The sequence below is a fragment of the Vipera ursinii genome, assembly GCF_947247035.1.
Source record: "Vipera ursinii genome assembly, chromosome: 2".
Lineage (NCBI taxonomy): Eukaryota > Metazoa > Chordata > Lepidosauria > Squamata > Viperidae > Vipera > Vipera ursinii.
The window spans coordinates 18,407,426-18,469,947 of NC_139513.1; the positions used below are offsets into that span (position 1 = coordinate 18,407,426).

Here is a 62,522-nt window from a genome sequence, read left to right on the forward strand (position 1 = left end):
TGATGATGATGATGATGATGATGATGATGATGATGATTATTATTATTATTATTATTATTATTATTATTATTATTATTATTATTATTATTATTATTATTATTATTATTATGTTGTAAGGCTTGGATTATTGCAGAGGATTTTAGGAGACAAATGAATGAAAACAGTACTAACAAATGTTAATATAAATAGGACACCCCATGCTAATAAGAATACAGTTGAATCTCTAAAACCATATTCAAGATTAACAGGAGTTTGGAAGCAAAACAGTTGCAAATGCTGTCCTGAAACTGAATCAGTCACCATGTTCTTCTCTTTAATAGGTCAGCTATTCTTTTGTTACCCATCTTCTGGGTGATAAAACACACTTCCCCTTTTTCTCCACCATCCTTCCCAAAGAAGGAGTACAATATCCAGGAATCCTCAAATTGCTCCTGCATTTCCAATGGACATCAGTTGGTCTCTTTGCTCCAGACACTGACAATGGCAAGAATTTCATAGCAAAGATGGTGCCAGTGCTGTTCAAGAATGGGATTTGTGTTGTTTTCTCACAAACCTTTTCAGGGATGAATACAGAGCATATGAATATTGACCTTACCTCATTACAAACATGGAAAGAGGTCAACGTATTTATTTATTTTTCACAAGCTGGTTTCTTTTTAGATGGAGTAATCGTAATAGAGACATTAATTAAATATTATATATTGGACATAAAATCAAATGGTATGGAATCTACAACCCTCACAGGGAAGGTCTTTGTCACAACAGCTTTGTGGGATCTCAACGTGGACTTGAAATACAGTGACATTACACATCAACACATTCTTGGTTTCTTTTCTTTCCTCATCCAGAAAAAGAAAAAAGTAAAAGATATTGATTTCATTCCTCTTTTTACTTCTCTGCATAACTTTGCACAGAAAGCATTTCATTGCTTATACTCCAAGGCTGCCTCTACTGTAAAAGGCTGGACAAGATGCACCAAGAAAGAAGCAGTGGAGACGCTTCCCCAAGAAGACATTGAAAAAACTGTGTCTCTAGAGGGAACCCACATCTATCACACTGTCTGGGCCCTGGCAAGGGTCATAGATAGAGCTTATTCTGCCCGATCCCAAAAGAGACTGAAAGGTGGTGGAGAGATACCAGTACTGCCAATTATCCAGCCATGGCAGGTATTCCCTTTTCCATCACAATGGATTCCTACTGAAGATACATAGGAAACCCCAGAATCTTTGGAATATGTCAGCTTTAGTGGGAAGCAGATTGATTTACTAATATTTCCAAATACAATTTACAACATAGGGCTCGTGGCAATTTAGAGTTCCATGATTATCATGTATTAGCTACAGGAGATACTAGACAACCCATGACTTGCTGAGTCATTGTTTCAGAGATATTTTTCAACCACATTCCCTAAAGGCTTCAACAATGGCAAAGCTTTTAATTTATTCCCTTCACTGGAAAAGTTATTAAAAAATCATGGTGATATTCAGAGACGCATCTGCTTTGAAAATCATTGGTGTTCAACTGTATACCACCATTAAACCTCAGGAACTGACCACAAGAAATGTTTCAGGATATTTTGTATTTACTGTATGTCATAAAATGTTTTATGAGATTTTTTTATGTCACAAAATATTTTATAAAATATGCCAAATTTCATTTCCTAGAGGAGTCATGGGTTTTGGATTTTGGATGCATTCTGTGAATTTGAGGTATCTTGGTTCAAACATTTCACCCAGTAACAATGCACATAGGCAAAAAGGAGAGTATAGAGATAGAAATAAGAGCCCAAATGAACAAACGATCTTAAGTCAGGACTATCATCATTAGCATCTATTAGCTTTGTGGTTTAAAACAATCTGAAATGATTTCTTCATATATTTGCCACACTCTCCATCTGGGACAAAATATGTTCAGAAGTGTGGGGTGGCTGAAAGAATGAATTCATTGTGCCCTTTAAAATACATTTCAGGTGGGGGGCTAGCAACTTTTTCCTGCATTGAAATTATGCTGTGAGAAACTCATGGAACTCATTTCTGAAGACCCGGAATCATTAATTTTGTAAGAAAGGAAATTAGTTCAAAATATATAATTCTTAACATTTATAACAAGGTTAATTAATAGCAACTATTTCAAGTTTATAGGACTTCTCAGCAGATATTCAGTGTCCATCTTTACTCAAGGCAGATTCTCTTCTCTCCTGTTTCAGTTTCACCCTTTCTTGCAAGACTCTCAGTTTTACAACACTTCCATTGATGGAATATATTTGGATGAGAATGATGAAGTCGCAGCTGATCTGGACATTGTGAATTGGGTGAAGTTTTCAAATAAGTCTGTTGTCAGTATGAAATTTGGGAGCATAACAAGACAGGGTTTCCCAGAGCCCCTATTCAAGATTGATGAAGAAGCCATAGTATGGCCCAAATGGCTTAACCAGGTGGGGAAGAGAAGTCATTCCATGTCACTTCCTTTCGCCTACAATATATGTTATGTATTGAAGTAAATTATATAGGCAGTTATAAATGAGTAACTGCTGTGTTGTTTAAACGTTAATTGTCTGTCTGCAGTTTTGCAAGCTTGTGTTTTCGGCAAGAAAAATGCTTTAATTTAATTGGCTGCCCCGTATTGGTGGTCCGTATAAATAGATGTCAAGGTGGCTGTTAGAGCCACTTCTGTGTTAAACTTGAGTCAATGTCCATGGACAGAGCAGTTTCCGATTTGCTGGAACACCGGTCCATCTGCAAGTCCCATTCAGTGGGTGCAGTTTCTTCACTTGTGAATGCCTCACTCCCAGGTAACACACCATCCAGGACTCCGTGGGTCTTGCCAGTGCCCTGAGACCCTGTTGTGATGCCACTGTCATGCTGGTTCTGGTTTTGGCTCTCATTTCTGTTAGGAGCCAGCATCTGGTTCGCTAGCTGCTGGCGCAACTGGTCAATGTGACAGTGGATCACTTGAACATCTTCCAGGACCACTTTGTATGAAAGTGGTCCTGACACCTTACTAAACAGAGCTACCACCTATGGTGCCCCTTGACCATAATTTCTTCCCCAAACACAGTCGCTGACTTATTACTTCCTTGGAGGCTTTGGCTGTGCAGTATCCAAGGCATCTTGGTCTGGATGGAGACGGTCCAGCTTTGTAGTTAAGCATCATCCCCATCTGAGTTCTGCTGGGCTGCAGCCTGTTGAAGAGCAGGAGGTTGAGTGCTGGCAGAGCAGAAAGCCAATGCTGCTAATCGCCAGACACGATTCTCTTTAGCAACTCCTTGGTCGTTCTGACCATGCGCTCTGCTTGGCCATTCGAAGCCGTGTGAAAGGAGGCTGAAGTGGCATGCCTAATCATGTTAGCCCTCAAAAAGGACTGAAATTCAGCAGCAGTAAATTGTGACCTTTTGTCAGATACAATTACATCAGTTAAGCCATGTGTGGCAAAGATTCTGTGTAATAATAATAATAATAATAATAATAATAATAATAATAATAATAATAATAATAATAATAAACAACAACCTTTATTGTCAAAGTACAACATGTGTACCTTGAGATTAGCTGAGCCTCCCCCTGTGCTCTCTCCCCCCAAAACACAATGACAACAAACCCTTCATCCCACCACACTATGTGAACCAACTACACCACACACCGTCCTCCCAAGTCAATTCTGCATAAGATTATGTCCCATTTAAAAGCCTAACAGCCCACGGATAAAAGCTATTTTTCAGCCTGTTGGTACGGCTGGCTATATTCCTATATCTCCTACCGGATGGTAGGAGAGTAAAGAGATACCGTCCAGGGTGTGAGTCATCCCTGAGAATCTTCCTCACTCTTCCAAGGCAACGAGCCCTGGCGATGTCATCCAGTGTCTTGTGCTGTGCTCACTACCCTCCGTAATACTTTTCTATCCGCGGCTGTCAGACCAGCATACCAAACCACAATACCATACGAGAGGACGCTCTCTATGGTAGACCGGTAAAAGAGGGTCATTAGCTGTTGTTCTACCCTGTTCTTCCGCAAGATCCTAAGAAAGTGAAGCCTCTGTTGGGCCTTTCTAGCCACCTGGGTTGTGTTAACTTTCCAGGTCAGATCTTCACAGAGGTAGACTCCCAGAAATTTAAAGGAGGAAACTCTCTCTACACAGTCCTCCCTGATGTAAAGTGGGGCAGGTTCCTCCTTTTTTCTCCGGAAGTCTAACACCATCTCTTTCGTCTTGCCGATGTTTAGGTGCAAGTTATTGTTACTACACCATATGGATAGTTTTTGTACCTCCGCCCTATATGCTGTCTCATCCCCACCTGTAATAAGACCCACCACAGTTGTATCATCTGCAAACTTGATTATCGCAGTGGATGGGTCAGATGATACACAATCATAAGTGTAGTTCCTGGATGGTCCTGGCAGTAGTCATAGTGGGGACAGGTGCGACCTCCAGCCATCTGAAGTGACTGTCCATGACAATGAGGAACTGCTGTCCCTGGAATGGTGCCGCATAGTCTATGTAAATCCTAGACCATGGGGTTTGTGTGGTTTCCCAGTACAGTGATGTACTGGGGCTTAAGGCATTTCAGGTCTGGATTAATGGCAAACATGGCATCCTTTTACTTGGACCTCAATATCCTTATCCAACCCTGGCCACCACAGGTAGCTTCTCATGAGGGCCTTCATCCTGACTATCCCAGGATGACCCTCATGCAGAGATTCTAAGACTCTAGTCTTCATAGAGTGTGGAACTTTGACCCGACTTCGCCAAAGAATGCAGCCCTTGTACGCTGATAGCTCATCCTTCTGATGAAGCTGTGAAATTCTGTCCCCAGACTAGCTTCTGGCCATCCCCTCAGCACCCAGTTCAAAACACAACTCTTTTCTCAGTGGCTGTTTCAGCAGCCACATCCCACACATGAAGGGGAGACTCTGGCAAGTCCTGGATTACCAGGATGTGTGCAGCAGGTGAGGGGTCTGGCTCTGAGGGAGTCAGGGGCAGTCTGCTGAGTATGTCAGCATAGCCCATTTCCATACCTGGCTTATCGACTATAGGCTGCTATAAAGATGGACCACCTCAGCATCCATGGAAAGAATCTGAGGGGTTTGTTTGTCTGTAGTGAACAAAGCCAGAAGTGGCTTGTGGTCCATAAAGACCGTGAATGTGCGACCATAAAGGAAATCATGAATTTTTTTTATGCCAGCCACGATGGCCAAAGCTTCTTTATCTTGTTGTTGTTGTTGTTAGCTGCGAAGTCATGTCCAACCCATCGCGACCCTATGGACAACGTTCCTCCAGGCCTTCCTGTCTTCTACCATCTTCTGGAGTCCATTTAAGCTCACACCTACTGCTTCAGTGACTCCATCCAGCCACCTCATTCTCTGTCGTCCCCTTCTTCTTTATCTATTTTGGCATAATTCCTTTCCACCGGTGATAGTGTCCTTGAATAATAAGCTATGGGAGCTTGCCTTCTGTCAGCCATTAGATGGCTCAAGACAGCTCCTATCCCATAAGGGGAAGCATCACATGCAATACTGATAGGCAGTTTCTCATTAAAATGTGTTAATACGGAGTCTGAAGACAGCAGTGATTTGACTGCTTTGAAACTTTGCTCATGGATGCTTGTCCACTGCCATTGGGCCCTCTTATCCAAAAGCCTGTGTAAAGGCTTTGTCAGTGCAGCCTTATGTGGGAGGAATACATGGTAGAAATTGAGTAATCCTAAAAATGCCTGTAGCTCCCCCTTTGACTTTGGTTGGGGAACCTGCTGAATAGCTTTGAGCTTAGAGTCAACAAGGTGTATGCCTGCAGTGTCAATGCGAAAACCAAGGAACTCTGTGGAGTTCACACTAATTTGGCATTTGTCCCTCTTGAGCTTCAGCCCCGCTTCATGGAAACGCTGAAGGACGGCTTTAAGCCATTCAGCCAATATTTCTACTGAGTCCCCAGCTATGAGGACATCATCGAAATAAGGGCACACACCTGGAATATTGTTGAGCATGCGCTCCATCACGCTCTGGAAAAGACCTAGGGCCACACTGACCCCAAACTGCAGGTGATGAACCCTGAATGCCCCCATGTGGGTCACTATTGTTTGAGCTTCTGCCATGGCATCATCCACGGGCAGTTGCTGGTACGCCTGTGCCAGGTCCAATTTGGCAAATACTCAACCTCCCTGTAGTGATGCCGAGATATGGCTGACTACAGGTACCAGATATGCATGCTGCTGAAGTGCTTTATTTCTAATGCACTTATAATCCACGCAGATGCACACATCACCATTGGGTTTAAGTGGTGTGACTATTGGAGTTTCCCATAAACTGCTATCTACTGGCTGCAACACACCTTGTTGCACCAACTTATCTAACTCTGCATCAATCTTAGGTTTAAGGGCAAAAGGCACTCTGCGAGGCTTGATCCTGAGTGGGGATTAAGGTGGAGGGCAATTGGAGCTCCCTTGTACTTGCCTAGGCTAGGGCTGAAAACAACAGCATATTCCTAGAAACAGTCGTCAGGTCCACTGCTTGCATTCTATTTATGCCAGTCACATGGATGATCCAGGGCATCAAACCAGTCTAATCCAACGAGGTTTCTGTGGTGGCCCTCGACTACCATGACATCAAGGAAACCCTCAAACTCTTTGAATTGTACTTTTACAGTAGCTTGTCCTTTAACCACTACGGGGGAATTTTGGGAATCTGTCAACACTAGATTTGACAGCTTGAGTTTAACTCTTTTGCCACTGGGACTGCAAATGTAGTTCACAGTTCTTTGAGAAACTATGGACAGGGCTGACACGGTGTCCAATTCCATTGAACATGGAATTTCTTGAAGCTTGTCTTTAAGCCTAATCTTTTCTTTAAGGGGCGACTGGCTCCTGTTCTACAAATGCTCCATCTGCTGGAGCAATATCCAACTCTGTTTTGCCTCGGGGACCCTGTACCTTTCCTGGGGAATTCTTTTTGTAGTGAGTCCCTCTGGTGACCTTTACAAATGATGGTGATGTGGCCTTGTTTGCTACCTGCTTGGCACACTGCCTTACAGAATCTGCACTCAGGGCGCTTAGTTCTGCCTCCACAGCCTGCGCAACTAGTGAAGGGAACTGCTTCTCAAGTAGCCGCCGCCCTCTTTCTGGTAGCTTCTGCAGCCAGTCGATCTCATTGTCCATGTCTAGGTTGTCAGCTCTTTCTGAGTATCCATGGTGGATGGTTATTGGGCTGGAGATATTCTTGGGGGGGGGGTCATAAGGCTTTGATGGCTCCCCCAGCAGCCTCTTCTGCCATCACTTCTTTCAAAGCATCCTGGAACGTCAAAGTCTCTTTTGCAAACAGCTTTTGCTGAAGGTCTCTGTTCTTCAGACCACATACCAGTTGGTCCCTGAGCCTATCTTCTAAGTCTGGGAAGTCACAGAGCCTGGACGCCTCTCTCAGTGCAGCCACAAATTCGGCAGCTGACTTTCCAGGTTGCTGTTCCCTTTGTTCGAACGTGTGTCTCCAGGCAATGACGGAGAGCTTTGGTTCAAAGTGCTCTTTGAGTTTTCTCTTGAGCTCAGCATAGGTGACCGACTCTAGAATTGCTGGGGTGACTAAATTTTCATCTATATCAAACATCGCCTGGCCACACATGCAAAGTAGCGTTGTAGCCTTTAAGCCATCTTCATGAACTTGGTTCGCTGTTAGGTAGTTCTCGACTCGTGAAATGTACGAGCTCCACCTCTCTGTCAGCTTGCTGACCTTGGCCAAAGGGACACGGGCCTACCCGTAAGCAATGGGTCCAAGAGCCAAGCAAGGGAGCTGGTAGACCGGGAACCACCAGCGGTACTGAGGTGTTCGGAGAAGTCACGGAAGCCACCGAAGTACTTGTGAACCATCTAGGGTGAAGGGGTATTATGTATTGAAGTAAATTATATGGGCAGTTATAAATGAGTAACTGTTGTGTTTGTTTAAACATTAATTGTCTGTCTGCAGTTTTGCGAGCTTGTGTTTTGGGTGGGAAAATTGCTTTAATATCATTGGAAGCCGTGTATCGGCGGTCCGCATAAATAGATGTTAAGGCAGCTGTTAGAGCCGCTTCTGTGTTAACCTAATAAACGTTCTGTTACTTTCACCTTCGCCTCGTCAAAGCCTCAAAGATCCCAATACACAACAATATAAATATTGGAAGGTTGTCTCTGTAGTTCTCTAAATTTTCTGAACCCTTATCAGTTTTGCTGTCCAGGTGGCCATGCAAAATCCAAAAAAATCAAAATGCAAAATCAGAAGATGTGGATAGACCTGGCCCATAAAATAACCAAAGGTTGGATACAACTGAATGGATACCATCAGCATCAGCATCATCGCAATACTGATAAAGGAGAATGTTTCTAATTTAGGGTTGAATTTTTATTTATTTAATTTATTCAGTAAGTTTATTTGTGATCCATCTCATTTCAAAATGACTCAAAGTAGCAATAGACTTATATACCACTTCAGAGTGCTTTACAGAGTCAGCATATTGCCCCCCAAAATTTGGGTCCTCATTTTACCCACTTCAGAAAGATGGAAGGCTGAGTCAATCTTGAGCCAATCAAGCCACCTTACTCATTTTGAAACAACTCAAAATGAGGGGTCCTTGGTGCTTTCAGAGCTTGGTTGTTTTCTTACAGAGATTTTATAGCTCAAACTAGGTAACATTATCAGTGCACCTGTACAATGCAATACATGTCATGAATAAGTCAGTTTTCAACATTTCAATGAAGAATTTATTTATACAGTATTTCTGGAAATATATGTTCTATTACATTTTTTTACCACTCATCCTTAGACATAGCCCTGTTCCTAGTGTTAGTAAAAGCACACTGCTTCACTTGTTTTTCTGCTTAGACCCTGCCTCCCTCCAGATGTGTGGAAAGATGCCGTCCTGGGTTACTCAAGGTGGTTCAGAGAGGACGGCCAATTTGCTGCTATGACTGCATTCCTTGTGCGAAGGAAGCCATCTCCACTCAGGAAGGTGAGTGGCTCAGGCTGTTGAAAAAGATTACAAATCATTGCCAAGTTATTTTCTCCATTCAGCCATTATTTCAAATTGAGGAAGAAGAAATGATAGGGGAAAACAACCTATGACATGGCAGCAGATCAGCAATCTATGTGCAAGTGTTGCCCCTTAAGTGGTATGAGAACTCTTGTTTCAGGCTGGTATTGGGGCTTTGAAGCTGGCTCCAAAGAGAAGCTTCAGAAGACCACTGGAGGACAAGACAGCATAAATGTAGCATGTATCTCCAACTCATTCAGGCAGTCATGAATTTCTCTGAATCTGATGCAGTGGTGGGATTCAGCCAGTTCGCACCACTTCGACAGAACCGGTAGGTAATTTTTGGTACCCAAGCCCAGAATGGCCTTCAGAAAATGGCATCCACACAGAGAACCAGTTGTTCACATATTTGAATCCCATCACTGGTCTGATGGCTGCCAACACATGCCTACTGCCATGGACTTCTTCATCACCTCCAGTACCCTGGAAAAAGGAGGACTTAAATTCTCTCATAGCCTGCAAGAATTCTATCTGCACATGTCTCAATGGTTGCAGGAGCTCCATTACAACTGAAAGCCATTTTAGTGAACTAGAACAGCCCTTGAAATTTAATCAACGCTGTTTTAATTTTAGAGGTATCCTTGCTCTTCTCTGTACTCTTTCTTTCCATGAGTTTGGGATTTTTGCTGTATTTAGTACTTCATTAAATATGTCCAATAAAGTTGGACCAAAAGTTATTGGAGGTTCTTGTATATTTCAGACGGTAATCCATCGGGGCCAGGTGTTTTATTACCTTTTTGTTTTTTAATTGCTTCTATAATTTCCTGGGCTGCTCTATCCTTATTTAATATATTTTGAAATTCTTTCAGAACCTTCGGTGAGTCCGCTTTCATGAGATATTGTAATATTCTTTCCTCAGTGATCTTTTCATCATCTTTGTAGAGATTTTTATAGAATTCATACTTCACCCATTTTTTTTCTTCATTTTGATGTACCATCGCCCCTACATCATTGCACAGTTTACTAATTCATCTTTTATCTTTTTGTTTTTTCAGTCTATAGGCCAACCATCTCCCAGGTTTGTTTGCCTGTTCAAAAAAAATTTGTCTAATACTTTTATTCCTTGTGCCATTGCTTCCGGTTGTTCACATATTTGAATCCCATCACTGGTCTGATGGCTGCCAACACATGCCTACTGCTATGGACTTCTCCATTACCTCCAGTACCCTGGAAAAATGGGGGCTTAAATGCTGTCATGGCCTGCAAGAATTCTATCTGCACATGTCTCAATGGTTGCAGGAGCTCCATTACAACTGAAAGCCATTTTAGTGAACAGCCCTTGAAATTTAGCCAACACTGTTTTAATTTTAGATGTATCCTCAGAAGGTATATAACAACAGTCCACACTCAAGTCCAGAGAGATATATCTCTTTCTGGCATAGGGCAAGTATCAAACATAGTAACAGGATTACTTTCCTCTTCTTGTGAGAATTTTCTGGACCCCTACCAATCGGGTTTCAGGCCCGGGTACAGCACGGAGACGGCATTGGTCGCTCTGGTGAATGATCTCTGGAGGGCGCGGGACAGGGGATATTCCTCTGTCCTTGTCCTATTAGACCTCTCGGCGGCTTTCGATACCATCGACCATGGTATCTTGCTGCGGCGTCTCAGGGGATTGGGAGTGGGAGGCACAGTTCTTCAGTGGTTCTCCTCCTATCTCCTGGGACGCTCGCAGTCGGTGTTGGCAGGGGGGCAGAGATCGGCCCCTAGGTCTCTCATTTGTGGAGTTCCTCAGGGGTCGGTTCTCTCGCCTCTCCTGTTCAACATCTACATGAAACCGCTGGGTGAGATCATTCGTGGTTTTGGAGTTGGGTATCATCAATATGCCGATGATACCCAACTTTTCTTTTCGACCCCAAACCACCCCAGTGTTGCCCTCGCTGTGATGTCCCGTTGCCTGGAGGCGGTTCGGGTCTGGATGGGGAGGAACAGACTTCAACTCAACCCTGACAAGACTGAGTGGCTGTGCATTCCGGCATCCCGGGACATTCAAAATGTTCCATCTCTTTCTATGGGGGGTGAGCTCTTACCCCCCGTGGATAGGGCTCGCAACTTGGGAGTCCTCCTAGATTCACGGCTAACCCTGGAAGACCATATAGTGGCCGTGACTAGGGGGGCTTTTGCCCAGGTTCGCCTGGTGCACCAGTTGCGGCCCTATCTGGACCGGGATGCCCTGTGCACGGTCACTCATGCGCTCGTGACCTCTCGCCTTGACTACTGTAATGCTCTCTACATGGGGCTTCCCTTGAAGACCACTCAGAGGCTCCAACTGGTACAGAATGCGGCCGCGAGAGTTGTCTTGGGAGTTTCCCGGTACTCCCATGTTACACCTTTGCTCCGCGAGCTGCATTGGCTACCAGTTGTCTTCCGGGTGAGGTTCAAGGTCTTGGTTATGATCTTCAAGTCCTTACATGGCATGGGTCCGGGTTACCTCAGGGACCACCTGCTGCCGGCGTCAACTCCCCTCCGCCCTGTGCGTTCCCACAGAGAGGGCCTCCTCAGGGTGCCTCCGGTCAGAGAATGCCGACTGGTGGCCCCCAGGGGGAGGGCCTTCTCTGTGGGCGCTCCGGCACTTTGGAATCAACTGCCGGTGGAGCTCCGGATGACATCAGACCTCCGAACCTTCCGTCGCGGCCTGAAGACCCATTTATTCGAATTAGCTGGTCTGGCCTGATGGGGGAATATGGGTTTTTAAAATAGTTGTTTTTATTATTGTATTATTGTTTTTATTTGGGCATTGGTTTAATCTTATTTTAACTTTTGTATCGTAATTATATATGCCCTGTGAACCGCCCTGAGTCCCCAGGGAGAAGGGCGGTATATAAATTAAATAAAACCTAAACCTAAAACCTAATTGCTCTACTAGAGATTTCACATTTGAAGTACTGGAGGCTATTTTTGAACCCTGAACGTAATTTTAAGTTTGTCTGTCTCTATAGATGGGCTGTATTTCAAACATGTTATGGAAGAGGGACAGGTTTTACTAGAAAAGTTTGAGACTGATCTGAAAATGTATTTTAAAATGACAAAATACAAGAATACAAGAAAGATACAAAAAAGATGCTTCATTGGACATACAAAAAGAAACTAGCTGATGTTTTAATAATTAAAAAGGATATACAAATAACAAGCCAAGAGGGTGACCTGGATAATCTCCCTCTATTTAATTTATGAAAGAGACTTGTTAAAGCTTTGAATAAATTTGTGAGAAGAGACAAAGTAAAGATTAAAAGAAATCAAGTTTTCTATATTAAATAAGGAAGGAACTAAAAATCAAGATTGTTAAAAGAAAAAAAGAAATATAATGGTTTATTTGATCTAGGCTAAAATAGATAGATAAGGGAAGAAGAGAGAGAGGGAGGGAGGGAGGGAGGGAGAGGGAGGGAGAGAGGGAGAGGGGGAGAAAGGAGAGAGATGGATAGTTTTATTTATATTTATATTTATATTTATTATATTTTTATACCGCCCTTCTTATGATAGAATTGTCATAGAAATTGATGATAATTTCTATGTCATATTCTTATTCTTTTTTTTTCTGTTCTACTCTTTCTCTTGAGTGAACTTTTGAAATAATCTTACTACCACTTTTGTTTATTATGCATACTATTTTTTCTACTGGTCTTTCAGAAGAATTTAGGCAACTATTAGTTCACATATTGGTTGGTCATTTTCCAAAAGGCCAACAATGATTTTATGTTTTTGCCTTTCTCAAACATTTTACCTTGGGGGAACCTTGAAAATAATTATCAGGTCTCAGAGGAAGACTGCATGAAAATTATTATATCTGTTGGTCAAACTATAGCATGTGGAATTAAAAACACAATGTTTAAATCCTGCACAACCTCTTGCAGAACCCTAGTTCCACAAGGCCCTGGTTGATAAAGACCAACAGATTTTTGTATCAAGGCCAGAAATGCTCACTAAATCCATTGTTATATTATTATTTTTTTGACGTGGCTTTATTGAAGCAGGTTTATAAAAATAGGGACTGAAGGAATACTTGTCATAAATGGTATACCTGTGGATATTCAGCCTTGGTATATCCTTTCATGCCCCTCACAACTAAGCAGTTTTGATGGATTTTGAAGTTTTTGATAACTTTGAGCCAAAATAAGCATTAGAGACAGGAAACACTCAGATAATTGTTTTGACCTATCGAAACAAGCTTGGATATAATTCAGATGATCGTTACATTTTTAAAAAAAGAAAAGTGTAAAGGGGATTTTTAAAAGATGGACCAGCAGAAAACAGCTACTCGGATAATGCAAATTTATATGAACATAATCATCTCTTTTTCACTTCCTACATTTCCTACACACGCTTATGTGTGATTCCATTATGTATAATTTATTTTTAAGTGGCCTTGTACTTTTATCCATTGCAGCACTTTCTGTAATCAAACAGGAGTTCCTGTTACTATACTAAGGAATTGCTTAGGGTAAATAAAGCAGATCTTCTCGTTCATTACAGATGCAATCCACTGCACCAGATGTTTGGAAGATCAGCATCCAAATGAACACCAAGATCACTGTCTTCCAAAGAATATCACCTTCTTGTCATATGGAGAATATTTGGGGATCATCCTAGCTTCCTTTGCTCTATTTTTGCAATTCATCACAATCTTTGTGTTAGCAATTTTCATTAAATACCATGAAACTCCAATAGTCAAAGCTAACAACCGTGATCTCTCCTACATTCTACTCACATCACTCCTCCTTTCATTTCTCACTAGCTTCCTCTTCATTGGCCAGCCAAGGAAGGCTACCTGTATTCTCCGACAAGCAGCCTTCATTATCATTTTCTCAGTGGCTGTCTCTTCCCTCTTGGCCAAAACCATCACAGTAGTGCTGGCCTTCTTGGCTACAAAACCAGGTAACAGTGTGAGGAGATGGCTTAGGAAGAAATTGGCCAATACTCTTGTTTTTGTTTGCTCTTCTGTCCAAGTTCTGATTTGCTCCATCTGGCTGGGGATCTTTCCTCCTTTCCCTGACACAGACAAGAACTCCCACCCTACAGAGATTGTCCTGCAATGTAATGAAGGACCTGTTGTCATGTTTTACTCTGCCCTAGGTTATATGGGTTTCTTGGCTGTTGTTTGTTTCATGGTGGCTTTCCTGGCCCGGAGGCTGCCTGGGGCCTTCAATGAAGCCAAGCTGATTACCTTCAGCATGCTGGTTTTCTGCAGCGTTTGGGTCTCCTTTGTGCCCACCTACCTCAGCACCAAGGGCAAATACATGGTGGCCGTGCAGGTCTTCTCCATCTTGACCTCCAGTGCTGGCTTATTGGGCTGTATCTTTTTCCCCAAGTGCCACATTATTTTGCTGAGGCCTGAGCTGAATACAAAGGGGATGCTAAACACAAAAATCAAATAATAGTTTTCATTCTTTTGGAACTGTTTTTCTAGGGCACCACACATACCCTCCATTAGCCTCCCATTAGGTTGCTATTGCTCCAAAATTTGATTTCTGCTTGTGTTATAGATTTACAATTTTTTTATATATGTATACTGTATGTGTATGTGTATATGTACCTAGTTCTAGATGTAGATGTATAGATATAGATAGATATAGATATAGATATAGAGATAGAGATAGAGATAGAGATAGAGATAGAGATAGAGATAGAGATAGAGATAGAGATAGAGATAGAGATAGAGATAGATAGATATAGATAGTGCTTTTTTGTAAAAGAAAAAGGTGCTGGAACTCACACATGTCATACAACCCACCTTGCCTACCCTACAAGGTTCCATCCAAAAAAGGTGCCGGAACTCCGTTCTGAGCGTTCTATGAGAAAAAAAGCCCTGGATATAGATATGGATATCATTTTACAGTCTCCCCAATATTGCCCACAGGCCTGATCAGACCTTGCGAGCTCGTATCATGCACCCTAAAGATCCATTCCCCAATGAAGAGAAGTCCTCACTCATATACAGGATGGCATGTGAAAACTACCACTGTAATTATATTGGGGAGACTGCAAAACAACTGAGGACCAGGGTACAGGAACACAAGCTTGCCATCAAAAGACAAGAACAACATTCACAGGTGTGGGCATACATGGCCACACACACTTTCAATCTGACGGGGGCTGAGGCGATCACCTGTGATAACACCAAGAAGGGATGATTATTCAAGGAAGCTTGGTTCTCTGACCACTCCTCAATCAATCGGCATATTGAGCTCTCCCCTGTGTATCAAGCCCTCAGGAGTTGGGTAGAGGAGCGATGCACGAATGTAGACAACACGAGCACTCACTGAGCGCTCCGTCAAACCAAGATCATAACTGCACAGTTACACAATCGCCCTCCATCACAGAATGTAAAAAAGAGGAAGAACAACCACTTAGACCCTCCAGCATGAGAACACGGGCAATGACAAGAGCAATGGCAGCTATAGCTAATGGGACTGAGAGTAATCCTCTCCTGACAGCAGACACTCAGAGAAAATCGCACCTTACAGGAACAAATGCAAGGTGGCTCGAAAGAATACGGCTGGTTGAAACGAACAGACCAGTGACGTGTTCTATGAGTGGAGCGCAGAAATGCTGATGATATAAATGCAGTTTCCCTACTCCAATGATTTTATCCTGAGGACATTGGTAGTTAGCTAACGAAAGCTTGATTCTTAATAAAACTGTTTTAGTTTTCTACCCTATCCCAGTGTTTGGACTTCTTGCTCTGATTTCAATATGCCTGGGATTCGTATTTTTAGTTTGATTAAGGAGTATATATATATACTCCTTACACTCCCCATGGAACTTAGGACTGCCCCCGACCTTCGCTCATTTCACCGGGACCTGAAAACTTGGCTCTTCGAGCTGTCTGGCCCAGGCTGAGGGGTTTTAATTTTTTATTGGGTTTTAGTTTTAAATTTCTGGGACTTGATTTAATTAATTGTTTTAACTGATTTTAATTTTTGTATGTTATGCTTCTAATCTTCCCTGTAAACCGCCCTGAGTCCTACGGGAATAGGGCGGTATATAAATTTAATAAAATAAATAAATAAATAAATAAATACACATATATACTCCACACATATATACATATTCAACCTTTTCACAGATTGTACCACTTTTAGGACATGACAATATTCGAGTACCCCCAGTGCTTAGCAAGGTATCAAAAACTTGATAACTGAAACAAAAATGGGGAGGGATTTGGGGTTTTACTGTTTAGATTCATTTGTTGTTACAGAAATGGTTAGTTTATTTATTTATTTTATTTATTTATTTTATTTTAATTCCATTTATATCCTGCCCTTCTCCGAAGACTCAGGGTGGCTTACAAGTAAAAAGTTGAGGTTCGAAGTTAATGCTTCATTCTACTGCAACAGAGGAAGTTGGAAGTCAATGTTTTTTCTTTTCCCCTTCTCCCCCTCACTTTTTCCCCTTCTTCTTCCTCACTGTGTCCTGCTATTTGCTTTTGTATTTTTGTATTTAATTCCATAATCTAATAAAATGTTACAAACCAGGAAAAAAAAGGGAAAAAGTACTGGTTTTGATTTCTTTGGTGGTGATTCTTTTGCTCTCAGGCCACACGGAGGACCCCCAGTGGTGCAGGCTACACAAAGCCCTGGGCAGTGGAGAGCAAGCACCCAGCTCGGCCCAGCCTTCCCCAAGGGGTTGCCCGGCTGGGCTTACATTCTCCTCAAGGCTGCTGCTATTGTTCTGTTCCATCCTACGACCGGCCCTGTTGGAATGTCAGGGACAACCCCTTTTTTATATTCAATAGGCTGGAATTAAGCCAACCAAATTTATTTGCAAAAACTAAACAAAACAGTTCAAAACAGAGTTAAACAAATACAGACCGAGACTATATCAGAAGCTCTTCAAACGGTTGCCTTCAGCAACCAGCACCTCCCACACATTCCCCTTTTAAACAGCACTCTCAAGGCCTGCCTTCTCTTTGCCTTCTCCTGAGGTGCCTCATTGCTTTTCTTTGTTCACTTCTGCTTGTCTGCCTCCTGCTTCGAGCGTCCCTGAACAAAGCCAGCTGTGGATCGCCTTCTTCCAATCTTTCAGGCTCACACAGCTGGGTCTGAGGAGGAATAAGACGGGAGGGGCCTGGCTGAGAGCTCTGCGGTGCATCAGAACTTTCCTCTGCAACCAAAGGCTCTCCAAACCCCTCCTCCTCCTCCTCTTCAGAATTGTCCCACTCAGCTGCCAAAACCACAGGCTGACGCTGAATCACAACAGCTATTTGGCTCACTCTCCTTGGCCAGGTTGCTCATGGTGTGTGCGGAAGGGCAAAATGTGTGGGTCAAAGGAAGGTCCGCTCCCTCTCCATGCAAGGAGACATGGATTTGTAACCAAACCATCTTCAGCAATAGGATGGGACACCACCAGGAGAGTCAGGTGGAGGGGACAAGGAGATGGAAAAAAGACAGCAGGGCTGGTCGTGCCCAAGTGCTAAGACAGAACTTCCCTCAGACCCGCCCTCCCTCTCATTATAATTTCCTCTCTTCCTTCCTCCCTTCCTTCTGCCTTTCTTCTTTTTCCTTCCCTCTTCATTCTCCTTTCCTTTTTCTTCCTTCCCCTCTTTCCTTCTTTTTCCTTTCTTGCTCTCTTCCCCTCTTCCCCTTTCCTTCTTTTTTTCCTCTTTCCCTTTCTCCTTTCCTGTCCCTTCTTGGATGCTCAAATGCAAAAGGGGAAACATTTCTAAATGCCTCCTTGTCTTGTGATCAAATGTCACTTTTTGCTAGTAGTTTGTGACCACTTAAAAGATTGAGAACAAACCAGGCTCAGTTTATCCCATGCTTGCATTTAGTGGGGGTGTCCACAGACAACAGTACAGCAAAACTGTCAAAATGGCGGCTCTTTCTTGTGGCAGCCCCTCAGATACTGGAATACTGCTACCATGTCTCCCCTATTTCTTCATTTCTTTAGACTAGCCAAACCCAAGTCCCACAGCCATTGTTCATATGTTTTAATCCCCAGACGTTTGATCTTCTTTGCTGCTCTTCTTTGAATTTTTTCCAAACTTTCAGCAACTTTTTTGTGATACAGTGACCAAAATTGGCTGCAGTATTCCAGGTGTAGTCTTACTAAGGTTTTATAAAACAGTACTAATACTTTGTACTTGATTCTATGCCTCTGTTTATACAACCCAGGATTATATTAGGTTTTTGGTTGCTGCTGCACACTGCTGGCTCATAGTCAAGTGAATGTCCACTGCGACTCCCTCTTACAGTTACTGTTTGTAACTGGGTCTCACCCAATCTGTACTTGTACCTTTGATTTTTCCTGCCTAAAAGTAAAATTTCGCATTTCTCCACATTGAAACTCATTTTGCTGGCTAGGGCCCATTGTTCAAGTTTGTCTAGATCTTTTTGACTCCTGAGTTTGTCTTACAAGGTGTTGGCTATTCCTGTCAATTTGGTGTCATCTGCAAATTTGATGAGTTCCCTTTCAATTCGCTCATCTAAGTCATTTATGAAGATGTTGAAGCAGTGGTGGCATTCAAATATGTGAACAACCGGTTATCTGTGTGGATGCCGCTTCCAGAAGTCCATTCTGGGCCTGGGCAACAAAAAATTAGCTACCAGTTCTCTTGAACTGGTGCGAACTGCCTGAATACCACCACTGTGTTGAAGAATACTGGGCCTAAGACGGAACCTTGTGGTACCCCACTGCTTACTTCTCTCTATGTGGATGTAGTGCCATTGACGACTACTCATTGAGTACGATTTGTCAGCCAGCTACAAATCCATCTGTGGTGATGTTGTCTATTTCACCTTTTTCTAGCTTACCAAGGAGTAGGTTGTGGTCTACTTTAGCAAATGCCTTACTGAAATCTAACTATACTACGTCCACAGCATTTTGCTAGTCTAGTAGTTTAGTCACTTTATCAAAGAATGAAATAAGATTGGTTTGGCATAATCTGATTTTACAAACCCTTACTGGCTACTGGTTATGACTTTGTTTGGTTCTAGTTGTTTGCAGATCTGTTTTTTTATTATCTTTTCTAGGATCTTCCCAGGTATTGATGTTAAATGATTGGTCTGTAGTTTCCTAGGTTTGTTTTTTTCCCTTTCTTTTTTTTTTTTTTTTAATTTTATTAAATTTATTATTTAAAAACATTGGACACAGTACCAGCGAGCTGACAAACCTTTTTGTCTACAATGTTTAAATATATATATATATACATGTATATATGTACATCAAAAATACACTTAAATACACTTAGATTACAAATCGGTGAAATACCACAATATTTAAAACAGTGAGCTAGTCTGTAAAACCTAATAGAGACCTTTCTTTTTATCCATCCAAAGATACAATTTGTTCCAAATTCTATAATAGTCTGATTGATCTTTATTCTTTAATTCCAAAGTTAATCTGTCCATTTCAGCGCAATCCCAAATTTTCCTAATAACCTCTTTTTGTCCTGGGATCTCATTCTTTTTCCATTTTTGCGCAAATGATATTCTAGCTGCTGTGATAATATGGATCGTTAAGTATAGCACATCTTTAGGATATTTCTCTTTCGTGATTCCCAACAAGAAAAGTTCTGGACTAAACTCCAGATCTTGTTTCAATATTTCTTTCAGCCAAATCCAAATCATTCTCCAAAATTTTTGTGTTTTACTGCAAGACCACCACGTGTGGAAGTATGTGCCTATCTCTTCAAAACACTTCCAACATTTGGGAGATACTGTTGTGTACATTTTTGCTAAGCGGGCTGGGGGGAGATGCCATCGGTAAAACATTTTAAATAAATTTTCTTTATACGATGAGGCCAGTGTTATCCTTTTATTCCTATCCCAAATTGTTTGCCAAGTATCTAGGTCGATGTTATGTCCTAAATTGTTAGCCCAGATCAACATGGGGTCTTTCACTTGCTCTTCAAACAGCTTATATCCCAAAAGTAATTTATAAAAATTCCTTATTTGTTTAGAGTCCGGACCCAATAATATTTTGTCCAATGCTGTTTCAGAGGTATATATCCCCCATTCATTTTTATCCTTCCTAAATCTCGATTGGATTTGTAAGTAGGCCCACCAATCGAGTTTTATACCTTGTAATTCTAGTTCATTCCTAAGTTTCAATTCCCCCTCCTCATTCAGAATATCCTTGTATGAGATTATGTTACCCAAATCAAACAGATTTGGGTAAACTATCGCTTCAAGGGTGGATAGCCAGACCGGTATTTTGGTGTAATTGTGAGATCTAATTTTTTTCCAAGTATTGAGTAGCGCTTGCCTGATCCGGTGTCTTTGAAAATGCGAGAAAAGACCTTGTTTCTCCGTCCATAGGAAAGCATGCCAGCCATATTGCAAATCATGACCCTCTAAAGTTAATAGTCTTCTATTTCTCAAGATTACCCATTCTCTAATCCAGCTCAGGGCCGCGGCGTGGTAATATAATTCCCAGTCTGGCAATCCAAAACCCCCATTTTCCTTCGTGTCTTGTAAATATTTCAATTTAATTCTTGGTTTTTTCCCCTGCCAAATAAAATTTAGTGATAATTTATCCAAATTTCGAAAAAATTTAGAGTCGAGTTGAATTGGGATATTCTGAAACAGAAACAGGATTTTAGGCAGAATATTCATCTTAATGACAGCGATTCTTCCCAATAATGAGAGTTTTAGGTTTCCCCATCTTTCCAGGTCACCTTTTATTTGATTCACTACACTATCATAATTATCCTTTTTGAGTGAAGTGCATCTAGCCGTAATGTTAATCCCTAAATATTTTATTTTCTTGACTATTTCTATATCCGTGATTTCGGCCAGATTACCTTTTTGTTTATTGGTCATATTTTTAACAATCATCTTGGTCTTATTTCTATTTATTCGCAGTCCGGCAACCTCACCATATTTAGATAATTCTTCCAATAGCTTTGGTCCCGTCTGACATGGATCCTCCATAATAAAAACTAGATCGTCCGCGAAAGCTTGCAATTTAAAGGTTTCCTTTTTAATGGTTAATCCTTTTATCTTTGGGTCGTTTCTTATAGTTCTCGTTAATACTTCAAGAGTCAATATAAACAGCAACGGTGATAAGGGGCAGCCTTGCCGTGTTCCCTTTTGAATTTGAAACTTGCTAGATGCTTCCCCATTAATAATTATTTTTGCTTCCTGATTGTCATAAATTGCCCTAATTATATTTATAAATTTTTCACCCATATTCATAAAGCTAAGCTGTTGGCACAAAAAAGACCATTTAACATTGTCAAATGCCTTTTGGGCGTCTAAGAAAAGTAATGCCATCTGTTGTTCGCTATGTAATTCATAGTACTCCAATGTATCTAATATTATTCTAATGTTGTGCTTAGTGTGTCTCTTAGCGAGAAAACCATTTTGATCTGCGTGTATGAAATCATTCAGAAATCGTTTCAATCGTTCCGCTATAATTGATGTAAATATCTTGTAGTCCGAGTTAAGAAGTGATATGGGTCTGTAATTTTGGATTAATGTATGGTCTGTGTTATCTTTCGGAATAAGGGTTATGTTTGCCTCTAGCCAAGATTTAGGCGTCCTTGCGCCTTCTAATACTGCGTTAAATACCTCCACTAGGGGTTGAGCTAGGATATTTTGTAATTCTTTATAAATCTCTGATGGAAGACCGTCGGGTCCCGATGCTTTATTATTCTTTTGTGCATTAATAGCTTTTATCACCTCAGATAGTCGAATTTCCTCGTTTAACATATTTCTGGTATCTTCTGTGACCTTAGGTAGTTTGGCTCTTTGAAAATATTCCTCCAATTTCTCCACACTTGCCTGGCTATCTTCTTTATATAAACGTTCATAAAATTCCTGGGCTATAATTTTTTTTTTTCCTCCTGGTGGAATATTCTCCCTTCCTCATCTCGTAGTTCGTGAATCCAGTTTTTCCCCTTTTGTTTTCCCAATTTGTATGCGAGCCACCGGCCCGGTTTATTTGCATTTTCAAAAAAATTTTGTTTCGTGTTTCTCAATTGTTGTGCCAATTTCTCTTTGTCTAGAATGTTAAGTTTGTGTTTAATCAGATCCATAGATTGCTTGATATTCTCTTTTTGTGGATCTTGTTGGAGTGTAACTTCTAAGCTCTTATATTCCTCTTCTAATCTTTCCCGTTGTTGTCTTTTCCCCTTATTTTTATATACCATATATGCCCTCGCTACCCCTCTCATCACAGCCTTAGCTGTATCCCAATTGTTTTGTACTGAGGTGTCTATAGCTTTATTTTCCTTAAAGAAAAAACTTAGTTCTCTCTCCATCTTAGATTTGAATTCGTCTTCTTTTAAAATTGCTCTTTGAAGCGTCCATCTGGATATTTTTTTGGAACCTTTCCAGATAAGTTTAATAGGATTGTGATCTGCCCAAGTACCTGTCGCTATATGTACCTCATCTATTTCTGAACTAATTTCTTTCGTCATCCACACCATGTCTATTCTAGACCATGAGTTATGTCGGTTGGAGTAATATGTATATTGTCTAGCCTTACGATTTCTTTCCCTCCAGACATCTTGGATATTTAGTTCCTCAGCCAAGTTAAGAAAAGATCTCGGTAGAGTTCTTCTCTTCTTTTTCCTAAGCGTCTTTCCCATATAATCCAAATTTATATCTAGGATAGCATTAAAATCTCCTATTAAACAAATCTCCTCATAATCAATGCTACATATCTTATTGTGAAGTGTTTTGAAAAATTGTTCTTGGTTATGGTTTGGGGCATATATCTCTACCATCATGACCTTCCTGTGATTTATTATAACCTCGACTATCAGTATTCTACCCTCTTTATCGTTATAAATTAGTTTTGCAGTCAATTTTGGGTTTACATATAGTGCCACTCCTCTCTTTTTCTTGTGTCGGTCTAAGGAAACGAATAGGTTCCCTATTCTTGGTTGTACTAACAAATATTTTTGTTGTTCCTTTATATGGACTTCTTGTATTGCCACGATATCCAATTGTTGGTGAATAAGCCTATTAAAAAATTTCCGCCTTTTCACTGGCGAATTCAATCCATTAATATTCACAGACATAATACTACACTCACCTCCCTTCATCTTACTTATTTCTGGTTTTTGTGGATCTCGTGATTCGGGGCTCTCTCTCTTCCTTGTCTCTAGTTCCATGTTTCTCTGTTAACTCACCGGATTTGTTCCTTCTATCCTCTGTAGCTAAGATCTTCCCATCCATTGCCACACGTATTGTATCTCTTTCTCTTACCTCCCTTCCATCTTGATCTTCTAAATCTACTTCCTCTTGGCTATGGAAGTGGCGTTTGTAAAAATCTTCTGCCTTCTCTATCGTGTCCAGTCTATGCCTTCTATCCTGCCACGTAACAAGAATACCCTCTGGAGTTAGCCATCTAAAGTTTACATTTTCTCTTATTAGTTTGGATGTTAAGAATTGATAGCCGCGTCTCAGATCCCTCATCCTTTTAGGTATCTGTTTAAGGATGGTGATTGGTTGGCCCCGAAATTCTAATGGTTCCTCTCTAGATCTATGCAGAAGCTCATCCCGAATTGATTTTTTAACTAACCTTACATGTACTTCTTTTGGGAGGTTGTGCCTTCTCGCATAATTAGTTTGGACCCTGTATGTTTCATCAATTTCCGCCAGCATTTCCTCCTTCCCTACACCGAGTGCCTTTGCCATCAGTTCTGCCATCATGACCAACAGATCTTCCCCTCTTTTTTCTTGAACGTTCTGGAAGCGTAGATAATGAGCAGCCTTTTCTGCTTCCAGAAAAATGACTGTTGTTTCTAATTCCTTATTAGCCTGAAGGAGTGTTTCATTTAAATCATCTACTCTCTTTTCCTCTTTTTCCATTCTAGCTTCCATATCTTGAAGTCTTTGTTCATTTTTGACTAATTGCTGTTGAATCCCTTCAAATTTATCATCTATCGCTTGGATTTTCCCCTTTAATTCACCAGTGTCGTTTCTTATTTGGCCTATTTCTCTCTTCATCTCCTCGTGGTTTTTGGCCATTGCCTCGTGTAGGTTTTGCAAAAGGGCATGTAAATCTTTAAAGGAATTCGAGTTAGATCTTTCCCTTTGCAGCATATCCTCTATAGATTTCTGATTGGAGGGACTTGAGGCCATCCCCTGTCCCTGTGCTGCTGCCTTTTTGCCAGCGCTAGGCTTAGTTGCTCCCGAGATACTTGTCATGTTTCCCCAATTTTAACAGCGTTTTATCAATGTATAATACCCTGAGTCTTATATAAACCTTTTAACTCTATGACAAAAGATATATAAAACAGTTACCACCAGATACTTATTACCAACTAAGCAATTTATATAATAAAATTCTATAGTATGAATATAATCAAAGTCACGTTCTTCTTCTTTCCCCCCCCCCCCGTTTCCGGCGCAGAAATTGGCACCTTTTCCGTCTTCCTCTGCTGTCAAAGACCAGTAGGTGTCCCACTAAACAAACCTCCAGTTACTAAATTGCTATATCAAATGGCCGCCCGTGACAAGTAGAGTAGAATTTCAAAAGTTTCAAAAGTTCACAAATTCAAAATTTACCAGGATAGACCAGACTAGACCAAGCTGATCGCTTTCCACGCCCGACAATCCAGAGTTCAGTCTCTAAGGCTCCAAAGCTCAGACTTTGACTTGTTGTAGCTTTTTTCCAGCTAGAATACAGTCATATAGTCTTCGGCTTTCTTTCCCTTGCTGTTTTTGCCAAACGCCTCCCTCAAGACTTCTATCGCCGCTTATTCCCTCTCCGTGAGGCTCCCACTTCGAACCAGTACCTCTTTCACAAGCGCTTCCTATTTAATATTCGGATACACTCTCCGTCAGCTCCGCTCTACCGTTGTCCCGCTGCTTACGTGCTAGCTCCGTCCCTCTGTCAGATCTTCATGTCGGCCATTACTGGCCTCCTTCTCCCCGGTTCGCTCGCATCAGACTTTCTCCGGATCTTCAACACGAACTGCCGCTCATGAAGGTTCTCCGGGCTGCCTGCAACTTCGGATGTCCCTACAGGACCTCCTGAAGCTCCGAAAAGCCCCCGCGAACACTGGGTGAGAGGTTGTGCGAGGAGAGAGCTCCGTTCACACAGCCGCCCGCTCTGACAGTTGGCTCCGCCCCTCTTTTTTTTCCCTTTCTTGAAGATGGGAATCACATCCGCCCTTTTCCAATCCTCAGGTACTTCCCTGGTGCTCCAGGATTTATGAAAGATGTGGTGCAATGGTTCTGAGATAACAGTTCTTTCAGAGGTGTAATCTGGGGTGTAATCTGTCGGGTCAGTGATTTATATTTATCAAGATCAGATAGGTGTTCTCTTACCATTTTATTGCTTATTTTAATTTTTGTTTCTAGTGTGTCTTTAGCAGTGTTTTTTTGTGTGTGTGGGGGTATGTTGGGCAATAGTTTCTTTTTGTGTGAAGGCTGATGCAAATTGTGAGTTAAGCAGCTCTGCTTTCTCCCTGTTGCCTATTATTTCCTTGCCATCTTCTCTCTTTTGTAGGCCTACAGTTTCCTTGACTTTTTTCTTGTTGTTAATATGTTGGAGGAAAATTTTTTATTGTCCTTTATTTTTGTTGCAAGTCTTTGTTTGTTGTGAGCCTTTACTTTCCTGACTTCATCTTTGCATGTTCTGGCTATCTGCTGATAATCAGCCGTGGTTATATGCCCCTCTTTCCATTTTTTTGTATTTGTCCTTTTTGTCTTTCAGTTTTCCAGAGAGATCTTTGGGCAGCCATGCTGGTTTCTTCTTGAATTTCTTGTTTTTCTTTCTCAGTGATAGTGTACTGGTCTGGGCTTTTGTGATCACATATTTCAAGGTTTCCTATGCTTCTTGGATTGTTTTCTCCTTTAGGATTTTCATCCATGGGATCTTTCCTAGGTTCTCTCTGAGTTTGTGAAAGTCAGCTCTTTTGAAGTATAAGACATTGGTTGGATTGTTTTCTATTGCTAGTGTTTGCATTATATTAAATTCCAGTATGACATGGTCACTTTCATCCAAGGGTCTGGCAATTTCAATTCCCTCTATCACTTCTCTATTTGTAAGGATTAAGTCGAATATAGCTTTATGTCTAGTTCCCTCCTCCACCTTTTGGGTGAGAAAGTTGTCGGCTACGTTGGTTAGGAATCTGTTTGATCTCCCGCTCACTGCAGAGTTTGTCTCCCAATTAGTATCTGGATAGTTGAAGTCTACTATTATTACTGTGGTATGCTTCCTACATATGTTTATTAACTGGTTGGCAAAGAGTTCATCTATTTCTTATGATTGGTTGGGTGGCCTGTAATATACACCTATGGCAATGTCACTTTTTTCTCTTTTATATTGGCCCATATACATTCTGGAAAGATTTTATCTTTGATCATGTGCATTTCTGTAGATATGTAGTGTTCTCGCTAGAAACTGTAGGAAATCGTGTTTGGGAAGTACTGCATTCTGTACAATAACCAGCAGAGATTTTGTCTATAGTTCTGCTGGGGAGGTTGACAGAAAATTTTTGTTCTTCCTCCTATTGAGTATTTATATATTTATTTTAAAATATTTATATGTCAAGCCCCTTAGGAAATCAGGAGATTCAGACAGTTCAAAAGAGTATAAAGATTTATTGCAAGCTTAAACTCTCTATAAGAATCTGACCAACTAACAGTCAAAGGAAATTCACAGGAATTAAGGATACAAAGGAATTCAAGGTGGGCTGGACATAGATGTCTTGTGGGCATGCAGGGACTCATGACTTATAATGTGTTTGATCCCTCCCTCAGCCTCAGGTTGGTGTTATCCTGAATAACACATAAAACAGTGCAAACAACAGAAAATCCCAAACCATGAAATAAAAATAAAAACTTTAAAAATTTCTATAAATACTCATGGTACACCACAGCAGCAATAGTGTTAAGCTCCATTTTACTGGCATCCATAAGATGATTTATTTTACTTTCATGGTTAGCTGATACTTTGTATTCAACTCCGGCCTCAGTAAAATTATGTAGCACTTGGGGAAAAAGATGCAGCCCAACAAGCCAGCACTAGAGGTCAAGATGGAGAAGACCTGCACAGCCACCATGTACTTGCCCTTGGTGCTCAGATAAGTGGGTACAAAGGAGATCCAAACACTACAGAAAACCAGCATGCTGAAGGTGATCAATTTGGCTTCATTGAAGGCCCCAGGCAGCCTCCGGGCCAGGAAAGCCACCATGAAACAAACAACAGCCAAGAAACCCATATAACCTAGGGCAGAGTAAAACATGGTGACCAAACCTTCGTTGCACTGCACAACGATTTCTCCAGTCTGGGAATGCATATCCAAGTCAGGGAAGGGGGGAGTGGTGCCCAACCAGATAGCACAGATCATAATTTGGACAACGGAGCAAGAAATGACAATAGAGTTCCCCAAAGACTTCCCAAGCCATCTCCTCATGCTATTGCCTGGCTTGGTGGCTAGGAAGGCTAGCACCACTGTGATGGTTTTGGCCAAGAGAGACGAGATGGCCACTGAAAAAATGATGTTGAAAGTTGTTTGTCGTAGAAGGCAGGTGGCTTTCCTTGGCTGGCCAATGAAGAGGAAGCAAGATAAGAAAGAAAGCAGGAGGGAGCCAAGGAGAATGTAAGAGAGATCTTGGTTGTTAGCCTTGACTATTGGAGTTTCTATAAATTTGATGAAGATTCCCAACACAAACCCGGTGGTTAAGGAGAAGAATAAGGCAAAAGTAGTTAGAATTATGCCCAGCTGTCCTTCATAGGAAAGGAAGGTTTTAAGTTTGGAAATGCATTGATCACTGTTCTTATTTGGGTGCTGATCTTCTGGACACTTGTTGCACTTTTCAGCATCTGAAAGAGTAAGTGCTAGATCTTTGTTATACCATTCTTTTTTCACATCATGCAATAAGGGTTTTTTAATGACATTTGATACCAAAATTCAGAAAAAGCACAGCTGATTATATGTGTGGGAGGACAAAATCTCTTCATAACAATATTCATCCCATGCCCCAATACCCACATTGACCCTAATTCTCTCTTGTCCTTTGTCCTCAACAGCCATGACTTCCAAATGTCATTAATGTGCAGTATCAATAGCTTTAACACAATATTAACAATTTTATTGTTTTGCATTTAGAACTAAGTACAGTCTAAGACCTATTTTGCCTATCTCGACTAAAATGGATTGGGCTAAGACAAAGCAATTAGGGTTAAATTCCCTGGGAGCTTTCATAGTTGATGTGTAATGAACACACAAAATAACTTTAAGGCAGGGCTTTTCAACCCTTTCACCCATTGTACCACTTTTAGAATATGGCAACATCCAAGTACCACCAGTCACCTAGCAAGGTGTCAAAAACTTGATGACCAAAAAAAAGGAAAAAAGTGATGAGGTACAGGTAGTCCTCGACTTACAACAGTTTAGTGACTGTTCAAAGTGACAATGTCACTGAAAAAAGTGCCCCCCCCCAAGCCACAGCCAAGCAAGACATCTCCTTCCCGACCAGCGGCACTCTTCCTGCTGTCTGAGATTTTCATTGTTGTGAGCATTTCTGTTGAGGATTGGCAGCAGGGGTGGGTAGGGTGGGGTGGGAGTTTGGTTTTTATTCCCCCCCATCTGCTGGGTGGTTGCAGCAGGTGTTTGTCACTTCACATGACCCTGGGACACTGTGACTGTCATAATTATGAATCAGTTGCCAAGCACCTGAATGTAAATCACAAGACCCTGGAGATGCTGGAACATTTCAGCTGATCAGTGCTTCTTCTGGCTCAGAAGCGCCAGGATCAGCGCCGAGCTCCAGCTGGAGCCTGGTGCTGATCCTGGCGCTTCCGCTGAGCCCTGACAGCCCTGCAGCTCCAGCCATCTCTCGCTCTGGCTTGTGCGGTGCTGCCACCAGTTCAGCTCATTCCCCTCCCTTGCTACCAGTTCTCTAGGATGGTCGCGTACCACCTGCCAGGTGCCAATGTACCACATATGGTACCTGTACCACTGGTTGAAAAGCCCTGCTTTAAGGAACAAGAAGAATAGCCACAACCAGCTAAAACAAATTTGAACCTGAGGTGGAAATATAATTTGAGAAACTATTTCAAACTTGACTCTCCCTGTTTCTGATAGGGGGGGGAGCGCCTTTAGACTTGCAGGATTCTGTTACAGTAACCTTACAACAAAAGTATATTAGTATTTATGAGTTTGGTTTCCTAGTCTAGTCTATCTCAAAGGGCTCACATGAGGAGGGGCTAGAAACTGGGTCTCTTTACTCCTGGTCTAACTCCTCCACTTACACCACACTGGTTTTTAGTCTGGAAGGAAGGAACTGTCCCAGATCCCTTCAAGGAGCTTCTGTGGATGGAGTAGGGCTTGAACCTATATCTTCCTGCTTCTATCCAAGCTTCTTTACCTCTATATCATCCTGCTGTGGGGCTGAGATGGTGATTGACCGGAATCCCCCAGAGAGCCTCTGTGGCTGAGGATGGAAAGAGCCTGGGTCTCTGTGTATCTAATCCTTCTTTATTACCTCACACTCGATTGAATAGAGGGGAGCAGCTCAAAGCCCTCCTGTATTCAAGCAAGGGCCAGACCGCCATCTGTCATGGATGTTTCAATTTGGATTCCGGCCCTAATTGGTTGATTGGCTCCTTCCAATACTAAGATTCTAAAATTTCCCAAACTAACTTCTATTATGAAATTTGTCTCTACTCTGAGAAAATGCATGATCTTAGCCACTTAAAAAAAATGGAATTTCTGCATTTGGTAAAGTAAAAGTTGTGTTGAGGCAAGCTGTGCTTGGCCGATCCGTATCTCTCCTTCAAAATCATTTTGGAGTAAGTTGTGCATATGGAAAATAAAACGGCAAGAAAAGAATCAAAGTCCTTTTAAGGAACCCCTTGTTTTGGAATGATGTGGAGAAGTCTATTTCCCCAAAGATAGCCTTCTACTTTGGAGTCACTCACCTTCCTGAATTGAGATGGTCCCTTCTGCACATGGAACACAATCATAGCAGCAAACTGGCTTCCCCCGTTGAACCACCTTAAGGAATCCAGGGAGACAACTTTTTCCACATCTAGATGGAGGCAGAAACTAATCACACAAGGAAAGAAGATCAAGGAAAATACATTAGCAGCCATTTATCTGCTTTGGCTTAATACAGATAGTCCTCGATTTACAACAGTTTATTTAGTGACCATTCAAAGTTGCAATGACACTGAAGAAAGTAACCTATGACCATTTTTCACATTTACAACCATCACAGCATCCCCAGGGTCAAATGATCAAAATTCAGATGCTTGGTAACTGACTCATACTTATGACGGATGCAGTGTCCTGGGGTCATGTGATCACCTTTTGTAACCTTTTGACAAGCAATGGGGAAACCGGATTCACTTCACAACCCCGTTACTAACTTAACAACTTCGATGATTCACTTACCAACTGGGGCAAGAAAGATCATAAAATGGGGCAAAACATTAACATTAACAAACGTCTCATTTAGCAACAGAAATTTGGAGCTCTGTTGTGGTCATAAGTCAAGGACTTTCTATGTAAACTAGCCTTGAACTCCTCTCCAAACTGATATAATATTTATTTGTTTGTTTGTTTAAATTTATTTATTTATTTCTCGCCAGAAGCTTATATGTTCTTTGTTACCCCTCCCTATGTCCCCTTCTGTGATGCTTTAGATGCTTATTTTTATTCTTCAGGACAAGGACAGTCCTTTAATTCTGGATAGAGCTATCATTCTGATGATCTGTTAGAGCTGTGTGAATGGAGAAATGATGGAAGTGCCATATGATTAGGTGACATTAAGTGGTATTCTAAAGGTGGCCAAAATGGTAGACTAAAGCCATTTCCCCACCTTGTTCAACATCTGTGCAGTATCATCTGGGTTGATCACAAGCTTGAAGTCAAGGGTGCTCTGTCTTTTTAGGTTCCCAAATTTCACTCTGGAAATGGACTTATTTGGTAAGATGGTCCAGTAGATGATGTCAAAGACAGAGGCCAGGTCTCCTTTCTCATCTAAATAGACTCCATCCATGGAAGAATTGTAGAACGGAGAGTTTTGCAAAAAAAGGTGAAGCTGGAATGGAAGAAGAAACCGCAATGGATAGAAAAGCCAAGTTTCTTATCATGCTTATTGGTCCAAACTGATGGCTCAGGTGAATTTGGACAGCTGATTTGATTGAGATTGATTCAGTTTTCTGGATCAAGGGGAATAAAAAGAGAATGGACAACTCATTTGAATCCACCTGATTCAAAGTATTGATCCCAATTAGAAAGTCAAATCAAAGATTTAATCAAAGTGTACACAGACTGAATCTCGAGACTGAATTTATTATATTGTGTCTTTTTAAGATTTGAACCTACCTACCTACCTACCTCTCTCCCTCCCTCCCTCCCTTTCTTTCTTTCTTTCTTTCTTTCTTTCTTTCTTTCTTTCTTTCTTTCTTTCTTTCTTTCTTTCTTTCTTTCCCTCATTTATTAACACACTCCACAGCCTAGATTTACTTCATGTATTTCCTGATTGAAGCAGTCTTCAGTCCAGTCCTTTCACTGGAAACTTTCAAACTCATCTTGGCTTCCTTTCAGACAAAGCAAAATTATTGTTTAGTATTACAAATTAAGGCATTGTTAAAAGGCACTAAACTAATTATTGTATATGTTTAGCTGATTGATTCAATTTCCTGCACTGGGCATTGAATTGGACTGATTAGCGAACAGTGTAGAGTAAATCATTGTTCACATTTTCTTTGTTTTTCTCACTCCTTTTCTGTTTTAAAAATGGATATATTAGTTTTGTTGTGCAAAATGTGAAACTAGTTTACACTAGAAGAATTATACATATATTAATATAGTATCATTATATTTATTAATATCACTAATAAAATGCTAATGAATCAACTAGAAACAAAATACAAAGTCAAACACACACACACACACACACACACACACACACACAAATATTAGCAAGACATCCAAAGACATCAGCCATAGGAAATCCATACAAACAATTCTCCTTATGAGTCTGTGGGTCATCCAGACTTCAATGTCAGAGAAATGCCAATTTACTGTGTGTTAATTGAAAGCAAGAATCTTAAATGAAAACTCAAGGTTTGTTATAGTTGTAGTATTACGGGGAAAAGTGGAGGCAACATAGAAAACTATACAAATGGGTGACATCCCCAAATTTCTACCTCACCAACATTTGATGAAATTTGGGAATAAAGTTTTGTTTGCTTGCTTGTTTGTTTCACAACTAATCAAGGAAGAGAATCAACCTAGAACTAAAGAGAAATTTCCTGATAGGGCAATTAATCAGTGGAGCAACTTGCTTCCAGAATTTGTGGGTGCACCATCACTTCAGGTTTTTAAGAAGAGATTGGACAGCTATTTGTAGGGTTTCCTGTATGAGCAAGGGGGTTGGACGAGAAGACCTCCAAGGTCCCAACTCTGTCATTCTGTTATATGGAATTTGCATCATGGATTCTTATGCGCGAGAAGAGGTCTGAGGACAAACGGATTACCTGCCAAGCCTGTAGCTTCTGAATCTCTAACCTGCTTCCACCCTTCATCACCCACCTCTTGGAGAGAGATAAATGCGCAGCATTTAAGGCCCGTGCTGTGGCCCAGATGATGTTGTAAATGCGAGAGCTGTCTAAAGACAAAATCCTTTGGTAATCTTCCTGTAGTAAGGTCTTTCGTTTCCCATTCTCTGTGCATCTTATCCAGCCTTTCACAGTCAAGACATCCTTCAAGTATGAACAACTAAAGGCTTTGTCTACAAACTCTCCAACGGAATCATAAAAGGCTTCAAAATCACCAGGTTTTCTTGTTGGATTTGTTGGCATGAAAAAAGAAAAAATGCCACGGATATATTGAAAAGAGACATCACTATACAGCAACTCTAAAGAGAGGTCCCAGAGAGCTGTCGTGACCCAGATTTTTCCTACAATAGGTCTCGTCAAGACAGTGATTACTTTTTGTATAACAAATATTGCTTTTAGGAAAGAGCTGGCTTCAGCATAATAAACAAAGACATTGACTTGCTTCCATTTAAAGAACTGGGCAAAACGAATGTTGACACTCCTGTCAGTGACCGAAATGCTTTGGGATACAACCGCACAAATGCCGTTCTTTATTAGCATAGGAGTCAAAATTCTCATAAACCTCTCTCCATTGTCAGTGTCTGCCACAATGAGTCCTATCAAGGTCCAGCTAAAATGCAGGAGCAGTTTGATAATTCCAGGCTTCTGGGTTCCATCTTTGGGGACGACATGGTAGGAGAAAGGAAACTGAGTTTTATCTGTCTGAGCTGGCAAAACAAAATTATAACTGATCTGAAAAGAAGAGGGAGAGGTATAATGATTTACTTTGCATCAGAAGGCAAAATATTAACTAATCCCCAAATTGGTAAAGGTGCTAGTCCTCAGGAGGTGGTCCTGCTTCTTCTTAAGGAAGCTGTTTAATGGGAGGATTCTATTCCCACTTTGAAGCTACTTCTTCTGAATTTCTGTGCATAAGAATTTCTTTTAAAATAAGCTAGTGTGGAGCACACAATCAGCTATGGAGAAGTCAGGGCAATCTTAACCTTTTGCTTCTTCTGAGGATCTGCATCCACCAGCTTTGGTACTATTGTCTCCATATTAATAATCTCATCCTGAATTGTGTATACAAGATTTCAAGAGAAATTAATTGATTCAAAAAGTTAATTAATTAATTAAGTGTTGGATCTTATAATTTATGCTGAAGTGTTGCATTTTATGATTTATGATGAATGTATTTTCATGTTGTTTATGATTACTTGCATGTACACTGAGAGCTTATGCACCAGAGACAAATTCCTTGTGTGTCCAACCACACTTGGCCAATAAAGAATTCTATTCTATTCTATTCTATTCTATTCTATTCTATTCTATTCTATTCTATTCTATTCTATTCTATTCTATTCTATTATATTATATTATATTATATTATATTATTATATAAAAGCTACCCTCCTTCCTGACACACACCCAGATATACCTGTGGTATTTTGAAGATGCCCAAAATGGCTGAGATCTGGATGGAAATATCAGCGTCAGATCCTTCAAGGACAGCCAATAGGTTTTCCTGTCTTCTACAACTATAGTTTGGAACATTTGCCTCCCCAGTAGAAACCAGGTTTAGCAGACCATCTGAAGTCATCCTGGTGCTATAATAGTTGTCATGGATATTGTAGCCCAGGGTGATGTTGCAGAGAAGTCTGGGGTCTTGGTTGATCTCCTGAATGGCAAAGAGGAAGGAGAGAATTTTCCAGAACATCATGGATCCTTTCCTGTGAATATATGTTTACAGAGGATCCTATAATTTATTTAATTTGTGCTTTTCCGTGTATAGTTTACAACTAATCCAGAGTCAGAGTCAACTAAAATTTAATGCCTTGGTCTATTGATAGTCTTCTAACCATGTTCAGGGACCTTTTACAAAACAAGGAGGGTGATTGAATATGTTTCTTATCCACTCAAAACTCACTGAAGTTTTCTTAGCAGATTATGATGCTTTGAAAACTAGGAAAACAAGATACAATATGCCATAAAGGAAAAGGCACCATGGGGAAAAATTAAAACATAAAAACCACAATTTCATTAGACAGCAATCAACTGAATGGAAGAAATAAAGAAGTTGAGTGTGTAGACGTAAAGTTGCTAGACTGGCAAATTCAGGTTCTAAGCCACTTCCTGAAGCTCCCTGGAGATCATTGGGCCAATGGGTTTGAGGGCCCTCATAAGAACAGAAGAACTAAATTCAAGGATTTTGTGCCAACCTTTGCTAATATACTGTGTCTCTTTAGACAAAGAAAGGATTTAACTGGGATTGCACGAGCAAATTGCCCCTAAATCATTGCCACGGAAATTGACTTCCCAAGTTAACTGGAAACATACTGGAGAAATTTAGCTTTGGGGTGTGTTAATTTTGCTCTTTTAAGAAAACCAAGATCACGGCATCCGGCCCTCTCAGTTCCTGGCAAATAGATGGGGAAGAAATGGAGGTAGTAACAGATTTTATTTTCCTGGGCTCCAAGATCACTGCAGATGGGCACCGTAGTCAAGAAATTAAAAGACGCTTGCTCCTCGGGAGGAAAGCCATGGAAAATCTAGACAGCACACTAAAAAGCGGAGACATCACCCTGTCAACAAAAGTGTGTATAGTCAAGGCTCTGGTCTTCCCAGTTGCAATGTATGGCAGTGAAAGTTGGACCATAAAAAAGGCTGAGCGCCAAAGAATTGAGGCCTTTGAACTATGGTGCTGGAGAAGACTCCTGCGAGTCCCTTGGACTGCAAGGCAATCAAACCAGTCAGTCCCAGAGGAGAACAACCCTGACTCCTCTTTAGAAGGCCAGATCCTGAAGCTAAAATTCAAATACTTTGGCCACCTAAGGAGAAGGAAGGACTCACTGGAGAAGAGCCTAATGCTGGGAAAGATCGAGGGCAATAGAAAAACGGGACGACAGAGAATGAGGTGGCTGGATGGAGTCACTGAAGCAGTAGGCGTGAGCTTAAATGGACTCCAGAAGATGGTAGAGGACAGGAAGGCCTGGAAGAACGTTGTCCATAGGGTCACAATGGGTCAGACACGACTTCACAGCTAACAACAACACAGCAATTTTGCTCTTTAAACTGATTTTTTAAAAATGTTATAACATTATATATTACATGGCTAACAAAACCATTATTAAACTTAACAAAAAATAAAATTTAGAAGAGACAATCTCAAACAAACTAAAAATATAAACTAAGAGAAAATATATCTACCTTTATTTCATACTTATTAATAGTTCACTGGCTTACTCAGTAATACACTATTATCCATGCAAAATATTACTGTAAAATATCACACATCTCTGCCTTGCTCTTTAAAATGATGTCAAAAATATATCATAAGCTTTGCCCAGGGCAGAGTGGGTAGTGTGTGTCATTGCCTTAAAAGTCTTTTCTCCAAAGCAGGAACTCACTTCTATCAGATAAAGGGGAAAGAAATGAATCCTTCTACAAGGCTGGTCCTTTAGATATCTGCGGCAAGTGTAGTGACCTTGATGGGTCTACCTTACCAAAAAACCTCAGCAGTGGGTGTCTTGCCAAAACTGCATGCTTGAAACTGCGCCTGAGACACCGAGATGATCCCACCTATGAGAAGCTCTCCTGGCCTGTAAAAATTCAGGGGTTGTGCTCCATCCATCTTCAACATCAAGGGGCATTTGGTTCTGAGCCTGCTGTCCACTACCTGGGATAGCAGCAATGCAAGTAGAAAAAAGAGGGGCATTCTTTGTATGGCTGGGTCCAATTCTTGCTTTGCCCAGGCTTGTTTGGAATCACAAGAAAAAGTTAACAAGCTCAGTCCCAAGACTAAAGCATGGGTGGGTTTCCTGTTTCAGATGGTGCCTCACTAAGGTTGAACATTTGAAGATGATGAGATTTTAGGCATTTTCAGCATTCTCTCTGCCCACCCTCAGTAAATGCCACCACAGGCATTTATTAACCAGGTCTTTCTGATGTAATACCTTGGCATATGTTGCTCTTGAGTCAATTCTTTCTATGGCTGGCAACTTGTTAGTCTCTGGAGCTTTGGTACAAAACAACAACAAAACAAAAAACACTATTATTTGGGTAATTACAAGGAGGAGAAAAATCCATCTGCAACATCCTGAACTCTGTGGGAGCCTGATCCAGATGGGACTGCAAGGTATGTTTCCCAGGCCTGTTTCAGCATGTTTTCTGGATGATTCCCTATGTCCCTTTTTAACCTACAAGTTGGGCCAATATGCTATTTTATTCAGGGCCTAAAACTCCCAGGAAGAATTTTTGGAACAATCTTCCTCTTTCTATTAAACCTAAGTCCCACAATTGTTGCTATGCTAAAAATTGGAGGTGGGGCCTTATATATGCCACCTTGAGTTGCACAAAATAAAGGTGAGATATAAACCTGACAAGCACAATTGAGTTCACTCCTGGTGAATTTATGGAAGCAGCCTAGCACAATCTGTTCATTCAACTTCTGGATCTAACCAGAACCATGATTGGTGGTTTCCCATTTAAGAATTAACCAGGGCCAATACTGCTTAGTTTTTCAGGGGTCAGAGCCAAGATTGGTGCATCCTATTGGTGGATGATAGACGATAGATTTAATTAATTAATTAATTGCCACCCAATGAACTCTGGAGCTGTGGAGAACTAACTAATTTGTTGTGAAGAGCTAATGAACTAATTAGTTGCAGAGAACTAATTTGTGGAGAACTAATTAGAAAACAATGAAGGCAACCCTTTTTTTTCCTCCTGAAATTAATAATCTAATATTTCTTTATTAAGTTTTTATTCTGTGGTGTAATATATGGTTCTTGGTGGTGGTGCCTGCAATCAAAAATCATCCACTGTAAAATAAAATATATAACTCACCATTACCATGAACAGTTCAATCCAAATTTAAAAGCAGAATAATATACAGATGAAGTTGTATTAAATTTCATTCATTTTTTTTAAAAAAGGTAAAGGTTTCCCCTGTCCAGTCGTGTTCTACTCTAGGGGGCAGTGCTCATCTCCATTTCTTAGCCGAGGGAGCCAGCTTTGTCTGAAGACCGCTTCCATGGTTATGTGGACAGCATGGCTATACTGAACACCGAGGTACATAGTGGTACCGATTTACCTACTCGCATTTGCAGGTTTTCGAACTGCTAGGCAGGCAGGAGCTGGAGTGAGGACGGTAGCTCACCCCATCATGTGGTGCTTGTGTCTTAAACCCAGGCTGTCAGCTATCCAACTGACAAGCTCAGCATCTTTAAATCCTGAGCCATCATGTCCCCACATTTCTTTAAATGACTCTTCAGAAGCTGTTGGATCTCTTTATTTTCACTTTGCTTCCCTTTAAAAGACATGAACGTGCAGAGGATCATCCACTCACAGCCCCCCTCCTACCCGTCAAGGCCTCTTTCCTTGTAACACTAACAAGAGGACTATTGTTAGCAATGGTCTGTGGCAGGGCTTTTCAACCAGTGGTATAGGTACCACCTGTGGTACATTGGCACCTGGCAGGTGGTACGCGACCATCCTAGAAAAGTGTTAGCGGGGGTGGGGAATGAGCTGAACCGGTGGCAGCACCGCACAAGTCTGAGCGAGAGATGGCTGGAGCTGCAGGGCTGTCAGGGCTCAGTGGAAGCACCAGGATCAGCGCCAAGCTCCAGCTAAAGCTTGGCGCTGATCCTGGTGCTTCTGAGCCCAGAAGAAGCGCTGATCAGCTGGAATGTTGCAGAATCTCCAGGGTCTTATGATTTACATTCAGATGCGGAATCATATTTATGACGGTCACAGTGTCCCAGGGTCATGTGAAGTGACCAAAACCTGCTGCAACCACCCAGCAGACAGGGGGAATAAAAACCAAACATCCCCCCACTCCACCCCTGCTGCCAATCCTGAACAGAAATGCTCACAACAATGAAAACCTCAGACTGGAGGAAGAGTGCCACCGGGCGGGCAGGCAGGTATCTTGATCAGCTGTGGCTTAGGGGGGGGACTTTTTAGAGTGCCGTTGTAACTTCGAACAGTCACTAAGTGAACTGTTGTAAGTCGAGGACTACCTGTACTTCATCACTTTTTTCCTTTTTTTTGTCATCAAGTTTCTGACACCTTGCTAGGTGACTGGTGGTACTCGGATGTTGCCATATCCTAAAAGTGGTACAGAGGGTGAAAAGGTTGAAAAGCCCTGGTCTATGGAAATGACCTTGGGAGATGGAGGGATAACTTGTTCTTGCTTAGCAGCTATAAATACAGCTAATTCCTCAATACTCAACCACAATTGAACCCCAAAATTTCTATTACTAAGCAAAACAGTTCTTAAGTGAGTTTTGCCCCATTTCATGACCTTTCTCATCACAGTCGTTAAATGAATCATGGCAGTTGTTAAGTTAGCAACACAGTTGTTAAGTAAATCTGTCTTCCCCATTGGCTTTGCTAAATACATGCCAGTTGACAAACATCTGAATTTTGATCACATGACCATGGGGAGGCTGCAACAGTCATAAGTGTGAAAAAACAGTCATGTCACTTTTTTCAGTGCTGTTATAACTTCAAACGGCCACTAAACAAATGGTTGTAAGTTGAGGACTACCTGTTTCCTAAAAGGAACATACTGAAGTTATTGTATAGGCGAAACCGTACCTGCTGTTTTTGCTTGAGAAAGTCTTTGTTTTTAAGAGTTTACACATTCAATGGGGTAAATTCACTTGGCATCACTGCTGGGGTTCTTACAATCCAAAATCAATTTATTATTTCATAGCAAGGACAAGATAAGGGGAATGAAATGGAAATGCAAAACAAAACCCTTTTAACTCAGGATAGATGCTGATTAAGGGAAATGTGAGGCATGATGCCAGTTGGTGAGAAACGAAACGGTGAAGTTGTGCTTATCAGCTGCTCTTGTGGCTATTGATCTTTTTGTGATCACATTTTCTCAGGATAGGGAGATTCCTTGGAGGGCAGAACAGTGGGGACTCCTTGGATGAAGTTGTAACCAGTCTTGACTGGTCATCAAATGTTTTACAGTTTAAGCAGCTACAAGGTGGAGTGTTAAAGCGAGTGAAATGAAAGGAGCCATCAGTGCTAGGCCTGGCCCCAAAGGATCATTTAAAAAGTCCTGGGTGACTTGTGTTGGAGAACAGGAGAAGAATAGTTGACTCTGCAGAAGAAGAGGGAGTCAAGCTATTCTCCAAAGCACCTGAAAGCAGGACAAGAAGCAACAGATGGAAACTAGTCAAGGAGAGAAGCAACCTAGAACTAAGGAGAAACTTCCTGACAGTTAGAACAATTAACCAGTGGAACAACCTGCCTCCAGAAACGGTGAATGCTCCAACACTGGAAGTTTTTAAGAAGAGACTGGACAGCCATTTGTGTGAAATGGTATAGGGTTTCCTGCCTGAGCAGGGGGTTGGATGAGATGACCTCCAAGATCCCTTCCAACTTATTATTATTATTATTATTATTATTATTATTATTATTATTATTATTATTATTATTATTATTATTATTATTATTATTATTATTATTATTATTTCCCCATAGTTCCTTGAAATTCCTAGGATAGTGGTGGCAAACCTATGGCACGTATGCCACAGGCAGCACTCGAAGCCCTCTCTGTGGGCACATGTGCCGTCAGCCCAGCACCACCTCCCTCCATGGCCCCTTCCTCACTAACAGCCTCTCTGGAGGACAGTTGCCCCGGGCACGGCCTGCATGGAGCAGCACAGCCAAGGACATGGCAGCTGGGCAACAGGGACAAGACACTGCCCTCGCACCCCATCGCACGCAGATGATGCTGGAGAGCACAGGAGGAGGGTGTGGCCACCATGGTGCTGCTGGGCTGCCTGGGCGATCTGCTGCTGCAGGCCGTGGAGATGGTGGGTGGCCCTGCGGGCAGGGTGGGGGAAGGAGCGGGCGGGGGGCAGAGTGGGGGTGGACGGGGACAAGAGAGGGGGTGGGGTAGAAGTGGGGGCAGTTTGGGGGCACTCGGTCTCTAAAAGGTTCACCATCACTGTCCTAGGATCTCTTCCATTCTATTTTATCTCAAATTACATGGGGATTACTGATGGGTTGCCATATAGCTGTAAAAAAAAAGTCAAAAAATTCTACTGGGGCATGCAGTGCTTAGAAATTGCGTCTGTTTGAACAGGCATAAAAGGTAAAGGTTTCCCCTGTCCAGTCATGTCCGACTCTAAGGCACAGTGCTCATCTCTGTTGTGATTCCTCACCAGCCAGTGGATCTGGCAGCTGAGTCTGAGGAATCAGATGTGAAGGAGGGGCCTGGAATGACATTAGCATCAGAGGAAGGCTTTGAGGAGCTCCAAGACTTACAGTCAGACAAGTAGCCTGGCCCCTCTACTCGCACTCAGGCTGAGACACAGCTGTGCTGGGAGCCTGAGCTGGACAGTGATAAGGAAGAGTTGGGACAAATCCTGGACGCATGAATGCACAGGCAAGAGAAGCGAGTAGGACAGAGGAATGCAATGGGGCAGCTCCAAAGGCAAAGGAGAAGACATTAGGAAGCCACGCCTTGGCTGAATTATAAAAGGGAATGTGTGGGAGGTGCTGGTTGCTGAAGGCAACCGTTCATGTGGAGGATCAAGTTTCTGTGGACTGTGTTTGTTTGCCTTGGACATTGACTCAGGTCTGTGAGAATAAAAGGGGTTGGCTTTTTCTTGCGGTTCCTGCCTGTTTCTTGGAAGAGGGGCTTCGCCTTGTGAGCATAACAAGGACTCACATAGGCTAGGACAGAACAATCTCCGTTTATTGGCCAAGGGAGCCAGCGTTGTCCAAAAACAATTTCCATGGACATGTAGCCAGCATGACTATATGCTAAAGGCACACAGAACGCTGTTGCCTTCCCACCAAAATGGTACCTATTAATCTACTTGCGTTCACATGATTTTGAACTGATAGGCGGGCAGGAGCTGGGGCAAGTAACAGTAGCTCACCCTGTCCTGAATCCCAGCTGTCAGCTCTCCAGCTGAAAGCTCAGTGTCTTTAACCGCTGAGCCATCATGTCCCCTTCAGGTATAACCCTGGACAAACCTTGGCTTAATTTATTGAAGCTTGTTAAGATAATCCTAAAAGGCAGACTTTGAGATTCAGGATGAAAGTAAAATTACTTAACAAGTGAATAGTCTTCCAAGTCTGAAGAGAAACATCAGGCAATGGGAAGAAAAAGTGTTGTGAAAACACATCTTAATATAATTAAGAAGTCTTCTCAAGCTATTCTTATATATAATGTGGGGCAGTCAGTACAGATCTCTTTATTTATCTAAAGCATTTCTTAGCTATATTGTCCAAGTTCAGAACAGCTTCTGTGTGATAAAATCAGAATTTCAAAATAAGTAGGATAGTGTGATAGAATGCTATTAAATGAATGCTATTAAATGAAAATGTCCTTCCCTTTTGTCACAAAAAAATCATTTGACTGTGACTAAATCACAGACCCACTCCTACAGCTCATCTGCTCAGTAAAATTTCTGCAAACCAGCCTTGTTGAAGAACTAAGTTGTCCTGAGTATATAATATGAGTTTCCATATGGAAGGAAGGAAGGAAGGAAGGAAGGAAGGAAGGAAGGAAGGAAGGAAGGAAGGAAGGAAGGAAGGAAGGAAGGAAGGAATTTGGATTAAATGCAAAGACTGCACTTTTTAAACACTTTTGATAATAAAGACAAAATCTTTCCCCTTGCCTTGACTTAACCTATTTCTATGTGAATGTCAGCTCTCAAAATTCCCTTGCCAATATGCCCCTCCCTGAAAATTCTGGAAAAAAGTTATCTGCATATCTGGTGGGACACCTAAATTGAGGAACCCTATATTTGATTAAAGCATTTGAGAGTGTCTCCACTGTGCAATGGCCTATATAAGCATTTCTCAACCTTGGCAGCTTTAAGTTGTATGGACTTCAACTCTCAGAATTCCCAAGCCAGCATGCTGGTTGAGGAAATTGTGGGAGTTCAAGTCCACACATCTTAAAATAGCTAAGGTTGAGAGACACTGGCCTTATATAATTACATAAACCTTGGTAGGTCCACAAATGTACAAGATCACATATGCCTCGGTAGGTCCACAAATGTACAAGATCAACAGTAAGGATTCTTTATATCAGCAGATACTTTAAAAAAACATGACAGGAAGATGCACAATGCAAGAATTAAGTTCCCAAGATGTTTCTGTAATGGGAGCCTGAGAGAACCAGGCGCTTTCTTGAGGTTGATGATAAGCCATGATGGATTTACCCACAACTGTGCTAAATTCTGAACTGAAGAGAATATGAAAAGGCAAGCCTTGGTTTCGATGGCAATGCAGCCAAACAGCCCTTATCCATCTTCCTACCTGTTGTGATTCAGGGTCAGCCTGTGGGTTCGGCAGTTGGGTCGGATGACTCAGAGGAGGAGGGGGGGTGTTGAAGACCTTGCTGAGGGGGTTGAAGATCTTGCTGATGAGAGCCCTCAGCCAGGCCCCTCCCACTTGGTCACGACGCAGACCCAGCTGTGTGAGCCTGACAGCATGGATGAAGATGACCCACAGCTGGCCCTGTTCAAGGACGCCCGACGCAGGAGGCAGTCAATTAAGAGTAAACAGAGGAAGGCAATGGGGCTTCTCGGAAGGAGGCAGAGAGAAGCCACGCCCTGAACTCTATATAAGGGGAATGTGTGGGGAGGGCTGGTTTGCTGAAGGCAACCGCTTGGATAGTTCGTGTTTCTTAAAGCTCCTGTTTCTTGGTTCGTGTCTTGTTTGTTTTTGTAGCTATAAATTTGGCAGGCGTAATTCCAGCCTCTTGCCGTTTGTAAAGGGGTTGTCCCTGCCTTTTCTGCAGGGCCGGTAGCAGGCTGGTACAGAACACTACCCATGAATTGGAGGAAAAGGAATTGCTGAACAAATTTATTTAAAAAGATCAGTTCCTAACAAATTTGGTAGCTTTAAAGCTGGAAGGAAGATCAGTCAAACTTGGCCATGTGTGGACTTCAAGTCCCAGAATTCCACAGCAAGCATGGTTGAATGAAAGTTCTGGGAATTGAAGGCCACTTATCTGGATATCACCAAGGTCTTGAGATAATGACACTCTCATCATGTGAGAAGCCCTAGTTCTTTGCTGAGAGGACATATTACCTTTGACCAGTAATGTTATAGCTTTTTTTAAAGAAATAAAGATGAACTCAGCATCGTTAGCTATTAGTCTGTCTGAAAATTAATGGAGGTTTGGTAGAGCTGTCAGAGATTTCCTTGTTGACCCTCCTCATACGTGCTGGGACTTGCACCTTTCAGAAGACAGAATAGAAAACAATCACACCGACGTGGGAAACTTGAAAGCTGCAGTCCCACCACCCCTGGAGGGACCAAGACAAGAGAAAGGCCACTTTAGACCCCACACTTGTTTCTTGTTCTTCTTGATGATTGATTTTCCAGGCTTGCATTTGGTAAATTGTATTTACCTACTACCAATCAAGGTTGAGAAGCAGAGATAACAGCCTTAGTGAGCAATGGTAAGGCAAGCATTTCCAAACACATAAAACAAGGGAAGAATCACCTCTCCACCGAAGGGGTGTGCAGAAAACGCAAAGAGAGGAGCTCCTGTATCGGCATCAAAAAAAGTCACCCATCCCCCTTCATAGTTCAGAATTATTCTGATCTTCTTGGGCATCCTACGCAAGGTCAAGGGAGTATAAAAGGGAGGGTTGTATGCTGTATAGTTGCCATCCCATTTCCCCACAGCCCAGAATCCTTCTTCTGGACTAAATTCAATATCTCCTTTTTTCCTGACAGACTTTCGGGCAACTCCGACACCCCAGGTGTCTTCCGTCCCCACAATGACTTCCCAAAAATGTCTGCCGGTAGTGAATCCTGAACAGGCCAACACAAAAGGCCATTCGTCAAATCTTTCTGGGATTTTGGGGAGAGCTTGATACCATTCGCCCATTTTCAGACTTTTACAGTCGTCCGACAGAATGAGACGAGGATGCGCTGTATCTGGATCCAGAAATACATGTGCTGTTGAGGGGGGAAGGATGAGAAAAGAAAAGATAAGCAGCATTACTTGTTAAAATGGCAGTATGATATTGATGCAAACTGAGATGTTGGTTGTCCCCTTATAAGGCTCTACATGGCTCAAGAGCTGGATATCTCTATATACAGTATCGGGATAGATGGAACCATGGTGGTGCAATGGTTAGATTGCAGTATTGCAGGCTAACTCTGCCCACTGCCAGAAGTTCGATCCCGACTGGCTGCAGGTTGACTCAGCCTTCCGAGGTCAGTAAAATGAGGACCCAGATTGTTGTGGGGCAATATGCTGATTCTGTAAACTGCTTAGAGAGGGCTGAAAAGCACTATGGAGCAGTATATAAGTCTAAGTGCTATTGCTATAATTGTAATGGACCACTCTATACAATGCAGGAGTTCCTGTTAAGAGGACTGTCCATCCATCAGAGCTCATCCCTTCCTCTGATCATTGATTCCTCTACCAAACTCATCCCAACAGAAAGAGCAGTTTAATAGAGGTCTGAACCTGCCTTCCTGTAACTTAAACCTATTATTCTGAGACCTACACTTGGGGTCCTAGGGCAGGGCTTTTCAACCAGTGGTACGGGTACCACCTGTGGTACATTGGCACCTGGCAGGTGGTACGTGACCATCCTAGAGAAGTGGTGGTGGGGGAGGGGAATGAGCTGAACCGGTCACAGCACCGCACAAACCTGAGCGAAAGATGGCTGGAGCTGCAGGGCTGTCAGGGCTCAGCAAAAGCGCCAGGATCAGCGCCAGGCTTCAGCTAGAGCTCGGCACTGATCCTGGTGCTTCTGCTGAACCCTGAAGAAGCACCAATCAGCTGGAAAGCAGCACTGATCCCAGCACGTCTGGTGAGCCCACAAGAAGCACCAATCAGCTGGAATGTTGCAGCTTCTCCAGGGTCTTGTGATTTGCAATCAGATACTTGGCAACTGATTCATATTTATGATGGTCACAGTGTCCCAGGGTCACGTGAAGTGACCAAAACCTGCTGCATCCACCCAGCAGAGGGGGGGGGGGTTTAATAAAAACCAAACACCCCACCCCACCCCACTCCCGCTGCCAATCCTCATCAGAAATGCTCATAACAATGAAAACCTCGGACAGGAGGAAGAGCGCCACCGGGCGGGCAGGCAGGTGTCTTGCTCAGCTGTGGCTTGGGGGGGGCACCTTTTTCAGTGCCATTGTAACTTCGAACAGTCACTAAGAGAACTGTTGTCAGTCGAGGACTACCTGTACTTTTTTCCTTTTTTTTTTTTTTGGTTATCAAATTTTTGACACCTTGCTAGGTGACTGGTGGTACTCAGATGTTGCCGCCATATCCTAAAAGTGGTACAATGAGTGAAAAGGTTGAAAAGCCCTATCCTAAGGAATAGACCTTGACATTCTACATATCACCCTTCAGGCACCCTTTCCCAACCTCCTGTCCTTTACTTACTTTGAGAAGTATTCACAAGCAAAAGATGTGCCCCAAAGCACTTTTCTACTCAGGCTTTCTACAAAGTATCGAAGTGGATCTCCTATTAGAGCAGGAGTGGGCCACTATAGCCCTATTATGACCTGTGAACTTCAACTCCCAGAATTCCCTGATCCAGCCATGCTGGCTGAGGAATTTTGGGAGTTGAAGTCCACAGATCATAAAGGGGTTATATTTGCCTACCCCGGTACTAGAGGATCCTACTGGAGGCAACGTGAAGTCATCAGAGTTTAAAACATTCGTAGAACTCTACTGCATGTGTTGGTTTATTCTTCTTGCAATGCTATGAAGTTCTGGGATGATGCCCTTTATCCGGTCATTCCATATATACTGCACAAAGCTTCTATCATCCCCAGCCCTTCTGCCTTTTGTGCATTTCATCTATTAATTCTAAGCTACTGGTGGTTTGGGAATCTCTAGAAACAAAAGTTCAAGGATATGTAACAAACCAACTTTCCCATATTCCTTCTCTTACGCCATCTTCCTGACAATAGAATTTATATTTATATTTTATATTTTATATTTTATTATATTTGTATACCGCCCTTCTCCCGAAGGACTCATTTACCTTTCTGCAGCTGAATTCCAGCCATCAGAGACTCTGAGGGGGGGAAAAAAAAGAGGAAGAGAACTTGTAGCACTGTCATAAATCCAGGAAGAACAAAAGCAGCTTATACAAGAACATGGCATGCTAGGGAAATGTTAAGTAGAAACCAACAAGAATTTGGCAGGAAGGCAGTACACTTTCCTGTTATGAATCTAGTGATCAGATTCCAATAATCTGTAATAGCCAAAATAAATTAATAATTTATTTTAGAGCAGACATGTCAAACACAAGGCCCGGGGGCCAGATCCGGCCCGCGAAGTGGTTTCATGTGGCCCGTGAAGCCATCTTGGAAACACTGAGGGAACGGCCCCCGTTGCCTTGGCTCTGGCCCAGGCCGGCCAGGAGCCAATGTACGATTTTGTGGTGGTCATCTATGCTGAAATACATTCAGTCTTAGCTCCACAAGGCCATCTGGAAACAGTGAGGGACCGGCCCCTACCGCATCGGCCCCGCCCCCTGGGTGCACGCTGGGGAGGTATCGCCCTTTGTGAGGAATGAAGAAATGCACCATCGCCTGGAAGTGGCCAGTACATGGCCCTGCCTACTTCAGGCAGGCTAGGGGCTGGGCAGCGTTGTGCTTCTCTTCAGATTTGTGCCACCTGGCTCAGCCTCTCGGCGCTGTGAGGAGAGGGCCATGTGCTGGCCACTTCCAGGCGATGGTACATTTCTTCATTCCTCATGAAGAATGACACTTCCCCAGCTGTGTTTCTTGCCTGTTTTTCTCCCTCCCTCATCTCAAATATTTTCCCATCACTCTGTTCGAAGGAAGGAAGGAAGGAAGGAAGGAAGGAAGGAAGGAAGGAAGGAAGGAAGGAAGGAAGGAAGGAAGGAAGGAAGGAAGGAGAGGGAGGGTATGAGGGAAGTCCTGCCTTAGTCCTTCCCTGCTGCCCTTTCACCATCCCCTTGCCCCCTCCTCCTGGCCTAACCTGGGTGGTCTCCCATCCTATTGCTAAGGAAGCTTTGGAAACAAAGCCAGGTCTCCTCACATGGAGAGGAAGTGAGCCTCCCTCTTGACGTTGCCCTCATACCCATCATGAGCAACCTGGCTAAGGAGAGCAAGCACAGCAGCTGGGCACCCCCTTGGGGAAGTGGGGGTGGGCTTAGTGCTGCGGGTGCTTGAGGGCTAGGCTGGGCATTTGACCTCTGCATCACCGTCCAGCCTCCCACCCACATGGCCTGAGAGGAACAGTGAGGCTCCTCCAGTGGACCATGCCTCGGCACTTGCCCCAGTCCCATCTCCTTCTGCCAGAGACCCTCAGATTTGCCCCACTCCTGCCCAGGCCCCCATAGGCACCATTGACACGAACGATGTAGAGCTGGCCATGCCCAGCCAGTAGGTCGCACACACTCCAGCCAAGCCCAACCAGTAGGCCACGCCCACCCTGGCCACACCCACCCAGCCCCTCAAGGGTAACCGCAATGCTGATGCGGCCCTCAATGAAATTGAGTTTGACACCCCTGTTTTAGAGGAAGGAAAGGGAAAAAGTAAGGAAGGGAAAAGGGAAAAGGGAAAAGGGAAAAGGGAAAAGGGAAAAGGGAAAAGGGAAAAGGGGAAGAAGGAAAGGAAAGGAAAGGAAAGGAAAGGAAAGGAAAGGAAAGGAAAGGAAAGGAAAGGAAAGGAAAGGAAAGGAAAGGAAAGGAAAGGAAAGGAAAGGAAAGGAAAGGAAAGGAAAGGAAAGGAAAGGAAAGGAAAGGAAAGGAAAGGAAAGGAAAGGGGTAGCCTACCAACATTTGTTTTCGACAAGGATATCTGGTAGGGGAGTGTCAAGTTAGCAGCAGTGATCTTGTGTGCAAAGTTATGTTCTTTTTTTACATGGGCTGCCCTCTTGCCCCTCCCCCCAATGTCTCTGACAGACACCCCTGTTTTGGACCCAATCATGTGAAACACCAAACAGAAGCATCAATTCTACATTACCATTGAATATCTTCCCAGCATTTTCCAGAAAGGGATTTATATCACAGAAATCCCAGGACCTCCATTTCAGTTCGAGAGGGAAAGCAACTGGGTTTTCAAGTGCTTTGTCATATCTAGGGGACAGAAACAAAATAGACATATTGAAGAGTTATGTTGAGATTCAGGGTCAGCCTGTGGGTTCGGCAGTTGGGTCGGACGACTCAGAGGAGGAGGGGGGTGTTGAAGAGCTTGCTGAGGGGGTTGGAGAGCTTGCTGATGAGAGCCCTCAGCCAGGCCCCTCCCACCTGGTCACAACGCAGACCCAGCTGTGTGAGCCTGACAGCGTGGATGAAGATGACCCACAGCTGGCCCTGTTCAAGGACACCCGACGCAGGAGGCAGTCAATCAGGAGTAAACAGAGGAAGGCAATGGGGCACCTTGGAAGGAGGCAGAGAGAAGCCACACCCTGAACTGTATAAAAGGGGAATGCGTGGGAGGGCTGGTTTGCTGAAGGCAACCGCTTGAATAGCTCCTGTTTCATGGTTCGTGTCTTGTTTGCTTTTGTATCCATAAATTTGGTAGGCTTAGTTCCAGCCTCTTGCCTTCTTGTAAAAGGGGTTGTCCCTGCCTTTTCTGCAGGGCCGGTAGCAGGCTGGTACAGAACAAGTTCCAATCTGCAGCTCGAAGCCCACACTGGCAATGGGAATAGTTTGGAAAACATTTGGCACAAAGGAAAGGGGTGCTTAAGGGTTTAGAGAAATGTTATTTTGCAGAAAGCAGCGCCATTGATATTATAGGCAAAGATGCTAAACATGCTTTAAAAAATGACGGTATCAGCAACTTACAAGAAAATGAGTTGAAATGGCTTAGAAGATGGTTGAGGTCCTTCAGATAGGCAGCTCTGATGGCAAAAGGACTGTCATATCTCTCTCCTTACCATGTTAGTGACATTTATAAGATACATAGGGGAGCAGGTGCAGGCACTGTTTTTCAGATCAAGTTAGTTTGAATGGCTTAGTGGAGGTCACAAACCAACTAGAGCCAGTTTGGTATAGTGGTTAAGATACCAAGCAAGAAACTGGGAGATGGTGAATTCTAGACCCACCTTAGGCACAAAGCCAGCTGGGAGGACCTGACCAGTTCCTCGCTCCCAGCCCTAGGGAGAAAAAGGCAAAAGCAAACCAATTCTAAAATCTTGCAAAAAAAAAATGCTTTGTCCAGGCACTTGCCAGGCATCAAGACTGACTTGAAGGGACCAAAACAAAGTTTTAAAAGAGCAGGGAGTTTAGCACTATATCAAAACCTGATCTAATGTTCTGCCCAGGTGGGTTCAAAGAGGCCCTGATTATCGATATAGTTGTGGGCTGTGTTTAATGCTATCCTAGAGCAGCATCTGCAGACAAAAAACAAAGTTTTTCTCCAATATTAAGTAAATAGAAGGCTGCAACCTAAGATAGGGATGGGAAGAATATTTGCTTCAAAAAAGTGTTTTTAAGTGAAGAGGAAAAAGAACACTCTTATTGGGAGGAAGGTAAAAAAAAAGGATGGTCAGCTGCAGCAGAGCTGTCATTTCAGGTTATGTTTTTCTCCTTTTATTTATCTTTTTCACGCACGCGTTTTTAAAAATCGCTCTTTTTTTCTTTGAAAAATAAAGGGAGAGTGGAATTCCACACTTCCCGCACAAAAGGAGTCCGGAAAGCCATGTTTTCTGTGTGCTTCAACTCCCACTGTTTCCTTTTATTGACCATGCCTGCTACTGGTTGACCGGATTTGAGGTCCAGCATATCAGGAGGGTGCCCTATTTTCTGTTACATGGTCTTAGAAAGGATGGGAGGAATTGAGCAGGATCCACTTACCTCTGCATGTTGCCTTTAAAATCCTATGAAGAAAAGAAACAGATCTCACTCTTTGCAATTGACTAAAGTAAGAAGGTTGCTTAAGCTCTCAAAGATGTCCAAACTTGGCCACTTTAAGACTTGTGAACTTCAACTCCAGAATTCCTTAGCCAGCCGTGCTGGGTAGAGAATCCTGTAAGTCAAAGTCCACAAGTCTTAAAGTGGCCATATTTGGAGACCCCTATCCTAAGCAATGATCTCCTCTAGATCTTTGAAGAAGCTATAACTTGATGGGAGACTCACAGAACAAATGAAGCTCCCTACCACATGCTCTTAACCATGTATTTGATAAGATGCTCTTATTCACAAATTCTTCACTTTGACTGAATTACTGATTCTCCAGCCATAATTAGACCAGTGTTGGACCTCAGTTGCCAGAATTTTTGAGTCAGATATGGAGAATCCTGGGAGTTCAGGTCCTCACATTTTATGGTTGCTAAGATTGAAAAATGCTGAATTAGACATCGCAGGGTATAGGTCCAAAGCTACTCACATGAATTGAGGTGTTGTTCAATTGACACCGACACTGGGTACCTATCACTGCTTCTGAAGGAAATTACATCAACCGAACAGTTGAGGAGTTTTATTTAATTTGGAGGTGATTTGAATTTTCATTAACTTATGCCCATAGAGTATTTTAAGGGGAAAAAATCCTGGAAATTTTGTAGGTCTTAAATTAGCATGAGAGGAAAGACAGTTAGGGAGTAGCACTGGGAAAAGACAAAGATAACTAGAACAAGGAATGGGTCTTAGGCACTGAGAATATCAAATATGAATGAGTTTTAGGAAATATACTAAATAAGAGAGAACTATGGTTCCTAGTTTGGGATTCTTGTTTACACCATAGCCTTTTATTCAAATTTGGGAAAAAGCTACTAATCTCTTTTTTTTTGAAAAATGAAATATTGATTCAAATGATTGGATTAATTTCTGAGACCTCAAATCACAATTTTGCTCACAGCCACTACTTTTCACAGCCGCAGACATTTGCACTTCTGTGACATGGATTACTATAGGAGCAGGAAATTGTTAGATTAGAAGGAACCATTTTATGTTCTGAGGTAAAACCCAATCTCTGCATTGTGTCCAGGTTAGTCGCATTATAGTTATTTTTTTTCTTTTCACCTCTTTCATTTCCCACCTCTTTCATTTTGTGAATGTCCATGATCTCAGCAACATCTGTTTTGGATTGAGTACCCCACATATAGCCAGAAGTGTCCATTACTCCAAAAACATGAAAGAATCTTAAGGAATAGAACCGAGCAGAGCAGAGCAGAGCAGAACAGAACAGAACAGAACAGAACAGGGAATGGGAATGGGAATGGGAATGGGAATAGACTAGACTAGACTAGACTAGACTAGACTAGACTAGACTAGACTAGAATAGAATAGACTAGAATAGACTAGAATAGAATAGAATAGAATAGAATAGAATAGAATAGAATAGAATAGAATAGAATAGAATAGAATAGAATAGAATAGAATAGAATAGAATAGAATAGAATAGAATATTTATTTATTTTTAATTCCATTTATATCCCGCCCTTCTCCGAAGACTCAGGGCGGCTTACAAGCTTAGCAGTAGCCTTCATTCTATGTATATGCCTGCTTATTAGGGCTTTCACACACACCCCCAAGCGGCATTATTACAAAGTCAGCTTAATTGCCCCCAACAATCTGGGTCCTATTCTATAGAATAGAATAGAATAGAATAGAATAGAATAGAATAGAATAGAATAGAATAGAATAGAATAGAATAGAATAGAATAGAATAGAATAGAATAGAATAGAATAGAATAGAATAGAATAGAATAGAATAGAATAGGTTTTATTTGGGCAAGTGTGGCTAGACACAGAAGGAATTTGTCTCCATTACATAAGCTCTCAGTGTACATGCAAAACAAGAGTATTAATAATCATAATAATGTTATCAATAAGAGAAGGCAATAAAAAAGATGAGAAGGATAATAGTAATATAGCCATACTACATGGGTAAATATCATTAGACCTAAGACAGTACTGTGGGGATTAGATGTTCAGCAGAGTGATGGCATGAGGGGAAAACCTGTCTCTATGTCTGATTGTTTTTGGTATGCAACACCCTATAGTGGCATCCTGAGGGGAGGAGCTGAAACAGTTTATAACCAGAATGTGAGGGGTCTGTAGACATACAGGTTCTCAATGGAAGGCAGGCTGATTGCAATTGTTTTTTCTTCCTAACTAACCACTGAAGTCTGTACCTGTCCTGTTTGGTTGCTGTACCAAAACAGATGGTTATAGAAGTGCAAATGATTTGATCTTTTCACATGTTAAGGAAGTTAAGTTCCAAAGGTGCTTTGTCACAAGGCAACCGGACTTCCTTGTCTTTCTTTGAAGACGTTTCGCTTCTCATCCAAGAAGCTTCTTCAGCTCTGACTGAATGGTGGGGAATGGAAGAAAATCCAGTTGCCTCCTGAAAAAGCACCTTTGGGACAACCAGGACCTGGATGACCGAGAACCTCCATAGACATGAAGTGAAGGTGTCCCCTTAAGGTTCTGAACTGGCTATCCTCTGTCTGGTGGAGAGCCAGGCTACTTTTAAAACCATCTTTTTTAAAAAAAAAATTAAATTTTTGTATATTGTATTTTATTGCATTGCCCTGTATACCGCCCTGAGTCCTTCGGGAGAAGGGCGGTATATAAATTAAATTAATAAATAATAAATAAATCCTACCATTAAGAACTCCACAGCTGGCTGCTCACACACCTCCTGCATCTCCCGAATGATACTTTTAAGCACGGTGCGTTCCTTTGAAAGCCCCTCCAGGTATTCTGCCTTGTTTTTTTGAATATCCTTCTCCACCATTTTCATTCGGTTATGCAGTTGTTTTTCCTGTTTATGCAGAAAATCATGGAGTTGTTTGAACACGTTGTCTAACTTCTCCCTCTCTTCTTCCATTTGTCCCTTTAATGAGGAAGAGAGAAGGAAAAAAAGGCAAGGTCAGATTCACCATCTTTTGGGATAAGATTGATAATTAGCTGGTTTTCCAAAATTCAGAATGAGCAAGACTTACAAGCAACTCGGCAATTTCCTTTTCTGCATCTGAAGGATGAGCCTCCATTAAATCCTTCTTTTCCTCCAGAAGAATAATCCTGCTCCGTAGCTGGTCCTGAAAGAGAAAAAGTGGGTCATATTTCAAACATGATCCCCAATTTTACAAGTTTATTTACTTATCCATCAGGATCTTTCTCTGCACCAAAAAGTAGAACTGTTCAAAACGCTAGCTGCCTGTATCTCTCATGAATGAAGGCAAACATATGTGTCCCAGAATAATAACAATAGCACTTAGACATATACTGCTTCACAGTGCTTTACAGCCCTCTCTAAGCAGTTTTACAGAGTCAGCATATTGCCCCCAACAATTTGGTAATGACTTACAAAGCCCTGCATGGCATGGGTCCGGATTACCTACGGCAACACCTGCGGCCGGCGTCAACTTCCCTCCATCCAGTGCGCTCCCACAGAGAGGGCCTCCTCAGGGTGCCTCCGATCAAAGAATGTCGACTGGTGGCCCCTAGCAGGAGGGCGTTCTCTGTGGGCGCGCCAGACCTGTGGAACCGCTTGCCGGTTGAGCTCCGGATGGCCCCCGACCTTCGCTCCTTCCGGCGGGATCTAAAAACGTATTTGAGCAATCCAGCCTGGTTTGATGGGTTAGGGGTTGGGGTTTTAACATGGTTTTTAATTACTGTATATATCGGGCATAATATTTAATTGTTTTTTAACTTTTGTATTTTGTTTTTAATATTTATTGCCCTGTACACCGCCCTGAGTCCTTCGGGAGAAGGGCGGTATAAAAATTTATTAAAAATAAAAAAAATAAAAAAATTGGGTCCTCATTTTATCTACTTCAGAAAGATGGAAGGCTGAGTCAACCTTGAATTGGTCAGGATCGAACTCCTGGCAGTCGGCAGAGTTAGCCTGCAATACTACATTCTAATCACTGCACCACCACAGCTCTATTTACGTTGCATTATCTTATAAATAGAGAGAGAATGGAGAGAGAGAAATTCCCTGAGGATGGGCTCCAGCACAAGGATTAAAACTCGAGAAGAATAAACCTTTGGTTCCAGTGACCGACTCAGATTGGATCCTGCAAAAAGTAGACTTTTGCAATCCGCCTACCTTAGTATTTTCAGTTATTCAGCAACACCTCAAGCTCATATACTGCTGTTCTTTCTGAGTCTATCAAAAACTAATGTTTCATAGAACCAAAAATGTAAGATTGGAAGAGATCCTTGAGAACATCTAGTTCAGTATTTATCAACCTTGACAACTTGAAGATGTGTGGACTTCAAGTCCCAAAATTCCCCAGCCAAAGTGCTGACCAGAACAGGAACCCACTATAGGTATTCCTCGACCTACGACCATAATGGAGCCCAAAATTTTTGTTGTTAAGTGAGACATTTGTTAAGTGAGTTTTGCCACATTTTTAGCACTTTTCTTGCCACAGTTGTTAAGTGAATGACTGTATGTATTAAGTTAGTAACCCAGTTCTTAAGTGAATCTGGCTTCCCCATTGACTTTGTTTGTCAGAAGGTCACAAAAGGTGATCACATGATCCCAGGACACTGAAACTGTCATAAATATGAACTAGTTACCAAGCATCTGAATTCTGATCACATGACCATGGGGATGCTGCAATGGTTGTATGTGTGAAAAACAGTCATATGTCTTTTTTTCAGTGCCGTTGTAACCTCAATGGTCACTAAATGAACTGTTGTAAGTCAAGGACTACCTGTACTATAATATCCCTGCAGATAGTCATCCAACCTCAGTTTAAACACTCCCAGGGGTAGACAATTCATCATCTCCAAAGACATCTTCCATGGTTGAACAGCCCTTAATGTTAGGAAATTCTATGTGATGTCCAACTGAAATCTCCTTCCTTGAAATCAAAATCCTTGTTTCTTTTCTGGTCTTTTAGACTAGAGCAGCACTGAACAATTCTACCCTATCCACCCCATGACAGGGTCTCAGATATTTGAAGACCTGACAGTCTCCTCTCCTCCTGGCTACTCACACTCTTCCAACCATTTTTTCCTAGTTCCACACTGATTCCTTGTCTCTGTACAAACTTCTGAATACTTCCCCGGTGCCACTTTGCCCCATGACAGAAATAACACATCTAATTGCATTCTAATTAAAGCAAACTGTCTTAAAAGATGGTGGATTTTCCTTAGTGAAGTAAAGATATAGTTATTGTTCAGTGACAGGTTTTCTGCACTGATTTTAAAAAATCAAATTAGATGACTTGGGGTTTCTTCCAGATCTATTACTCTGCAATTCTGTTTTGTCAGTCCTGGCAAAACCACCCTGTTACTGTCTGCCAGTTTGAGCCCAGAAGCCAACAAGCTTCAGGAGTGTTGCTAACATGGGGTTTGGGGTTCCCATTATATTGGAAATCATCAGGTATATATACAACATATATGACAGTTGCAGTGTGCCAGGGTCACACGGTCACCTTTTGCGACTCAATGTGGAAGCCAGATTCACTTAACAACTGTGTTTTTAACAACTGCAGTGATTCACTTAACAACGGTGGCAAGAAAGGTTGTAAAATGGGACAAAAGTCAGTGAACAACTGTCTCGCTTAGCAACAGAAACTTTGGGCTCAGTTGTGGTCATAGGTTGAGGGCTACCTGTAGTATGGGGTTTTTTTTCTGTCATACTTCTTTCACTTTTTTCACATTAAAAAGAAATTTAAAAATAAATAAGAAAGGAACCATGCAGTTGGAAAACAGCCAATCTTTTGACAGGCTGTAATATTCAAAAAAAGGATGAACAGGCAGTGTTGCCTCCAGGCAGTTTCATGCAAAGAAACATACATGAAAGCCGAATCTCTGGAACGAGTGTCTAAACAAGATTTTCATCAACTCCAGAGGAAAAGATGCCGGTATTTAAACCGCATTTTAGAGGCAATATGCATCTGCCCTTGAAAATCCAAAGATCCGTTAACAGCGATTCCCTACCTTTAATGGTTGGGCAGCTTGTTTGGGAGAAATTACAGTGTGAGTTTTATGTTCCGATGATAGTTGACAAATGGCACATATCAGCTTCTCATCATCTTGACAAAACAGATCCAGGGTCACCTTGTGTTTCGGACAGACAAATGATTTTTCCGGAAGTAATCTGAGTTTTTCTTCCACACTGGGCTGCTGCACGATTCGCCGGAGTTTTCCTTCAGGGATTGGCTCTTCGCAAGTAGGGCAGAAAAAAAGGCCTTCCTTTTTCCATTCCCGATAATGATCAATGATGCAAGGCCGGCAGAAATTGTGACCACATTCTACAGATATTGGATCTTTCACGTATTTAGTGCACTGGTCACAAAATCCATCTTTTCTCTCAGATGTAGCGGTTGAGGCTGAGGCCATGACAGAGGGAGAATTCCCTCTCTGAACAGCAGCAACGAGCTACGAAAGGGAGCAACGAATATTCAGTACCTATTTTCAAAACTGTTTTAGGGTAACTTTTACTTCCACAATTAAAGAGGTGGTCTTTTCTACAGATGGTGAGCGATCTGGATAAGAAAGGTAAATTTCTCTCTTTTTAAACAGGATTTCAATAAATGAAATGATATTTTTCTTCTTATTTTGTCAGGGGGGGAAAAACACCAACCCACCCATGCTGCTGAATTTATAGCCATCTTTGCTCACGTGCTTAAATAAGCATGGAAGTGCTGGAGTCAGCTAGTCAATATATTTACTAGTCGTACCAGCTAGTCACTTATTTTTTAATCGTAGGTATTCCAGAGTTGTTGGGAATTGGGAAGCTTATACACTGACTGTATGCAAGTATAAATAAATAAATGTTATGGGCTGAAGATAGAAAAGATAAATGATATGGGCTGAAGGAGATAAATGAAGATAAATGATATGGGCTGAAGGAGGAAAAACTGAAGATGAAATGTCTTTCTAGAATATTCCTTTTATTCACTGACATGCAATGGATCCAAAACAAGAAGCCAATTGCTTAGAACAGGGGTGTCAAACTCAATTTCATTGAGGGCCGCATGAGCATTGCGGTTGCCCTCAGGGGGCTGGGTGGCTGTGGCCTGGGTGGGCGTGGCCTACAGGGTGGGTGTGGCTAAAGTGTGTATGTCCTACTAGGTGGGCATGGCCAGCTCTACATCGTTCGCATCAAGGGTGCCTATGGGGGCCTGGGCAGGAGTGGGACAGATCTGAGGGTCTCTGGCAGGAGGAGGGTCTCTGGGCCAGGGCCAAGGCAGTGGGGGCCATTCCCTCACTGTTTCCAGGATGGCTTCGTGGGCCACATGAAACCACTTTGTGGGCCGGATCTGGCCCCTGGGCCTTGTGTTTGACACGTCTGGCTTAGAAACAGACAAAAAAAAACCTACATCCTTACCTGTTACCTTGATGTGTAATATCATTACATTACAGATCATGAATCTTTGTGTTTGGAATAGTGTTTCTCAACCTTGGCAACTTTCAGATGTGTGGACTTCAACCCCAGAATTCTATATTCTGAATTCTATATTCTGAATTCTGAATGCTGGTTGAGGAATTCTGGGAGTTGAGCTCCACACATTTGAAAATTACCAAGATTAAGAAACATTGGTTTGGTAGCTCCTTATTTTCTAATGATATAAATGACTTGTTATTGCATCAATTGCCCTTTGTTTTCATATTTGTAAATAACAGGAAGGAAGGAAGGAAGGAAGGAAGGAAGGAAGGAAGGAAGGAAGGAAGGAAGGAAGGAAGGAAGGAAGGAAGGAAGGGTGGGAGGAAGGAAGGAAGGAAGGAAGGAAGGAAGGAAAGCATCACTAATATGATTATGACTACTGTCCTACTATTAAACAGATTTAAAGCCTGGAAACTTTAGAGGTCTAACTTACAGAATATTCACATCTAAATCTCTCTATAATATCCCATCTTTTCTGTTCCAGGAAAGCCTTCAACTTAGAGAGGTTTAACACGTATGTAGAAGGAAGTACTACTGTATATAACAATATCCCATTCTCCAAATTGTAAAGTCCGTAATCTAGCTAATAAAATCATTGAAAGCATTTTTCCATATCTTACCGTATCATCCTTTTTTTTACATTAATTTGCACTCTGAACTAATAAACCTGTTCCTAACTGAGTGTCCAGGCTGGCCTAAGAATAGGATTGTTTATTTTTTTTTATTAGCAGATCAGTTCATCAACAACTACATGAAAGGAATTCTGTTCAGTTGTGATCACCATTCAAAAGTACCATATTTCAATTTAATCTGCTGGTTTATTTTTATTTTCTCCTTTTTCTCTCTGTTTATCTGACAAAAATGTTTCTTGGGCCTGTGGCTATAAATACAGGAAACTTTAAATCTTCCTGACAAAGACCATGGCAAACCACCATAACAGCAGTAGCACTTACATTTATAGATCACTCCATAGTGCTTTACAGCCCTTTCTGAGCGGTTTACAAAGTTATCATATTGACCCCAACAATTTAGATCCTTATTTAATCGACCTCAGAAGGATGGAAGGCTGAATTAACCTTTAGCCAGTCAGGATCGAACTGCTGGTAGTGGGCAGAGTTTGCCTGCAATACTGCATTGTAACCACGTTGCCACCACAGCTCTTGTGGTACCAAGAAAACTACATGGACAACTCCATGATGTCACCAGGATTTGAACTCAACTCAATGAAGAAGCTTATTATTTTGTTTTGTATTTTGATTTATTTTGATTTATTTATTTATTTATTTATTTATTTATTTGTTTGTTTGTTTGTTTTTATAAACCGCCCTTCTCCCGAGGGACTCGGGGCGGTGTACAGAGTAAGGTAGGTAAACATAATGAAACAATACTGAAAAACAATAGTCAAAACAAACTGGGACCCCAATTAGAGCTATCAGGCCAGGCCGGACTGCTGGAACAGGTAAGTATTTATTGAAGGAAATATTCTGTTGCTTTTTTATTTGAACTGTAAATAAATTTGGTTGGTTTTTTCCAGCCTGTTGACTGTAAAAAGGAAAAAGGGGTTGTCCCTGACACACAAACAGGGCCGGTCGTAGGCTGGAACAGAACAAAAGATTCAATTCCACAGGTGTTGGAAAACAAAACAAGTTTTATTGAAGCGTTTGCAAAAGCTGGTGGACCCTCCTACCTGCGAGTAAAGGGCCACACCCAGAATAGTTCAGCAGAAACCTTTATTCCTGTCCTGTAGAATACACCACATCCTTCTTTTCCAGACCCACTTGATAGGTCCAGTCTGGTCACAGGCTTTTCGACCGCTTAGGAAAATTATTAGACACTGCAAAATTAATCATTATCCTTTGTTCTACCTTTATCTTTCCTTTTTCATGTTCGTGACATTCAACCAACTCAGCTCACAATAGGAGCCGATTTGCCTAAGCTCAATGATACAAGTGCTTCCACCCTGTTCCATTGCCTATCTATACAATGTAACTAACTCAAATCAAAAGTTGTGTATGTCATCACTTTAGCAAGGTTAAATATGGCTGCACTTTAGCTATATACCTTTAGCTATATACCTTAAAATACTGGCTCTAAATAGTTTTTTTTATAAAATATAAGTTAATCTAACTTAACAGCCGCAGTGATTCACTTAATAATTGTGGCAAGAAAGGTCATAAAACGGGACAAAACTCACTTAACAACTGTCTTATTTAGCAATGGAAATGCTGGGCTCAGATGTGGTAGTAAGTTGAGAACTACCTTTGTGAGACTAGGCCGAGGCCACCATATCTAAAAGGGGTGAAGAAGGTACATAAGCAGGATGGACAAAAGCCAGGTAATTTTTGTAATTTGTATTTTTATATATGCCCTGTTCACCGCCCTGAGTCCTTCGGGAGAAGGGCGGTATACAAATATAATAAACTTAAACTTAAACTTAAAAGCGGACTTCTGGTTTTGCGCCTGTAGTGCATGGTTGCGGGAGAGCGGAGATCCGTTCTCCATGGCTAGTTTCTCCCTGCCAGGGGAACCCTCGATGGGTCTGAAGTTGCCCTGAAGAATTGACTATGAAGGAGGGGCGCCCTGTTGATCCCGAAGCGACAGCGGTCACTTCATTTGATCCAGGGGAAGCCCTCTGACCCCACAGGAGAAAGGCTAGTGTGAGATCAGCATCTAGCCCCATAGTGGCGAACTTATGGCACGCGTGACACAGGCAGCATGCAGAGCCCTCTCTGTGGGCACACATACCATCACCCCAGTCCTAGGCCTTCAGTCCCATCCATGAGCACTCCCCTTATTGTATGTATGTATGTATGTATGTATGTATGTATGTATGTATGTATGTATTTTATGTCTTGACTTTATTATTTTTACAAATATCTCAAGGCAACAAACATATCCAACACACTTTCCTTCTCCAATTTTCCCAGCAACAACAACCCTGTGAAGTGGGTTGGACTGAGAGAGAATGACTGGCCCAAAGTCACTCAGCTGCCTTTCATGGGTAAGGCAGGACTTGAACTCAGTTTTCCTCTTCCTATACTGCCACCTTAATCACTAGACCAAACAGGATCTGACTGTCATCTCAGTATCGAAGCCACTTTTGAGGTGCCTCAGATTGCTGAAGCCCTCGTGACTGCCTGGACAAAATCTCCCTGCGCTTTTCTTGGCAAGGATTCGGGCATGGTTTGCCATTGCCTGCTTCCTAGGTCTGAGTGAGAGTGATTGGTCCAAGGTCATCCAGCTGGCTTTGTGTGTAAGGCAGGATTAGAACTCATGGCTTCTAGCTTGATTTCTTAACCACTACACTAGACTGGATTCTTCTTTTACAGTTACTCAATAAAAGGCAGAGTGGCTTAAAGGAAGAAAGAAAAAAAGCGCTATTTGGCATCTTGTCCAGTCTGACAATACAGATAGTCCTCGAGTTTGGAGATGACAAGGCAGTCAGGATTGGCTGTGTCTGGATCCAGAATTACATTTACTGTAAGGGGGAGGAGAAGGAAGGAAGGAAAAAACAAGAGCTTCAGCTGCAGGCCTAGTTTGTGTCTTCACCCCCAAATATTAAACCCTACGGCCTCTTGTGTGAATGGAGTTCAGCTTCCAAACACCCCCTTCAGGACTGGAAGACATTGTTTTTTTAAACAATACCTAAGCTTTGCTTGGTCCAGGCTTCTCCAACTTTGGCAACCATAACTCTTATGGACTTCAACACCCAGAATTCCCCTGATGGGGCTGCTAGTGTCCAGGTCTCCTCTGCAACCTTTTCCCCAAGCACCTGGGCTCTCCCACTGTCTTAGTTCCATCCTCTGTTAACTGCCGGCCTGTTCAGCACCCCTCTGGCCTCTCACCTTCTCGTCCCACTTGCTTAGGCTGCCTTCGCCACCTGTCACTCCAACTGCCTCCCCTCCAGCTGCCACTCAGCTGAACACCCTCAGGATCCATCAATTAGCTGTCCTGCTCTTGGCTCCTTTACTCAGCTGATTGCCCTCCAGCTCCGTCATGTTGGCTGGGGAATTCTGGGAACTAAAGTCCAAAAGTCTTACAGTTGACAAGGTTGAAGATGCCTGGCCACGTCCTTCCACACTACATAGCTCTTCACCTTTTCCAGCAACCCTACACATCAGTCTCTTTAGCTTTCATCTTGCAGATGAGAGTAATGGAGTTGGGAGTGAAGAGTGGTTGGCTTTGCCTTCAGTGAGTTTCTGGTAGGGCCAAGAATTCCATGTTCCTTTCAGTACTGGCCCATATTTTTCCCCTTTCTCCACATATTTCTATGCCAAGATTGACTTCCATTTTCTAAGATTATGAATGGGAATGGGAATGGGAATGGGAATGGACTTGGACTAGACTAGACTAGACTAGACTAGACTAGACTAGACTAGACTAGACTAGACTAGACTAGAATAGAATAGAATAGAATAGAATAGAATAGAATAGAATAGAATAGAATAGAATAGAATAGAATAGAATAGAATAGAATATTGGCCAAGTGTGATCAGACACACAAGGAATTTGTCTCTGGTGCATAAGCTCGCAGTGTACATATAAACAGCAAGTAATAGGTCATAGATCATAAATCATGAAAGTTTACTGGATCGTCATATTCTTTAAAGTATCTAATCCCATATTTTTCTTTTTTGTTACTCTATTATGTTTCTCCTAAAGTTAGTGGCATCATAGCTTAAATAGCAAGTGATTGTGATTCTTATAACTCATATTTATCTTCC

The 62,522-nt window shown here is 42.1% G+C and overlaps 2 protein-coding genes across 2 annotated transcripts; both read right to left on the reverse strand.

Annotated features, from left to right (window-relative positions):
- Positions 1-7,214: 7,214 nt before the first annotated feature.
- Positions 7,215-40,463, reverse strand: LOC310633352 (vomeronasal type-2 receptor 26-like; the record flags this gene model as incomplete). The annotated part of the gene is made up of 7 exons (XM_083351054.1): positions 7,215-7,727; positions 26,876-27,768; positions 29,869-29,995; positions 30,771-30,992; positions 32,437-33,249; positions 33,935-34,174; positions 40,230-40,463. The coding sequence occupies 7 exons, from the start codon at positions 40,461-40,463 to the stop codon at positions 7,215-7,217; spliced, it is 3,042 nt and encodes a 1,013-aa protein (XP_083207180.1).
- A 3,470-nt stretch (positions 40,464-43,933) lies between these two features.
- Positions 43,934-56,750, reverse strand: LOC310633353 (E3 ubiquitin-protein ligase TRIM7-like; the record flags this gene model as incomplete). The annotated part of the gene is made up of 7 exons (XM_083351055.1): positions 43,934-44,451; positions 46,512-46,544; positions 48,466-48,578; positions 50,301-50,323; positions 53,053-53,283; positions 53,393-53,488; positions 56,349-56,750. 7 exons carry the CDS (start codon positions 56,748-56,750, stop codon positions 43,934-43,936), a joined length of 1,416 nt encoding a protein of 471 aa, XP_083207181.1.
- Positions 56,751-62,522: the final 5,772 nt, after the last annotated feature.